General features: G+C 39.8%; 7 protein-coding genes across 13 annotated transcripts; 5 read left to right on the top strand and 2 right to left on the bottom strand.

Moving 5' to 3' along the window:
- The first annotated feature begins 1,002 nt into the window (after positions 1-1,002).
- Positions 1,003-3,467, top strand: cd247l (CD247 antigen like). The gene is made up of 7 exons (XM_033986379.2): positions 1,003-1,100; positions 2,603-2,697; positions 2,786-2,818; positions 2,938-2,961; positions 3,029-3,082; positions 3,166-3,198; positions 3,273-3,467. Exons 1-7 carry the CDS (start codon positions 1,034-1,036, stop codon positions 3,276-3,278), a joined length of 312 nt encoding a protein of 103 aa, XP_033842270.2. The 5' UTR covers positions 1,003-1,033; the 3' UTR covers positions 3,279-3,467.
- Positions 3,468-3,502: 35 nt separating this feature from the next.
- pou2f1b (POU class 2 homeobox 1b) lies at positions 3,503-18,112 on the bottom strand. Of its 5 annotated transcripts, XM_055230427.1 has the most exons (14): positions 18,008-18,112; positions 13,557-13,619; positions 13,217-13,308; positions 11,907-12,095; positions 11,726-11,831; positions 11,559-11,650; positions 11,298-11,465; positions 10,392-10,533; positions 10,141-10,286; positions 9,862-10,047; positions 9,673-9,787; positions 9,266-9,593; positions 9,119-9,195; positions 3,503-9,036 (listed from the first exon to the last, which is right to left on the bottom strand). In XM_055230427.1, exons 1-14 carry the CDS (start codon positions 18,051-18,053, stop codon positions 8,783-8,785), a joined length of 2,004 nt encoding a protein of 667 aa, XP_055086402.1. In that variant the 5' UTR covers positions 18,054-18,112; the 3' UTR covers positions 3,503-8,782. The 5 variants fall into 5 exon arrangements, with proteins under 5 accessions (XP_055086402.1, XP_055086401.1, XP_055086400.1 ...); XM_055230426.1 differs by having other exon boundaries at positions 3,503-9,033; positions 9,862-10,044; positions 11,726-12,095; XM_055230425.1 differs by having other exon boundaries at positions 9,862-10,044; positions 11,726-12,095.
- A 710-nt stretch (positions 18,113-18,822) lies between these two features.
- Positions 18,823-21,013, top strand: gpa33b (glycoprotein A33 (transmembrane), paralog b). The gene is made up of 7 exons (XM_033987034.2): positions 18,823-18,962; positions 19,115-19,272; positions 19,362-19,578; positions 19,653-19,817; positions 19,884-20,000; positions 20,109-20,232; positions 20,328-21,013. The coding sequence occupies exons 1-7, from the start codon at positions 18,914-18,916 to the stop codon at positions 20,950-20,952; spliced, it is 1,455 nt and encodes a 484-aa protein (XP_033842925.1). The 5' UTR covers positions 18,823-18,913; the 3' UTR covers positions 20,953-21,013.
- Positions 21,014-21,447: 434 nt separating this feature from the next.
- Positions 21,448-33,046, top strand: ildr2 (immunoglobulin-like domain containing receptor 2). Of its 2 annotated transcripts, XM_033987465.2 has the most exons (9): positions 21,448-21,568; positions 24,287-24,616; positions 25,137-25,256; positions 28,112-28,168; positions 30,376-30,522; positions 30,828-31,001; positions 31,421-31,622; positions 31,701-32,355; positions 32,713-33,046. In XM_033987465.2, the coding sequence occupies exons 1-9, from the start codon at positions 21,529-21,531 to the stop codon at positions 32,746-32,748; spliced, it is 1,761 nt and encodes a 586-aa protein (XP_033843356.1). In that variant the 5' UTR covers positions 21,448-21,528; the 3' UTR covers positions 32,749-33,046. The 2 variants fall into 2 exon arrangements, with proteins under 2 accessions (XP_033843356.1, XP_055086405.1); XM_055230430.1 differs by lacking the exon at positions 28,112-28,168.
- Positions 33,047-33,719: 673 nt separating this feature from the next.
- On the top strand, positions 33,720-37,438 carry ildr1b (immunoglobulin-like domain containing receptor 1b). 2 transcript variants are annotated; one of them, XM_033987037.2, is made up of 8 exons: positions 33,720-34,012; positions 34,712-34,882; positions 35,009-35,158; positions 35,271-35,390; positions 35,475-35,621; positions 35,692-35,817; positions 35,932-36,764; positions 37,005-37,438. In XM_033987037.2, exons 1-8 carry the CDS (start codon positions 33,964-33,966, stop codon positions 37,044-37,046), a joined length of 1,638 nt encoding a protein of 545 aa, XP_033842928.1. In that variant the 5' UTR covers positions 33,720-33,963; the 3' UTR covers positions 37,047-37,438. The 2 variants fall into 2 exon arrangements, with proteins under 2 accessions (XP_033842928.1, XP_055086406.1); XM_055230431.1 differs by having other exon boundaries at positions 33,780-34,012; positions 37,010-37,157.
- Positions 37,439-38,163: 725 nt separating this feature from the next.
- Positions 38,164-44,540, top strand: me3 (malic enzyme 3, NADP(+)-dependent, mitochondrial). The gene is made up of 15 exons (XM_033986917.2): positions 38,164-38,275; positions 38,708-38,931; positions 40,676-40,809; positions 40,886-41,035; positions 41,190-41,265; positions 41,350-41,511; positions 41,671-41,774; positions 41,909-42,018; positions 42,098-42,195; positions 42,282-42,395; positions 42,468-42,573; positions 43,028-43,170; positions 43,245-43,418; positions 43,502-43,600; positions 43,764-44,540. The coding sequence occupies exons 2-15, from the start codon at positions 38,713-38,715 to the stop codon at positions 43,923-43,925; spliced, it is 1,851 nt and encodes a 616-aa protein (XP_033842808.1). The 5' UTR covers positions 38,164-38,275; positions 38,708-38,712; the 3' UTR covers positions 43,926-44,540.
- A 3,248-nt stretch (positions 44,541-47,788) lies between these two features.
- On the bottom strand, positions 47,789-52,668 carry nxpe3 (neurexophilin and PC-esterase domain family, member 3). Its single transcript, XM_033987214.2, has 6 exons — positions 52,629-52,668; positions 51,778-51,946; positions 50,158-50,939; positions 48,734-48,804; positions 48,429-48,650; positions 47,789-48,351 (listed from the first exon to the last, which is right to left on the bottom strand). The coding sequence occupies exons 2-6, from the start codon at positions 51,925-51,927 to the stop codon at positions 47,789-47,791; spliced, it is 1,788 nt and encodes a 595-aa protein (XP_033843105.1). The 5' UTR covers positions 51,928-51,946; positions 52,629-52,668.
- Positions 52,669-53,261: the final 593 nt, after the last annotated feature.

A 53,261-nucleotide genomic window follows, 5' to 3' on the forward strand; every position in this document is an offset into this window, starting at 1 on the left:
ATCACTGAATTTCTATGAAACAAATTCCTAAAAAGGGGGGGGGGGGGAGTGAGTGGGGCATGGTCAGTGGAAGCTCCCGCTGTTTTTGCAGAGCCAAATATCCAACACCCAACATGAAACAACTTTACTGTGGCATGTCAGTGTAACAACCACACACTACAGATAAGTGTGATTCTGGGAGCAAAAGACCAGTACCTCCCTTAAGAACACAAACCAAAGGATTAAACAGTGAAATCATGAAAAGTATGAGAAAAGTAAAAGTATCACATGAAAAACTGATTTAAGTAAAAGTATTAAAGTATCGGTTAAAATGTACTTAAAGAGTAAAAGTATTTCACGTAAGATCTAATAAAGCTTCAAATGTAGTGATTTTGATACAGATTTGTGCTGAATTTTGTTCAGGTGGGCCAACTGAATCAATACCTTTTTTTTTTCCTCGCCATTTTTATTGGTTTATTTTTGTTTGCTCAAACTACTAATGTGTTCAAAAAGAAACCCCTCAGACTTTTCAGCAAATCTCAAATATTGATGAAAAATACTACTACTTTTCAGTCCATTAAAAAAAAAAATTGTCGTGGAGTAGAAAGTACAGATATCTACTCTCAGATGTAGTGAAGTAAAAGCAAAAAGTATCCAGTTTAAAATCTACTTAAGTAACGTAGAGATACCTAAAATGTGTACTTAAGTATAATACTTTTACTTTCCTTGCATTCCACCTCTGAAAAGGACCAAAAAAGAGTAATAGGAGATGCAATTTATGCAATCATTTGGATTCATAATTATTATTTTTATGACTATTTTGTGACCTGAATTAACAATTAACCTGTTGATCTTGACATACCATCTTAAACTGTTATAAAAGATGGAGAAAATTGTTCGTACAACATCTTGTATTGCATAGCCTACTAACCTGATGCTTTGATGAAGTACTTGCATGTCGATGGGCAGGTAGTCATTTAAGCCACTTCCTGTGCTCTCTGCTGAGATAAATTTAGTCTCTAAAAGTGAACACAGAGCAGAGCAAACCTGTACAATGGAATGTATTCATATTCAGATGTCTGTGCTACTCGTCCTCCTCTTCAACCCAACATCATGCTACGGTAAGGGAAAGTTCTGTGACTATTTATTTTATTTATTAACAAAACATATGATAACACTCACTCAATAGTAATGAACATTAAAGGGAATGTAGCATCTTATTTTTAGCCCTAAACAGGCATACAAAATGGCATTCTTCGTACGCAAGATAAATAAAAAAGATTAATAAAAGCCTAATAATAGTAGGTTTGTTATAGTTTAATAGTGATACTTGGTTTATGGATCATAAAAAGACTACTATTTGTGCTGAGGGCTTATAAGGTGTTAGAAATAAATAGAAAACTCGTGGTTGTGATAAGTTAATAATTATAATCATTAAAAGAACACTTAATTTACTATATTATAAAATGCTATATTTAAAAAAATGTGAGAGCGTGAAAATGATAAAAAGGGAGTTATAGTTTTAGCTAACGGTTTCAATGTAGTGTATGCGTTAAATCTGTAACAGACAAGAGTTCGCCAACGGTCCCTGAACCTTCATCATGTAAAAATAGCATCATGCCTAAAGAAAATCGTTAAAATATGCTTGTTTTTTCATAACACCAGAGTTAAACTTGGCTACTGTTCCAACCACAGAGAGATAAAGGACATTTACCAAGTTCAGAAGCGACGCAGTTTCCAATGACAGGAAGAGTGAGCGCGCGAGCCCACTCACTCAAACACACTGGAGCGCGCGCTGGTAGCAAACGTTAGCAAACTTCTTTTCCGCTGTTGAGTAATCGCAAAATATGACATCAACCTAACAACGATCGTGTTTTTGATGCGGCAATGTGCGTCTTAATTTGTATTTTTACAATTTAAGAATCTGCCAACTCTCAGAATATGCTAATCAAGTCCCAATTAAATTAATGAGTTTCAGCACGTGACTCAACGAGGAAAAAAAGAAACAAAACATAAACAAAAAAATAAATAAAGAAAAATAAAAAATAAGACTAGTGTATATATATATATATATATATATATATATATATATATATATATATATATATATATATATATATATATATATATATATATTAGTCTTATTTTTTATTTTTCTTTATTTATTTTTTGTTTATGTTTTGTTTCTTTTTTTCCTCGTTGAGTCACGTGCTGAAATATATATATATATATATATATATATATATATATATATATATATATATATATATATATACACACACACACACACACACACACACACACATATATATTAATGAGTTGCAGCACATGACTCAACGAGGAAAAAACAAAACAAAAAAAAAACATAATCAAAAATATATAAATAAATAAAATAAGACATTTTAAAAGCCAAAAAAAATAAAAACACAAATTAATGAGTTTCAGCACATGACTCAAGGAGAAAAAAAATAATAATTTAAAAAACATAAACAATATATATTATATTTTTTTAAATGTAATTTGGCATGTTTATATAGGCCTCGTTTTAATGATAGTCTGTATATACATATGTACTTTATACAGCCTATGGTTTTAATACAGCTTTCACTCTGATGTCCTACAGCTTTTTCTCCCAGTGACCCAATGATTTGCTACATCCTGGATGGGGTCCTCATCATTTACTGCATTGTAGCAACAGCCTTGTTCTTCAGAGAAAAGGTTAGCCTGTTTATGGCAAACATTAGGGCAATTGTTTATTAGTCTATGGGTTAACGATTGTTAATGATCTCTGAATATTTCCATCAAGCTTTGCCGTGAAGTTCCAAATGTCGTGGTGTCTGTGAGTATCAGTTTTTGTTTGTTTGTTTGTTTACCTATTTGTTTATGCTGTCCACAAAATGAACACTTGAATGACTAGACTACATGAATAAATATTTTTCCCCTTACCCTAATAATCAGGACCCCAGTGGTGGAATTTACCAGGTAAGAAACTATTCAGTAAATATCACAAACATAACCCAAGCATTTACAATTCATAACCCCTTTGTAGGAGCTTGGGGAGTCAAAAAATACAGATCCTTATGAAATGCTTCAACCATCCAAAGTAAGTGTAAAAATGTTACACTTTAAAATATTTGCCCACTTCAATGCAACTAATTGGGCTCATTTGATGCCTTTTTTTTTCAGAAGAGAAGGCAAAAGAAGAGAAAAATAACTGAGGTACAATGACACATAATGACACATAACCCACCTCTTAAAATTAAGTTACCAGAATAATACTTTTTATAACACAGCCCTGACAGACTGACAGAGGGGCGGCGGCCAAGTCTGTTCCGGGGACCTCCACATCAGCTCTTCGTCCTTGACACAAAAATTACTCACCAAAATCAAAAAACATCACAGTATTTGTAATGTCGTCTGAAATGCATATGTCCTTACATCTAGAGTTTAGGTTGCTCTATGTGCTGTCCTTCAAAACTCTATGACATTTACACCATCTTAAATAAAAAGAATCCATGTCAAAAACACTTGGAAAATGGTTTAATGATGTTTACAACAAAAGATAACTGTACAGTTACAGTAAAAGATTATGTGTATAAAAACAAAAATACAGCAGACAAATGCATCAAAACCTACTATATATCCTGATTCACATACTTAAAACTACACAATCTTTCAGTTTTATGCCACCACAGTTGGAGGCAGGCTTTTTTATAAGTTTGCCTGTTTTTTGTTTTTTTTGTTTTTTGGTCTTTTTTATGTTCATGTAGGATCAGTGTCCCTCGGTGAATGATGAAAACCAGAACTCTTTACAATTAAGTCCTGGTAAGTCACTCATTATTAACTGCAGAGTTCAAAAGTGGGGGCAGGAAATATGAACACATTCGTTACAAAAAGCCCGAACTTTGAGAAGTTAACGAGTTACAGAAAGCATTCATGGAGATACACAGTCAGTATGTACATAGTTGGCATTTAATTTTGTTAAAAGCAATGGTCACTTGGATTGAACTGATATTACACACGACACCCCAAACATACAAAAATACAAATATCTTCAAACCTACCAAGAGTAAGACAGTTCTGATATTAGTTCCATGCTGCGACAGAAAAAGGATAACGATAAAGTTCAACAGACAGTCTCACACAAGTTATTTTCTCAGAAATATACCAAAATATACATCTAAGCTTTGGAATTACTGAGGCTAGGACTAAAGCCAGTGCTGGGTTTGTCTCTTAATACACATGCTCCAGGGCAGAAAGGAAGAGAGACAGACAGACAGGAAAGAGATTTCTTTGGTATCTGCATTTGTCAAAAGTTAAATATTTGGATTTTTGCTTTGGGATAGCGCTCATGAGATCATACAACCTCACTTGAAATAAAGCATTAAACAAAGTGTCACTGAAGCCCATGGGCCGTAGCCGTAGGGACACGGTCCAAACGGAGTGAAGGACCGTGATGCATAGTGTCACAGCTGATCCGTCTGTCGTGAGATGTCAAAACAAAGAGAGGAGACAGCAATGGGACAATCATGTACCTGGAGACAACAACACGGACATGTCCGGGAACTACAGTGTACAGGTGTGAAAGAATAAAGTAACCACACAACATAAAAGGTCCAGAATTATGGGCAAAAAGTGGATCCTACAGCGTTAAAGACAAAGACAAAGACATCGAGTCCTGAGCATTACAATGTGCACAGGAAAAAACCCTCAGTGTGTATTAGCAAACATCACCCAGCTACTATCAGACTGGTTCAAATACATGTGTGTCTCACGAGCCCTCTCTGCGCTGTCTTACTTCCCCCCCAACCCCACCACAGGCACTGAAACCACTGCACTAGCACCACCACAGAGCATTTGGCCAGGTGTTTATGTCGTTTTTATTTCTTATTTTTTTGGACATTCACATGCACAAGGAGCAGACATTAATGAAAACCTGTGGTGAGTGAAGGCAGCTGGTATTTGATGCAGAGCAGTGTGTGGGGATGGATGAGACAGTGTCACTCTTATACAATCAAGTTAGAAGTCTTTGGTTAAAATGTTGTTACCGCAATGGAACAAGAGCAGGCTGAGACACTCATGTGAAGTCACAAACCTACCTGTACTTTGTCAGAACTAAAACAATAATAAAAAAGATTGTCAAACTCAAATATATCTCTAAACATATAATAGAGCACATCATCTGTAAAAAGAAATTAAAAAGAGAAAATAAATAATGATGTAGTACAGTAATAAGGCAAAAGGAACAAAAGGCAGGATTTCATCAATATCCAGTCTGTGTATCCTGTCTCCCTCTTGTGGCCTTTTGAAAACAAGACAAAGTACAGGTGGGAATGGGCTATTATACTTGTATTATTTGTGTATATTTGTTGTGTATTTAGAGTTTTTAAAACGTTTTTTTTGTTGTATTTTATACATATTAAAGCAGGTTTCACTCAATCTTGAGCTAAAAAATGAGGTATACAACAGATCCTTTGCCTTACCGGCGCTCTACACTACAAACCGCAAACCAGTGTGGTGGATTACCAAACTGGTACTTACATGTCTCTGTATTTTACCCAAAACTAGCAACAAACTAAAGTAGAAAAGGCATTAAAGCTAGTTCAGGGCCAATCAGCTTCAGGACTCATCAACTCACTGTTTTAGGGTATCAATGAAACAGCCTCTCTATACAAATCTTGTCCTGCCACTTTCTACTGAAACCTGCTGGAAGATGCAGATTTATAGCTTGCACTTCCTATACACAGAAAGACACGGACGCACACACACACGCACGCACGCACACTTGCTGGAATTTTTAGTAAAGCTTTTCTCACAGAATTTCTTTCTGTTACATCAAAAAACATAGTTAGCCACATCATCACAAAATCAGAAATGCCCAGTACACTGTAGTGTTTCAGTGATAACAACGCACCAGCAGAGTTCATAGAGATCTCCTGTGCGCTCATTCACACATACACACACACACTCATACAACAATGCTACAATGCTCATGTCTCTGTAACAATAAGGCAAAAATGATAAGGTTTAATCTTTGAACTAAGAAAGCCAGTGATCTTGTCTTCTCACAAAACAAAAAAGGCATATTCAAAATTATTGGTAAAGAAAGAATAGCAAACTAAATCAACATCAACTGAAATATTTACTTAATCTGTTGCTGAAACTGAGCCTACTTCTCAGACTAAACTCAAGATCTGTGCCAAGTGATGGGCAGAGAGGTTTTCTCCGTACAACACAAGGAAGTCAAAAGCTAAAAGCACTTAAAGTCTGACGTTTCGTAACATTTTTGGTCTCAAGAAATTTCATGAAAAAACAAATGCCATTTAGCAAAAAAAAGAGGGCGATTTTAGGGATCTTTGTAAATATGTTAACACTACATTCAGTCTTGATAACACACTGGTTAGAGTATAAAATATGAATATCTTACAAGCGCTTATATAGAATTATATGTATAGAATTAAGAAAAGGTTATCAATTCTAATTCCACAGATAAATATTTCAGTAACATCCTATGATGGTAATGGCAACTCAACTTGTGAAGATACGTCACACAAATAAGAACAGAAGCCTAAAAAGAAAAATCAGCAACAAGAACAACTAGACACCTGCCTAACTGCAAAGAGAAAGGCTATAACTTTGGCAAGAAGGATAAAAAACAACAATTAGTCCTGCAAATATCTCATAAATAGTAGTATTAGAAATAGCAGTAGTCGATAATCATACAGTTCCTATGGTTCATGTGTGGTTAATCAGTATAGGCCTTTAACGGCAAGTCTGCACTGATACATTCTACATGATTCGATACACAGAAATTCTGAAGGTGATCCTTATATTTAAGTGCTGCTGAGGTATATTCAGTCAAAAAGTAGTACATAAAAAAATTAAGATTTTTTTCTTACAGGCATAAGGTTAGACCCACTACGGTTTACCTTTGGAACAGAGTAATGCTACTTTAGAGTGGGCTTCCGCTCAGAGATCATTTGGCAGGTGTTACAGATTAGGTAAATAAAACATGTTTGGGTTACATGCTGGTTTTCAATGGCGGTGTGGCAGTAGATGAGTGGTAAATATGGATTTACAAATTTGAGTCTCCCAAAGAGGAGGGTCTGAACCACCAAACCTGATGTACAGGATGTAGTCATAAAGCTATCAGAAAGCATGCAGGCCTCTAAACTGTTTGAGGAGCTTCAGCAGCATGTTGGTAAAGCTAAGTTTCTGTGACCTTTATCCAGCAGCACCTACTGAGGAAAATGGAAAAGAACAGCTCCTGTGTGCTTGGACAGGCACAACTACTACTGAGGAAAACCACTTTGGTTTAAGCTATTGTTTATGGCTGAACAGTAGAAAACTAAAGCAGAACCACCTTTTTCAGTCAAAACGGCAAAAGTCAATTAAAAGAACAAGCAGTCAACAATAGGCTGTCGGGAAAAGAAACAAAAATTCAGGTTTTTGAGTTCAGGATCCAAGTAAAAAAAAACAAAAAAGGTCAGTTCAACACCCCAGTTTTTGGTCATTGGGCTGCCAATTCGGTCATGCTCAGACACTCAATAAAAAAAATCTTTGGAAAATTGTCATAAAAATATTGCATTTCTATTTTCAATTGACAAGGAAAGATTTTGTACTCATAAATAGACAAGACTAAGCTACCCCAACAACAAACAGCAAATATTTGAACAAATATTTTTGGTATATCTTAAAAGCACATAAGCTAGTCATATGACTGTAGACAAGAGTTTCTTTCCACGCAACAGACTGCAGCTCATCAATCCAGTTTTTTGGTACAGATACTGTGCACAAGTAGATAGAACAGTACTACTATCACAAAGTAAAATACAATACATTACCTCTATCAAGCCAATGCACCCCCTTGTGGTATGACAAAATCATACGCAAGCCCTACATCAGTTATTGGACTTTCAGTGCTGGTCCAAGTTGAAGACAGCACTACAGACGTTCAGGTTGAATCCTAAAATAAACTACATCTTGGCAAATGGCCACCATTCACCACAAATCACCCAGTATAAAACAGACTGCTTGTTGCAGTTTTTCCTAAAGCTCTTAAGCATTTTATCAGAGTCCAATGCCTGCACCTACATCTGGATTTTACAAAGCTTAATGGCAACTCAACCACCAAGGCAAAGTAAAACTCAGTGTTTCCAGACAACCAAATCTGGTCCCTTTGACCATTAAAGCAATGATAACCTTTATAATCGGCCACTTATTACTCGTTTTTAAAGCCTTATAACCACATTTGAACTCAATAGATTATAGTTATAACTTAAATTGTGAGTTACAATGTTATGAAGTACTAAAATAGACATGGTAGTAGAACAACTATGATAAGGTTTAGAACAATGCCTGTCCAAAAATAGTGATGCGAGAAAGTCAGATGAAGGGTAAATATATAGAAAATGATTTGCTTTTGGGTTAGACTGTCAGGAGAGATCAGAGGTTACTCTGCACGTAGTCAACAGCCTGATTCCAATGAATTATTTCTACCTGAACATTTGTCATGGTTCATATAAAACAAGACAGCAACTACATGGTTACTGTTGGGGAATAATGAATAATAAAAATAGAAAATATATTAAAAAAAGATTTACAAACAAAAAATTCCAACCTTAATATCAATTGAGGTTGTTTTTGGTGGCAGCAAAAAAGTTAAATAGAAAGAATAAAAGAATGTATGGTGGTTAGTGAAGCACTTTTCATATTAATGACCTCCCTATTGCCTACAAAGTGAGATAGAAGTAGTGCACGATATATGTAATAGGGTGTTGTTTGTGACGCAGCTTGGCCGGCTTCACTGAGCTTTGGAGGCAGTAGTAATAGTCGAGGCTTGCACGGGCATAGCTCCGGTTGTGTCAGTGGTGACCTGCAGCCCCCCTGCCCCAGCCGACACTAAACTCACCGGATTAGCCTGAGTGAGAAGTGACAGGTTTTGGGGCAGGAACAGGTTTGTCACCAGGTTGGGCGTGTTACCAGCACTGGTGTTGGCAAACAGCAAATTGCTACCATCCAGAGAAGTGATGGGGATTGTGCTGGAGGCCAAAGCTGCTGAATAAAAATAATGAACTTTCAAATAGCTGCAAATAAATGTCAAAATGCAATTTCATAATTTATTTAAGTTTAGGGTTACCTTGTATTGTTGCTAGTGTACTGTTGTTCATGAGTGCACCACCAAGGCCACCAGGAGCCAGACTGAGGAGAGCCCCCCTATGAAAACACATGTCAGATAAAATCTTACACCATTTTAAGTATTTTGCTTGAATAGGACAAAACTGACCCTGGTGCAAACTGTGAAGATGCCATCAGACCAGGACTGAATCCAGCGGCTGCAGCCATGGCAGCAAAACTAGCACTGGTGGGCAACTGAGCGGCCCCCTGGAGTGCAGACAGCCCTGGGGCGGATACCATCACCTGGCCCGTCTCTAGAGAAGTGGCAATAGAAGACGCAGTGTGGGAAGCCGCGGTGTGTGCCTGAGAGCCCGTTTTGCTCTCTGTGGTGGCTTGTATGGTAGGGGAAGGACTGAGGGATGGAGAGCTGGTTGCCGTGGTTACAACAGGTGCAGTGGAGATGACAGATGCAGTGTTTGTGACTCCAACTGTAGTGGCTTAAAATGATTAAAGCATTAGACATTAGTTACAGCAAAGGGCACTTTGAGTTTGTTTGATGCAGCCTAAAATACAGACCTGTGAAAGGCAAAGAGGAGACACTGGTGCTGGTGAGTGGGATCACAGGGTTTACTGTCAGACTGGTGGGTGTGCTAATAGTTGGGCTGCTGACAAGACTCGCTGTACTGGCCACCTTAAAAAACAAACGGATTCAATAAACAGCAGCAATTTAAGGTGAATAAGTCAAGTATCTGTGTTGATTCTTACCAGGGGGCTGTTAGGTGTGAAAATGGTTTTGATGGGGGTGCTGCCTCCACTATTTCCACTGCTTGGGGGGTTAATCCTCTTCTCTTTTTGTCTACGATTGCAGAACCAAACTCTGACAACCTCCTTCTCCATGTTTAGCTGGTCAGCAATCATGGTGATCTCCTCAGAGGTAGGTTTTTGGTTCTGCTTGAATAGGCCAAGAAGCCAGAGATTTCCAGTCAGTACAAAGTCAAAGATTATGTTGTACAGAAGAATGCTGTGTAAAATTATGTAACTCACCTCTAGAAAGCTCTTTTCTAAGGCCACTCGGATGTGGTTCTCAATACTGGTCCTCTTCTTGCGCCTGCGGTTGATTCCCTCTAGGCCCATGCCTGGGGAGCCCAGCGCACTCGGGCTGGACAGTGCCTGGTCGGACGTCAGATTATCTGCACAAACAGCACCGACACAAAGCAAAGGGAGCCAGGTAAAGAAAAGAGATGCAACTCAACAGTTATCCACTTGTACAAAAACAAGGAGGTTTAGAGGCAAACCTGCATCATTCAACCACTTTTCCAACAGTGGCTTAAGTTTGCACATGTTCTTAAAGCTTAGATTCAAGGCCTCAAAACGTGAGATGGTAGTTTGGCTGAAGTCATTTCCATACAGCTTCCCCATTGCCAGGCCCACGTCACCCTGAGAAAAATAAAAATGAAAATAAAATTGCACAAATGCACAGACAAAGGGTATGTGCAAGACATAACAGTAAACATAGTGTACTACATTCTGCAGTTACCAGAGTACAATCCACATTTCTCTGGATCGCAGACCACTATAGGGGTGATTAACACCAAGGTCAAAACGCCAAGCAACTCCTAAAGCGGAGCTTTGCATTCACAGATGTTTTTGCTAATTTTGCATATATAGCAAACATTGTTGCAATAAATGCTAATAAACTTGATTGCATCTCTGTCTTGATATTTTTTTATTAAATGAAAATGTGTAACCCTTTAAACATTTTAATAATTGGGTTACTCATTAGGTTACTCACTCATGAATTGAGGACATGCAACCTTCACTCCTTGACAAACAATCACATTTTTTCAAATATAGATGAGGAAAAATAAATTTGCTTTCAGCAATTAATATTAGACAAATTAGGAAATGTGGAGCTGACAAGTTATTTGCCTCTCCGGCAACACTATTAAACATATCAGAGCTCCACTACATTTTAACATAGCGGATCAAAACAATAAAATAAAACTACATTAAATCAAATTGCAAGCTGGCTATAGTGTTACATTGTACAAAATACTAAAGGTTAAGTCCAATCCAATAACAAAGACACTGAACTAAAAGCAGACAATATATTAAAGAGGAAAAGCAAACTGAGGTTGAAAGAAACAACTGAGACATATGATAATGTTAAGAACTTGGGTATTTGAGAGATGTACACACACCTGTGTGAAACCAAGTTTGATACGTCGTTGTTTGAAGGTCTTGGCAAACAGCTCCAGCTCCTCCAGATCACTGGGCTCCTCGAGGGTGGGGGTATCCAAGCGCTTTGGTGGGGTCTGGCTGTGGACAATATTGGGAGTAGCTGTGGTTGTGCGGGTCGGGGTAGCAGGCTGAAGAATAAAATATATAAAACAATAACCAATTACTAAAGAGGAGATAAAGATATGTGATATAATGCAATGAAACAAGTTTTTTTTCCAAACCTGAGTTGCGAGAGAGATGTTTGCTTGAGTAGACAGGAGGTTAGCTTGGCTATGAGGTAGTTGAGTTAAAAGACTTTGGGCTTGCAATATGCCTATAAGATAACAATACAAAAAAGTAAAAAATAAACTTGAGCATTCATTACGAGCCACACACTCATTATACAGACCCTGCTGACCCGGCTGTGTTGGAGAGATGATGAGCTGGGTGGACAGAGGCGTAGTGATGTGGTGGCCAGGCTGGACCAAAACAAATTGGGGCAGAGTTTGTAGCTGCTGTAAGAACAAATTATTACACATTAAAAAACAGAGCAAAGAAAGAATGTGGGTAATGCCAAGTTTAAGGCTTACAGGGGTGATCTGGATGGGCTGAGATAAGGGCAGTTGTGTGATGGGAGTGGCAGCAGAGGCAGAGATGCTAGCTCCTGTGGTGCTATTCTGCTGGCTGGCTGAGTGCTGTCCTGCCAGGCCTGCCAGGAGTTGGGCCTGCACCTGGGCCTGCTGGATCAACAGCTGCTGCTGAGCTGGAGTCAGGGTCAACTGTACAGTACACAGGAAAACCACACAATCACACCATAGATCTCTCACAGGCTATTCATGTCCACATTTAATAATTACATGACCTCATGTTGCCACAATACACAACATGTGAAGGCATTTTTTCAAGATATAAATCTTTAGGTATTCATATCCTTGGTTTATTGGATCCTCGGACACTGTAACAAGCTTTTAGACTTGAGTTGTTTTGTGGCAACACTATGACTGAAGATGGCTCCTGACAGGTAAATAGACAAAGGACTCATGCAGCTGAGATGAGGGGAATATGCTGTTGTATGAATGCCGTGTACAAACACAGTACCACATGCAGAGCACACACACTGACTTGGTAGAGTCAGAGTAGTTTCACCAACACTTACATAGTTCTGATTCTGAACATGGGGCCTGAACCATGATAGTACCACATAAAATACTCATGTAAGGATGAACAGGCATGGATATGTGATATTTTGTTTCTCTTTTGGTTTGGCTGTGTTGACTCAAAGCCACTTACTCCAGCTATCTGTCCTCCGGCCAACATTAGCTGAGTTTGAGGCAAGACACTCTGCTGGACGGAGGTCGGAAGAGCACTCGAGTCTTCCGACTTAGACTAACAGAGATAAAAGATGGAAGCGTACATAGAAATATTTAACCAGAGAATATTTGATGTATGGGAAAACTCAACTACAAAGAAAAGTTACCTGCTGAGCGTTTCTCAGAAAATTAATATGTAGAATATTTTAATTAAAAGGCAAAGGAATATAAATGATCTGTATTTTGAATACCCTGCAGTCTTCAGAGAGAAGGGAAGTGCAGGCCAAGTTGAGAGTAGCTAATTAAAATAACTGTTATGCAGTGCATGTAAATTCTGCATAGATTTGCATATTCTCTGCCATCTGTTTCCGAGCAACCGCAGAGCGCTAATTAGCATACAGGGTTGATTAATCTGCCTTGTTGCCAGGCGACACTGAAAGAGCCTGGCTAATTTAAATGAACTTGTTCTGCTTGCACGCGTGTGTATGTGAAGTGGGGCATATGTCACTTAAACTTCACTGAATTCTTTTATTTAATACTTTGACTGTGATCTTTTAGACAATTGCAGTTTCAGAAAAAAGGGCGCTAACCTGTTGCAGGAGGGCTTGTGCGTGTGCATTTGTGAGTGCACTGGTATTTGGCATAGTCTGCCTTTGAAAGTCCAATCCATTGCTGTGGATTCCTACAGACAAAAGTCAAATATCAACAAATATAAGAGATCTGATGTTAAAATTACAGTCCGTTTAACATGTAGCTATATTAAAACATTTAGGGGTTGAAAAGTACAAGAACATATTTACTTGATTAGTAAATTAGCTTTAATTAACTGCAATACTGCCATCTCAAAATATGTTACATGAAAAAGAAAGACATAAACATAAAAACATAAGAAAAAAAAAACATTTTAAAAGAAAGCTTAAATTCTCTTACCGATGTTGTCACTGCTGTCCATTGCACATTTAGTAGTTCCTGACTGATTATTCACTTTAACATCTATGAAGAGCACAGAGGAGACATGCAAGAAGTAATTTACAGCATCATGCCAGGCCACATTAAAGACACATAATAAAGGATACATTATAGAGCAAATGTTTAAAATACAAATAAAGACATTAAATTCAACACAATTAACTTACACCCAACACCCTGCTTGAACACTAATAAAAACAACTCACCCATTCTAGTTCCACCTGTGTTTTCCAGCATGACTGAGGAACCCTGAAAGTTAGCCGGGCGAGCCTGCCAACAGGCTGTCCAAGCACAGTTCCTCCTCCCACTGCTCCTGCCTTCACTCTCCACTGGTCAGCGAGCAGACCAACACAAGCAGGGCTATACACAGACACAGTGGCACTATGCAGCTCACGCTTCACTGAGCAGGACTGGGAAACGCACACTGAGAAAGCCAACCAAGGTTTAGGCAAACAGCGCGCCTTCCCTCTCCATTTCCTTTTCTTATAGCTCGCCCTCCTCTACACCGCCGCTTTCTCTCTCTCTCTGGCATGCCAAGATTGTCAGTACTTCTGAAAAAGTTCACCCTCTCTCCCTCTCTTGCTGGAATGAAACAAACGACAAGAGCAGCTGGCGGCCTCCACCATCTCCACCTCCCCTCCCCAAACTCCATAATGAAGCATAATCAGTATTCAACTGATTAAAGTCCTATGCAAATCTGCCTCTGCCTCGTTAGCAATGCAAGGCTTTGAAGTCCTGCGAGCAACGCATTTCACACCGAGCTCTGAAAGCTTTCTGCATAATTTAAACCCCTATAAATATTTATCAGCTCATTAGCATATTAATTGGATGGCTTTTGGAGGACGATAAAAAACAGGGGAATAAGAACGACACAGAAGGAAAGAAGTGCTCAAACTCAGCAAAGGCATAGGGAGGGGAGGCAGCAGCACAGGGCCAATTATTCGAAAAGTGCACAGCTAAAAAGTAATTAACTAAGAGCAAGGAGAGGGACGCCGATAGCCCAGAATGTTGTGTGGGGACTGTCGCTACTGACTTCATTAATAAAATGTCCGAGGCTGCTCATTGCAAGTATCTCAGGGAGTTAGACGACGCCCAAGTTGTGTACCGAGTGTGGGTCCGGAGTTGGGGTGGGGAGTGGGGGGGTGTCGCTCAATCGCAAATAAATAAACAACATTAATCCCACACAAGGCCGTCATTACTGGACCCCCTGTGGTCACAACATTCCTCTGTGAGCAGCTAAAGAGTGGGTGGTGGCTGTTGCTGTCAATGTTTATGAAGTGTTGAGGGATTTGCATATTTAGATTAGCTTTACATTCCATTAGTATTTCATTTCAGAGAGCTTTTAAATTAATTTCTCCCCTTGCTCAGAAGGTTAATATAACAGAGCAAATCAGTCCTGCTGGTGCGGCACAGGTGTCCAGAGAATTTAAATGTCTGGTAGAGCTACAGAGGACAGAAACATTTTGGCCATGTCCTAGTCTAAGCTAAGGGTTTTGGGAGTTGAAGACTTGCAGCGTACATCAACCATTTCATGTCAGACTTGGGCTCCTCATTTTAGATCTAAAACCTCATCTGCCAATATATTACACAGGGAGTAAGGATGGCCCAGTCAGCTTATGGACATCCCTAACAGAGAAGTTAAATATGAAATAAGTGGTCTGTGTTAACTCTGAAACATTCAAATGCAACTGCACCCTACATATTCAACCGTGTTAAGTTAACATGGTTGACTGGTTTGCAAATATCGTGCTATGGAACAATGCTTCATCTTGTGCAGTGAATTTTAAATATGTATCTCATTAACAGCATAATACAGGCAGTCTGACTGAATTCAGCAGAGTTAATGTGAGCTGGGACATCCGACAAACTTAATTAGCACATCTACATTCTGCACCAGCAATGCTAAAGACTCATCAGTCTTATCGAATTGTAAGTGGTGCGTGTTCCTTTGTGTGGACTCAACAGGAAATTATGTTTTAGCTTTTTTTTTCATAACACAGGAAATCTGTATTTGCTGTTTCTTTTAAAAAATTCAAAAGAATATATGCATAATCTTACCATTCTAATGCTTTACAGGTAAAACGCAAAAACATTTGGGAGCCATATTATTTTTTATACCATGTAGGGCAGGGGACCTTTTACATTTTTCCACTACTATTACTTTAACAATAATAAGTTCACAATACTGGAATGGTACTTTTTTTGGTACATATTCCTGTATTAATCGCTATTGGTTAAGGAAAAGGATTATTGCAATTAGCTTACGGTGACAGTAACTTGGACCTCCAAAGTCAGACACATCAAAGCCTGCAGAGGTTCTGGAAGTTGATTTCCCATTAATTTTTTTTCAGATACTTTTTATTTCAAGAAACATTCAGCTCATTTAAAATTTCTGAAATATATAGTAAATTAAAATATTCGTCTTATGCTCATTGGTTACTTACAACATAGCTGATTATTATTTTTCCCCAAAACCCTATTGAGAAAATTAAAGGGAAATTTCCTTCTGGAACGAGAGCAGGCTTGTGGGCGGTCACTGTTGAGCTGCATAGAGTTATTCCAACACCCATCAGGCATTAAAATTTGCTATCAAAAAGGAAAGTAACAATTTTTTCATTATCTTAGCTTGTTTCAGTACCTTCAGAGGTGCCTTTAATGGTACTCTGCCCTACCGATATAAACTTGAGTAACCTGGGAATTAGGTCTTACTAATCAAACTAAAATGGATATTTCTGTGTTAAAAATGTTTAGCAAAGTAAGAAATAATAATAAAACTCTGGTCTGACTGGAGCCTTCAAGCAGGAAGCCTTCTCAGTAGCAGAGACGGCATGTCTTGAATTTATTACTGCAATGATGCATTATTCATAGCAACTGTGTTTACATTAATGAATATTCATGATGGAAGTACAAGGCTGGAAAGAGGGAGGAACTGTAAAACTGATTAAATGAGAAGCAATAAAGTGCAGAAGACTAAAAGATTAAGCCATAACATGGCTTTTTGTTCTTAAATAAATTGTAAAATGTGTAGGACTTGCTTCATATACAGAAAGTAATAACTTGTTACAGGCATGTGTGAATATAGAGTTGTTGTTTTACTAGCACTTTGAAGTATTATTCAAAATTATAGTGTCTTTGCCTTATCTTACTTTGTTCAAAAAACATCGTGGAATTCGCTGCTTCCTTCACACTTTTAACTGAAAAAAGCGCATTCAAGTTGAGTCTTGCCCGGCCTTGGATCCAGCACAGAATATGCCCTGCCTGTTATTGTGGCTCTCCGGAAGTGGGCCTCTACACCCCTCCCTGCGCCTGGGGGAATCACAGGTACAATCAGTGCAAAAACTTCGGTGGTTGATGGTCTCGTGGGTAGCCAACATTAAAGATGTAAGCTATTAGACGATTATAGTGTGTTTGTTAAACAATATCACACAACTTTTGGTTTGCTCATTTCATTGTATTTATTGACTTATGTTTATATCATATTTGAATCTAAACCAGTCATTTTTTTAAAATGAATCCAAGTTAACCTCACTTTTAAAAACGCCTTGGTTTTCTCTATGGGCTAGACAAAAAAAATCCGAGACCACCGTTTAGTTATCCCATCATCAAGTGAGAGTTGGCTTGGCGTTAAAACCCCGCCACACATTTCTCGTGTCGTCGGTAAAAGGCTTTATTCTGTGCACGGTACAAATGCGCTGTTGTCCTACACCGATAAGCTTCAGCGGACACAGGGAATATGCTGAACTCCGCACTCTGCTTCAGCGGGGCCCGCATGAATAACACAACAGGCTGCTCTAGCACAAAAGACAGGGGGAAAATGCTATGCCATAAAATCACCGACAACAAATCAGGGCGCATCGAAATGACATTAAACATTACGTCTTCTTCACGTATATAGAGTTTCAAATCTCGTTTTAACAAACAAGGTCCTCCACTGCGCCCTCACAAAATGAATATGCAAAGCCCTTTCAAAAGCTTCATGCCTGTGAGTGCATCAACACAAAGCCCAGTGTTAGCAGCCGAGCTAATGCTAGCCTGCTAGCATCTTCATATCAGTCAAATTGCGTTACCGAAACATCTAAATATGACATGTATGGATCCCAGTCACGTCGACGATTACTAATAAAATATGCTAAACTGTATTTGTCGACAGAGGTATGAATATGCAGCGACGTACAGCCATCTAATCACACAAAGGGGGAGGCATGTTTCCATGTAATTTGCCATCGTACTGCAATAGCTCGTTTCCTCCTCTGTCAATTTACAACTGGCTAGCTCCGTCTACTCTAGAAACGCACCGTTTACCATTAAGTCCACCAATGCAATCTTCGTTTCATCTGCATCCCGCTAATGCTAAATTGTGAGCAACACAGTTTGAATATGAGTATGAATATGTAAAATGCTGTAATCATTACCTGGTCCTGAACTCTCATCTTGACTCGCTGCTCCTCCGTCCGCCATTTTGAATATTTAACCCGAAATCCCAGCCCTGAGCCTACCACCTCCACACACTCACAAACAGCACCGAGGAGGGCTCGCTTATTTACATACCCTCTCGCTGTTTTTGTCCAGCACACAAGCTGGAGGATAGACTCAAAATAAGGCACCATTATCATTAGTTCATGTTTGCTTGCATGGTTTGACTTTTATAATGAAGCTTAATTAAGACTCAATGGTACTATGTTTAGGCATAATAACCTTAATTGGGAAGATGTTGACCGTGTGGAGGGTCTTCCCTTGTTAAAAGCTGATGGGGACCTAATGATGAGGGTAAAGGACTCAGTCTCAAAATCAGATTTAAATATATGAAAAACACTAGGCTGCATAGGCCTACCATGCACATTTTTGTACTCATATTGGGCATTTTGGCTGGTCCCCAATGATTTATAAGACTATATATGCATAGATCTGTTTATTTAGACAACTGCAATTTACAGAAGCTTGGAAGGCCAATACTGCTCTCTGCAGGTCATTGTCTGCACAACATCAAATTCGAGAAATGGGTTTAATCGAAGCCTAATGATAAAACCAAATTATGTCTTACTACCTTTTAGTTATAATTAGACTAAACATTAAATTGTATTCTTATTTATTTATTTATTTTTTATTTTTTTATTGATTATCATGATGGAGATTTGAAAGAACAATCATTGGTCTAATAGTAACATGTGACCGGTAACTATTGACTTTTATTACCTGGCCACCTCACCCCTTTCCTTATCAGTGAGTTCACTGTGAAGGTTAGAAGCCGCTTCTGTTTTAGGTGTTTCAATATCTTTCAAAACTCTATTTAACTTTTTTTTCCTTTTTTTTTTTTAAACATGACTTTTGAGATTCTTGGATATGTGAAGCTGTTCTTGTTCCTGTCAGGTAAGCTCACACTTCTAGACTGCTTCTTTTCTATGAGGACTGCCACACCTTAAAGTGTAACATGGTGGTGTTAATCATTAAACAAGTACTCTCCAAGAAAAATCTTGAAGGACAGATTTTGCCTCTTGAATTAATGTATTTTCTTATTACAGCATGTTTCCAGTGCAGTTGTATACAAGTTTCTATTCCAGAGCCACAGTATGAAGTTGCAAAAGGAAGCGATATAACTTTGCCCTGTTCCTTTTCTCCGGCCAGACCAGATTATGAACTGTTCATTCTGAAATGGGAAGTAGTTCAAGATAACAAAGGGGTAAGAGAGAAAACCTAAAATTGTTCATAACTGAATGAAGCGTTGACAAATTAATGATAACAATTATTTTTCAATTTTATCTCCCGTAGACTATCGTGGCAACTTTTTATTCTAATTTAAATCGAGTCGACATATCACCTGATTATGAGGGCAGGGCATCTCTGGATATTGATTCTTCTAAATTAACGAGTGCGCTGCACTTAACGAAGGTGACAATGGGGGACAATGGAAACTTCCAGTGCTCTGTCCTGATTCCTGGAGATGACGAGGGAACATCAGCTGCCACAACTTTTGTTTTGGTCCTAGGTACATTTGGTCTTCACCATCACACTTTTTCCCTTTAAAATGTCTTTCAAATTCAACATAATTTTTGTTTCCAGTTCCCCCCTCATCACCAGTCTGCAGAATTCAGGGAAAAGCTGAATATTGGCAAAATATTACCCTGACCTGTGTGTCTGAGGAGGGATCTCCTGTGCCACAGTATAAGTGGAAGACCTACAGTGTTGAAAACATCCCAAGAGCATTTCCACCAAAGACCACTGAAAGTAAGAGCCTGATCTATTTGCATGTTCATGGACCTGGTAAATGCAGTGTGTTTTGTTGTGTTGCAGAGGATGGTGCGTTATCACTCCGCAACATTTCTAGAGAAATGTCTGGTTTCTATGTTTGCACATCAGCCAATCGCATTGGTTCCGTTAGCTGTAACCTCACTTTAGCTGTGATGCCTGGTAAGTTATATATTAATGTGGCTGTTTACTTTGATACAATTAAGAATCACTTAATTAGAATGTGTTGCTAAGTAAGAATTGGAACCATTATTTATTTGTTTTTCATAGGGGGATCAATGAGTGGTGCTACTGTAGGTATAATTGGTGGTGTTGTTGGAGCTGTTTTGCTCCTTGCAATAGTTATCTTCTGTTGCTACAGACAAAAGAAGAAGAAGGCCAAGTACACAGAAGCGTATGTAGTACATGTCCAGTATTTAACAACTGTATTTTTGTCAGTGGATACTATTTATAGCTACATTTATCTTTTTTATATTTTTTTTGCGGCAGGGCTCCTGGAGAAATTGAGTTTCATGACAGGGATGACATAGAGGGATCAGATGGATACCAAGAAAACAAGATTCCAAAGAATCATGACATAGACATTACTGAACAAACCCAACACAGTGAAAAGACTGGACTCGAGAAGTTAAATGTAGACATGGAAAGTACGGCTGGCAGTCACAGAAGTCATAGCAACCAGGATCGCCTTGATAACAATCGTGATCACTACCGTGATGATCATCGTGGCAGTCGAGATCGCCTTGACGATCATCGTGGCAGTCGAGATCGCCTTGACGACTATCGTGGCAGTCGAGATCGCCTTGACGACTATCGTGGCAGTCGAGATCGCCTTGACGATCATCGTGGCAGTCGAGATCGCCTTGACGATCATCGTGGCAGTCGAGATCGTCTTGACGACTATCGTGGCAGTCGAGATCGTCTTGACGACTATCGTGGCAGTCGAGATCGCCTTGACGATCATCGTGGTAGTCGAGATCGCCTTGACGACTACCGTGGCAATAGAGAGCACCATGATGACTATCGAAGCAGTCGAGATCGCCTTGATGAGGGTAGTCATCTTTATGGCAGCCGTGACCATCTTGACTACTCAGAAAGACGCCGGTATGAATAGTTGTGTTACTGAACAGCTTACAGAGTCACAGTATTTGAAAATGCAATGAATATTTGGCAAAGCCGTCCAATTTTATCTCATAATTTGATTACTATTATGTGATACTTTATATGTGTACTCTTTTATTTTGTACCTGTTCTTTTTATGCGGACAATAAAGACATTTTTACAGATAATTCAATTGTCTCCTTTGTGATACTTCACTCATTGCATTGGCCTCACGTGAATATATGTTCTGGTAATTACATTTCCACAAGTGCCCGTTTTTTATGTTGACAATATGAAATGAGTTTATCATTTTACAAAATAAAAATTTTCCTTGACGTTTCCTCCGCTGGGAGCACATGGCTGGGACAGTGAGGTGGAGTGGCCCATGCCTCTGTCATGTGCTCAGTGCTGCCGCTGTGTGGTGTCCCGGGTCAGTGCAGGTCCATGCTGTTGCTGTGTTGTTCTCCGGCCTCACCTCACAGTGGTACAGTCCCGTTACTCTCAGGCTTCAGTCCTGTTCGCAGCGCAGCCTGGAAGCGACAACGAGATGATCGTCCACCGGATAAAGTGCAACTTACACTGAAAGAGAATGAACATTTTCCAGCTGACTGTTTTATTGGGAGTATCAGGTGAGTTTTATTTTACAGTTTTGTAACAGTTTTTTTTGTCGAAACATGGATCGACTTAATCCCCGCAGGTTCCATCGAAGTCGGCCGTCGGTCTATATGTTTGTTAATGACTAAATAAAATATCTTTTGTACTCTTTTATCCTATATTATTGGTAACTTTAACTTAAATAGGCATACTTTACTCATGATATAGCTTAGTTATTAAAGCTTTTTATTAAAGTTTGAGAAAACAGTCTATTATGAGACTTTTGGTTAACAGAGGAGCGTCATTTTGAAGGCTGCTCTTATCTTCTTTTTGGTTGAGTCAATGTGAAGGAATGCATGACAAAGTAAAGGCAGGAAAATGAAGAGGAAAACTCTGCTTGTTTCAGGAAATATGCTGCGTCCAGGAGCTGACCTGAATATATTTGAGTGTTGGCTGCTTTAGCACAGTGTGTGGTTAGATAAGGCGTTGGATGTGGAACCAACCTGCTCATTACTCTACTGTGATGTGGGGATAATGGCCACTGTGGCACTTGTTGTCGGTGCATACAGTGCTCTCATCATCATTAAACAAACCAAGTAACGGTCTGAAATCTCTGTCTGGTAATTGGTCTATTTACACCCAGCTGGACTAATACTAAAGTTCCCATTGGCCAAGAGTTGTGACCCCCCTTACTCCCTCCATCCTCATTCCTCAAGTGGGACAGAGGGAGGAGGCTCTCAGCACAGCCTAAACAATGGACCAGCCCCCAAAAAATGCAACCCAGCGAAGGTCAGAGTGGGAGGAATGTAGGAGTTTGGGTGTCTCATTTTTATTGGTTAGGAAATTCTACACTTTAATGAAACAGGACATATTTATCTAACACCCAAGCATGCACATAGATGAAGGAAATGCTGTTCTTGGGAGACTGGAGCTTTTATTTAGACTTCCTGACCAAGGGGGAATGCTTGTTCCTGCCCCACCTAGATTGGGTAAACTATCAGTACATCATCAGAAAGCACCCACTGTAGCCGCTACTCTGCAGAATTCCATCTTTCTATATGATAACCCCCTTCCTTTGCACAATCTTTCAGCATCCCCCCCAAGATACAGAACATGGACAGGAATTTGACCTTTCTGACCCAGTAGAGAGCCAAAGAGGAGCCCCCTAGCTCACCTAAATCTCCTCCTGTTTTAATAATCAGCCAGCTTACATCCGTAGAAGTTACTGTTTTATCTGTGTCACAACTGATGGCAATTCCCTTAATTACACAAAGGGAAATTAACAGATTATAGCAACTGATTAAAACGAGCAGCCATAGCCACTATCCCTACTGAGCTCTGCACATGAGTCAGACAAACCAACAAAATTTGTCATAACAGTAGGAAGGAACCAGGATCTGTGTCTCATCCTGTAAACAACATCAGGTGGAATATGGTCCCTTAAGAAACGAAAGGATATTACAGTACGCTATCGTTTTCTGTACTAGTGAGTCAGAATTTAAACATATTGAAGTGGATCTACAGCTGCAACTAATAATGATTTTAGTAGCCAACTAGTCAAACTATTATTTCTGTTGGACCTTTGTGATATTTTTATTGGATTTAAATGATTTAATTTTAAATTGTGCTAAGTGAAGGGTTGTTGAATAGAGATTAAAGGTCCTATATGACACAGCTTTAAGCCATATCTGACTGTTGTTACCTCCCCAAAATATTCCTGGAGTTGTGTTTTGTTTCATTCACACTTGTCTGAGTAACACTTAATTATTAGTTTCTCTACATATCTAAAGCTCAAAATGCTCTGTTTCGCCTTATGATGTCATTAAGTGGTAGTTTTTAAGTTCATGGCTATTTTTTACCTTTTGTGCAATATTTTGCAATTCCATGGCTGAAATTATCCAAATGATTCTAGTGAAGGTGTATGGAGTTTAAAAACAGGGAAAGGGAAGGGAGCACTTCCTGTATTACCACATGACATTATAAGGTGTCATGTGGTAACACAAGAATACATTATAAGGTTTTCTGTTTGAGAGAAGAACTCAGTCTAAATATGCAGGGTTTGTGTGTTAAATGTATGTGAATGAAACAAAACACAACTCCAAGTATGTTTGTGATGAGGAAACAAAGTTATAAGATAGATCAGAAAATAATGTAATATGGGCCCATCATTTAACAATAGCACTACCTTTGTGATAAAGTCAATTTTTCTAGTAAAAGGTATGTATTATAGTGTGTTTATACTTCAGATATTATTAAAATTAGTCAACAATTGATTCAGTAGTCAATTCCTTAAAATTTTTTCCCCGCAATCAATCAACCAATCTGAAGTCTTTTCCAAATCTCCGCTACTACTTGTCAAACTACAGTCTTATAAGGAAAATGATAATCGTTTCTTGGTTAACAGTAGTTGTGAAACACGTTATAAGAGCAATTAACGTACCAGCCCTTCATTATAATTCAAGTGTTCAATTCAAGTTCTGTGTTGAAATCACTGCAGATTGTCTTTTGCTACAAGAGGGTTTGGTTTTATCTTCATGATCCCTAGAACAATAGGTTGGATCTGCTTAATTACGTTGCCTCATATTTCTCAAGAAATAATTTGATTTGGCATCAGTTTATCTCTAAGTGACTCATTTTCTATAATATTATGATGAGCATTTCTTTTTATTTATTATGGTATGTACAATATATGTCGAGTGACCTTTTGAAAAGAATTATTTGTAGAAACCCTTTCCCTGTGCTTGTATTGCCAGCCTGCAGGTGTGATGGCGTCCACGTCTCTATGCAGGAGAAGCGACAGTACGCCATGCTCTTCCAGGCTGTGGTCCTCCCCTGTCAGTACCAGACATCCTCCAGGCAGACACCCGTGGTGCAGTGGTGGTACAAGTCCTTCTGCCGCGACCGCACTCAGGACTCCTTCTCTCTGCCCGAGACGCTGGGGAAGACCACCTCTGACCTAGGGACCAAGGCCCACCTGGAGTGCTCGGACAGCAGCCGCACCAGCCGCATAGTGGCCTCTGCACAAGGCGCCTCCATGACACTCGCAGAGCACTACAAAGGAAGGGACATCTCCATAATTAACAGTAAGGCAGGATTTTGGTTTGAATGAGTGATAAATTTAGCTGCAGATGACCTTTGGCCCCATAGATCTGTCCCTCTGTGCTGGCTGTGCTTTGTTTCCTGTCCTCCCTTTTTGTCTTTGTTTTACACACAGTCACAAAAGCCTCTGCCTCCTTCAACAGGGCCTTATCTCGGGAAAACACCTGCCCTATATAACCAACTTATCCCACAAATACATGTGTTACATACTGAGTTGGTAGTACAATACTTTCTGTTATAGTGATTTGTACAGTTTCTAATCTCCAATTGAAGGAGACCAAAAGAAACATGCTTACATTGGAAGCAACAAGTGCTTTTAGTCCATTGTATGTAAGAAGTTGTGATTATCTTATTGAATATTTGAATTAAATGATTATGTCTTATTCAGTGTGTTTATGTTGCACTTTTTCACCGAAGCAAGTTCCTAGTTTGTTAACTGTGTTCACAGACTATGGCAATAAAAGTCTTCTGATTCTGAAAAAGTCTTCTGATGTCTTCTTACAGAGGCAGACCTGCGCATTGGGGAGTTGCAGTGGGGAGACAGTGGAGTATATTTCTGTAAAGTAATCATCGCTGATGATGTGGAAGGGAAAAACGAGGCCCAAATGGAGCTACTTGTGCTGGGTACGTTTGTAAATGTGTATGGTTTATGTGCATTATGGTACTGGTACTTTAATGGGAGACCTTTAGGGGTGTACAGTGGTAACCGTGGCACCTGCCTTGTCCTGTTTGCCTCTTTACATGCTCTTAACTTGAGCCATGACTATTGTTTGGTCAGCTCTACACTTCAAGAGGGCAGACGCTGACTCATTTGAACTGTATTAGAGTATGGCTTATAGTATGACTCTTTTGGCTGCTAATTACATGGCAGCCTAAGTATTGTGTAAAGTTACTAAACCCACTGTCCTACTTTTAATTGTTTCCTGTTGGGGCTGTATTTATGGTGCACTCACATTTGGAGCCCCTTGTTGTCACGTGGCGCATAAGCCAAACTTTAAGCCGTTGCCATAGTACCACATTGACTTGTTTGAAAGACTTGTTCAGAAAAAGAAAAAAAATTAGGAAGAACCACGCTGAACTTTGACCTCCGAGATTAGCTTTAGTAGTGTTCTTCATTGAACTGACTTATTACAGTTTCCCCCTGCTGGCAGCTATCCTCAACAGTGCATTAATCTGATTATGAATGGCTCGCTGGAGAGAAGAGGAAGAGGGGGTTACACGCTTCAAAGTGTAAAAAAAAAAAAACGCCTGTTACTATTAAATAAGCCTGGTACTATATTAAAGATTACAAACATAACTGTCCCAAATTACATTAAAAAAAGCTGAAACCTGTTAGCGACACCTCTACTTGCTTAATTTTCTTTCATTTGCTTTCCAAACTTTTTTTGAGTTTTGCTTTCTGTGATAATACGTTTCCTGCTTACTTTTGTGCTCCCTCTCGTTCTCATAGCCTCTCTGTTTTACACTGCATACTTGTGTGGTTCTCTCCGGTTACTTACTGTTACTAAGCCTATGGCATGTGCTGTAGAGGTGCCAGGTCCAAAAAATATTACTTTTTATCAGAGGCCTAGGCAGTGAACATTTACTGAGCCATCACTTTTTGTAATCCACTCTGCAAACGTTGGCAATGTTCTCTAGGCTTTCACCCCTATAGTTAGAGGCATCAGGGAGTGGTTATTACAATAATCATAGTCTTAGTCTTAGTAAGAAAATATGTCCCAAAGTCAGCCTGGTTTCTCTTCAATGAACACATTTCACTTGTTCTATTGAGTATACATTTTATGAGATAAACGGACAAATTTCATTCAGTTAGTTCTGTATAAGAGAGCCATTGTTTTATGACTTCTATGGCATAATAGATGAGGCCTTTTTGTTGCCAACCGTCCCAGATCAGTTGTCCTAGTTTCTGAAGTTCCCTCTTTGTTTTCACATGCATGCCCCTTCATGCACATTTTGTTTTGTGTGCTTTGCTATGTACCTAACTGTATGGAGTTTTGCGTAGGAGTAAAAACATACACCATAGGTCAAATCCTTCAGCTAAGGTAGTGCTGACCAAGCCTAGCAACAAGATCATGGAGATGGGCCCCCGAGCACTGGAGGAAATGACCAAACAGCACTGAAGGATGGGTCAAATGCAGAGGACAAATTTCCCTACAGGGACAGTAAAGTGTACCTTAGCATTTTCTGGTCTATGTTATAATGTTGTTTCCTCATCAAAAATATACCTGGAGTTATGTTTTATTTCATTCAGACATTTAACTCACAATCCCTGCATATTTGGGCTTATTCTCTCAAACAAAAAACACTGTTCCACCTTGTGATGTCATACACCTTCACTAGAGACATTTGGATAATTTCAATCCTGGAATTACTAGTCTCTAGTGAAGAAAAGGTAGCTGTTAACTTTAAAACTGTTGCTTCACGACATCACAAGGTGGAATAAAGCATTTTGAGCTTTGGAGATGTAGACAGACTAATAATAAAATGTTGTAACGGCTAGTGCGGGTGCGGACCAAGGAGTGCAGACTCAGGGCAAGTTGACAGTGTTTATTTACAATTTGTGCAAAAGACAGTTTAGATCATTTATCATACACGGGACGTTGGTAGCGAGAGGCAGACCAGACGGGCGTAGGGCAGGGCAGGAGCAGGAAAACCAGGGCCGGAGCGGGAACAGAGACTGCAAGGATCGACGAGACCAGGGACAGGACCAGGGCAGACTGAGCAGGGGTAATCCAGAGAGCGGGAGCCAGAGCAGGAGACGGGAAGCAAGCCGGAGGCCAAGACAGGGCAGGAGGCAAAGCAGAGGGTCGACTGTACTGGAGCTGGGGCGCAGAGGCAGAAGCGGGAATGAGCAAGAGCAGGAATCTGGAAAGTGGCAAAAACTCCGATGAGCAAACAGGCGGACAGGTAACAAAATACAAAAACTAGGCTGGAGCATTCACATTGACACGCGGACGGTCTGGCCCCGAGTGTCTTCTGCCGAGCCCTCAAATACTCGGCAGCAGGTGCAGGTATTTGCGCTGATGTGCTCCAGGTGCGTGCAGGAGGAGTCAGGAACTCTGCCCAGCTCCGGGCAGACAGGTAAGGGAGGGGGAGAGAGCACAGGAGGACAGGAATTGCAGGCATCATGACATAAAAGGTTACTCCAACATATGTGAATGAAACAAAACACAACTCTAGGTATGTTTTTGATGAGGTAACAACATTCTAACATGGCTAAAAGCTCAAAAAAGTCTATTTTTCATAATATAGGACCTTTAAAATAAAATATAATATCAACCACTGATATGATTAGTGTCACATACCTGCTTTTGATATCATAAGTAGGTGATAGTTAAACCATTATTACAGCGCTTACTATTTTGCTTTCAACACATAACTCACCTAATTGCATGAACTCTAACCTCTCAAATAGCTTTTTTGTTTCCTACTTCCTCTGCCCACCTTCACCTGTGCTCTCTCTCTCTCTCTCTCTCCAGGCAGGACAGGTGAGCAGAACGATCTCCTACCTGACTTTGATCTGGAGATTATGCCAGGTACGCCACCTCACCTGCACTGTTGTCTTGCATTTGCTTTATTAATCTTGCTAATATATTAAAGAAAATGACCAAATAGTACTAACACAAACGGGCTCTGATTGAGTTATCAAACAAATAATAAATACATTACATACCAAAGTAGAGATTGATATGTTTTTTTTATTTATTTTTTTTTATGGCTAATGCCTGTCTTTTTTTAATCGCGTGCAGTTGATGGTAATAAACTCTGCCAATATTTTGAGGCAGATATAGAGCAGATTTTGATCATTACCTCAAATGATATGATATATAATAACTATAAACTCAGGTGTGTTACTACAGGGCACTGCTCTACAAAGAAAAGTGTAATAATAATTAGGGATGGCCGATATTGTGATAAAAATCTAATCTTGTTCTCATTCCTGTGAAATAGTCATATTGTGATTCAGTGCTTCTCTGTTTAATTCTGCTCAAATACAAAAGACTCAAAAGACTCAACTCAAAAGAACTTTGAGGGGCTAAGTCTTTGCTGCTGCTGCCCTTGCCCTCTCGAACTCACTCCCACAATCCATCAGGAACTCTGATTCATCTGACTTCAAATCACTATTAAAGACTCACTTGTTCAATCTGGCATTCCCCCTTCTTCTGTTTTCTTATTTTTTATAAGTGTCTTTGAGTGTCCAAAAAAGTAAGTCCAATATTATTATTGTTATTATGATTGTTATTGGTATTGTTATTATTATTCGGTCTTAAAGGCAATGTTAAGATACATGAATCATGATAATGATTTCGATGATGACTCATTGAAATTTTGATCTGGCTCCAAGAAAATTTTGATATAAGTTTTTTTGCATATCATGCACCCTTCATAATGACATAGAAAACATTTCATAAAGGGATGATATTTCTTTTTACACTTTCAGCCGTACCTCATTGCAAACCTATAACAGAGCAGTAGGCAAGGCAAGGCAAGTTTATTTGTATAGCACAATTCGTACACAAGGTAATTCAAAGTGCTTTACAGAATAAGAAAGATATTAAAATCACACAAATCAAACATAAATAATCACAAATAATCATCATAAAATCAACATTAAAAGAGAAGAGTGCAGAATAAAAACCTGTCAGTCATATGCACAGCTAAACAGAACTGTTTTGAGTCTGGATTTAAACATTGTCAAAGTAGAGGCCTGTCTCACATCTTCAGGAAGACTGTTCCAAGTTTTAGCTGCATAAAATTTAAATGCTGATTCCCCATGTTTAGTCCTGACTCTGGGCACCAGCAGGAGGCCGATCCCTGAAGTCCTCAAATTGCGAGATGGTTCATATGGCACTAACATGTCGGAGATATACTTTGGACTTAGGCCATGGAGAGACTTATACACAAGCAGAGCTGCTTTAAAGTCTATTCTTTGAGCTACAGGAAGCCAGTGCAGAGACCTGAGCACAGGACTTATGTGCTCATACTTCCTGGTTCTAGTCAGGACCCGAGCAGCAGCGTTCTGGATGTACTGCAGCTGTGTTAAGGCTCGTTTGGAGAGGCCAGTGAGCAGGCCGTTACAGTAGTCTAACCTACTGGAGACAAATGCATGGATAAGTCTCTCTAAGTCTGGCTTTGACAGTATACCTTTGATTTTTGCAATGTTTTTAAGGTGGTAAAAAGCTGCAGATGTTATTGATTTGATGTGGCTGTTAAAGTTCAAGTCTGAGTCCATTATTACCCCTAGATTTCTAGCCTGATTTGAAGGTTTTAGAGAGAGAGACTGGAGGTGACTGCTGACACTTTCTCTATGTTTCTGTGGGCCAAAGATGATAACTTCAGTCTTGTCTGAGTTTAGCTGGAGAAAGTTGTTTTGCATCCACACACTGATCTGTTGGATGCAGTGGCAGAGTGAATCCACTGGTCCATATTCACCTGCTGCTAGTAAGTAGTAGTCACATTTAGTGCAGTGCCATCTTATGGGCCTAAGTTAATGCTGCACTCAAGTATTCTAAAAAGCACCATGTATCTCCTTTAGTCAGGTTTTTGGCTCAAACTAAATGTCAGCCTCTGCTGGAACTTTAAGGCCGAAATGCCAAAACATTTCAGTCCGTGGAAATTTTATAGTTTTACAGTGGATGTTGTTGGTATTTTTCCTAAATGTAAAGATTAACATTCAAAGCTCTAGAAAGGCGGTGTCACCCTCACAGTTACAGTTTGAACATTTTTGGTTTTTGTCTTGCAGAATGGGCATTTGTGGGCTCTGTGGTCCTGGGAAGTGTCTTGTTCTTGTTGCTCTTGGGGATCTGCTGGTGCCAGTGCTGCCCTCACTCCTGCTGCTGCTACCTGAGCTGCTGCTGCTGCCCCGACACATGCTGTTGTCCACGTCACTGTGAGTACTTAAAGACTTCTAACTACACATGCTTGTAACTTCAATCTATCAAGCATTATTTAGAGAGCCCTTTACAACAGTGCTTTCCAGTGCAATCAAAACCACATAAAACCATAAAACCATAGCCCAATAAATTCAACAGTGCAAACAACAAACTGTACAAAATCAAGTGCATCACTGAATGTTAAAAGCCAGTCTGAATAATTTTCATTTTGTGTTTAGATAAATTGTAATATAATTTGCAATCTTCAAATGTGTATTTTCTTCTATTTTCTTAATATTTAGTGATGTATTTTTTTTTTTAGTATATGAAGCTGGAAAGATGGCAAAGTCTGCAAAGTCTGCTCAAATACCTGTGTATCCCTATTACGTCCCTGGAGTTCCTTCTGTGACCCCGTCCGTGGTGCCACTTGCCCCATCTTCTCACCTGGAGCCCAAAGTGGTTTCTCTTCCTTCAGTGGAGAATAATTTGGCTGGAGGTTGGTGTAAAGACTTGTCTTTGAGACTTCCATCTAACTTCCATCTAACTTTCATGTACTCATCCGTTTTCATCTCTAACTTTATCAGCCATTGTCTGTCTTGTCATTCATGTTGTTTGTCCATGCTTGGTTATGTGCTTGTGTGTATTTGTTTGGCCACATCCACAGTGCGAAGTGGTTACCGACTGAAAGCCACTCCTCACCAGGACTCAATGAAAGTCTTGTACTACATAGAAAAGGATTTGGCTGAGTTTCCCTCTGACAGGATGGCTACACTGCAACGTAAGCCAGTAGAGTAGGTGGCTTCATGTCATTTGTGTCTGTGCCCCTGTTTTGTGCTTGTTTTATGTGTCCTTTTCATAACTGTTCATAAGTATTGCTAGAACGTGCTAACTATGTGATACTTCTGTTTTTATCAGCCAGAAGCCTCTCTGAGCTGAGCTCTCTTCATGAAGGTGGAAACCATGACTTCAGAAATACTTACCAGAAGGTCCAGATGAAGGCGCTCCCTCCCATCGCAGACCTGGATGACCAGTCGGTGTCCAGAATGGCTCCAGCTGCGCAGAGTTACAGGCACAAGTGGGACAAAGCCAGCCGCTCAGATGATGAACTAGATAAGAGGTATGTTTTACACACACCATAATCTGAGCCTTCTTCTGTTATTACTCAGAGCTCCAACTGTATTTGTTATTACTGTAGGTGGAATCCTCGCTCTGAGCACATGGAGAGAAAAACTTTAGGCAGAAGGGGGCGCACGGGCTCCCTGGATGAGTTGGAAGAGTTTGCTCACTCGTATAGTACCCGCTGTCATCGAGATCGAACTTACGAGCGTGACTATAGCCCACCTCGACGTACCTACAGAGACGAAGAGGAGGACTGGAGACGGCACAGCCCCCCGCCTGTACCACGGAAACGTTCAGACACATGGGACAGTGATCGTCCAAGTCGCCCATATCAAAACAGAGGCTATGATGATACCTACCTCACCAGCGTGCTGGAGAGCAAGGCGAGGGGTCGAGGAGGGGAAAGAGGAGCAGCGAGGGCGGAGGACGACAGTGACACTCCCTCCAAAGGCAGCTCGAGAGGGAAAGGTAGTGACAGCTACTACAGTAGGTCTCCAAGCAACCGTCCAGAGGAGGACGACCCTTTACCTCCGTACTCAGAATGGGAGGCGGAGCGTTACCGCAGGACTGGTCCCACCACAGACCGCTATCGGACTATACAGCCTCCAGGGACAGAGAGCTATAGAACCTCTGAGACATCCTCAAGGCCTTTCAGTTACACCCGGCCACCTCCTGCGATGTCCCATACGCTACAGGGCAGCCGGGAGGACAGGGACAGAAACCGAAACCTGGTGAGTTACCTATAGCAAGAACATGCTTAAACATCAAAACTACTTGGACACAAGCCTTTTATCTTAAGCCAAATGCAATATCTTATTTAATATACGTCTAATGTTAAAGAGGCAATGAGGCGTTAGTTTTGCTTAGTCTTCACAAAGTCAAATGTTTGTGAGAAATTTATACACGAGTAGAGCATATGCACTGTCAATAGCCTTAACAATGAGTTTATTATGTGCCTGTACAAAACTGTAAATTGAAACTCAAAAAAATTGCACTTGATTCACATGATTTTTCTGTAGTTTAGTGCCACTCACCTGCAGATGAAAAATGCACATGACTCTAATGTGGTGTCACTGTGTCCTTAACAGAGCGCTGCACTCAGCAGGGACTCTCTCTTAGTGTGACCAGCCTCCGCCTCCAGACAGCACCGCAGTCCATCCACTTAAACCGTCCTGTTACTGCTCTACCAATGAGCCACTTGAATTGACTGAAAACATTTAGCATAAAAACACTTACACTGGACAAACCTTGAGTTGCATGTGCTTTGTGTATCATATTTGTGGTGAGGTGGTTCTGAAGGCCACTACTGTTTGAGTGCCAATTCCAACAAAGCCTTTTTTATTGTCTTTGTACTTTTTTGGAGTATCTCAGGATTTACACATATAATTTTTTATGTTGGTAAAAAATAAAAAAAGTATTTTCATTATCTGTTGTTTATATTTGCACTCTTTTTTTTAAATAAAGAACCACTGTTAAAGGTTGAATGTAGTTGTTTTTATTATTGTTTTAAATTACAAATCTCTATATATCAGTTTAATCATATTGTTATCCTGTATAAACATCTCACTTGTGTGTACATTGGTTTAATCTGTTTTGTAATTATATTAACATACAAAATAAATAAACATTATGAATTTACTCTGTGAACCCTGCACTCTATCAGCACAAAGTCACTATTTGCACAGGGAGAGTGTAGATATGGCTTTGTATTATTCAGTTCTAATCTGCAGGAATGACAGACGTGGTGATTGTGAAGAGCTCTTAAAGTTTTTAGAAAACCCTTTCAGTTCAGCTCTTGTTTCGAGCCAGAAGCCTCTCAGAGCAGAGGGGAGATGCAAACATTGCCACAAAGAGTCCAGCAAAAGTCAACAAAAGGGCTCACCCCCCTATATGAAGCGACCTTTACTCACAGAGACTACAGGGATTACAGGGAAAAAGTGTTGAAATTTGCAAAAAAGGGTAAATATCTAGGCCTATACGAGTATTTGACCAAGGATAACAATGATAAAAAACCATAACTTTTCATAGAACAAACAGCCCAGCAGCACGCGCCCTTCTCCTCTTGCTGCACCTGTCTCTGGGCGGGGTCAGTGATGTCACCTGAAGCTGGAGGGGGAAGGGTACGGCACGAGCAACTCTCCCTTCCAGATAGTTTTTTTCTGCGTCTTTGAATTACAACAGTTCAGTGAAAGGGAAAGTATTAACGGAGTGGACAAAGGTTTTGGATGATGCAGTGATGAGTGGAGGTGTACGACGATTGTGTAAAAGTTTCTTGGACTTTGTTGCTCCCACGGGAAAACAGGAGTCGACAGGGAGAGAAGAGAGGCCTGTTTAACGCGATGGGAAATTTGATGCTTTTGGCGCTGCTGCTGCTTCATCTTCCAACAGGTGAGGATTTAACTTATGTAACGTGTGCAGTTGTGTTTTATCTGCAGTTTACTTTTGTCTTTTAGGTGTAGACGTTGCTTGTTTTGAATCCTGATCGAAACCATCTTTAGTTAATTATCAACAAGCGTAAATAGCACAAGGCCGCGTGTATCACGTGACAGCCTCAAGAACAGTTTAGCTGTTGTCATGACTTTATTATACCTTTATTACACTAGGCGTTGTTTTGGGCCCTTATGAAAAACACATAGACTGTATAAAGAATATATACAGTCTATGGTAATACTGACTGTATAAAGAATATATACAGTCTATGGTAATACAGCATATTGAATTTTAGCCTAAATATTTCAGCCAAGTAAAGATAAATAGTCCTTTGCCATCTGTTCTCTTTGTAAATAGTCTATTCTTTCAACATGCATTATGTCTAACTTTCTCCCAACAAGTTCAATGTAGCTATATTTAAATATTACTTTCCATGTTATCTAGGATCTGTTTTATGATCTTATAACAACATACTTTCCCTGTTGTGTGGTTGTGTTGGCAGCTGCTTACTATTATGTTAAAGACTTTAAAACTGTTAACCAGTCAAGTCACATTCTTGTCCCATCCTTAGAAAGCTATTATAGACACACAAGACAGATGATTTCTTTTTGAAGTAGACTCTATTGTATGTGTTTGACGTGTATTTTCTTGTGTTAGATGTCTTGTCCATTCAGGTGAGTGTTCCTCACACAGAGAGGAGCACGACTCTGTTTGCCTCTGTGATTCTCCGCTGTGACTACAGCACCTCTGCAAACCCTCAGGATGTACTGGTGTCCTGGAAGTTCAAGTCCTTCTGCAAAGACCCAGTGCTTGAGTACTACTCCACAGGTTTGTTTGCACAGACCATTACATATTATGCAATACATAACGTACTATGTTTATTTATTATAATATATGTTTGTGATTTAGTAACTAGTCACACAAGATTAACATTGGAACATTTTTTTCTCATAGCGTATCAGGCAGCACTACAGCTTGGTCAGGACCCTTCCAATGACTGCCCAGACCGCCAGCGCACTGTCCGCACTGTGATCCAAAAGAGAGGTTTAAATGAGCCCATTTTAGGGGCAGACTACAGAGAACGAAAAATAACTATACAAAACAGTGAGTGGTGGTATCATTTTATTATCATTCAATTATCATAGCATTATTGTTTGGTTAATCTTTTTTATTAATATAACTGAATATAAAGTCTTAAAACATCTTTGTGTTGCAGAGGCTGACCTAGTAATAACAGAGGTAATGTGGTGGGACAATGGAGTGTACTACTGCACTATTGATGCCGCTGGGGACACAACAGGGGACTCGGATCGTGAAGTCAAACTCATTGTGTATCGTAAGTTGTTTTAAGATTCTGAGCTTCTTTGAAACTTTGAAAAGAAGAAATACTGTAAAATATCAACATATCTGACTTTTTCAGACTGGCTAACAGTGCTGTTCATCATCATTGGGGCGCTCCTGCTGATGATGCTTTTCTGCATCTGCTGCTGCCAGTGTTGCCCTCAGAAGTGCTGCTGTTATGTCCGCTGCCCGTGCTGTCCACAGACCTGCTGCTGTCCTGAAAAAGGTACAAAAGGAGCAGTAATAATTGAAAAATATATACAAATGTATTTGAACAGTTTTAAATCACATTTCAGCGGTAATGCAGCACAGAATGATACGAGATGCACAAAAGGCCATGGTTCCCTGGATGCAAGGCCATCCCATTTATGCTCCTATCAGCTCCAATGCATCCACACAGGGGGTCCCAATATTATACTCAGGTCAGTCACATTGTAGGTTAACTTCATCACACACAATGTGATATTAATGAGCATTAAAATACCTGAGTCAGGTAGACTCACCTTTAAATTTGGATTATTTTCTTTTTATTTTAGGGTCCTACTCAGATTACCCCAAAAAACAGAACCTGGCTATGGCTCCCATGCCGCTTTCACCAATGGCCCTGCAAAACCATGCTCCTCCTCCGCCTCTGGTCAATGGCAGCCTGCAGGGCAGTGTGCAGGGGCCCAGTCAGATGCTGGACTTCCTGGAGAACCAGGTTCGAGGACTGGATGTTTCTTCACTCCCTCAGCATATGGCACCTTTACAGTCCCACCCTCCACCTGGCCCACCGCCTGTCCCCTACACACCAGGACCTCCCAGCATGCTGTCTGCACTGGACGACATGGGTGTGAGAGGAGTGGAGAGGCGGGTAATCACTCTGCCTCCTATTATCCAGCGCAACCCTAGCTTTAACTCTCACAGGGGAGCAGGTGGAGCCGAGCGAGGGCAGCCTGGGCCTAGACTTTCCAGTAAGTCTAGTGGGAGTACTAATCGCTCAAGTGCCCATGGATACAGAGACACCTCTCCACTGCGCCGTGGGATCTTAAGAGACTATAATGAAGACTCAGACTGGGACAACAGGCGCAGCCGAGCTCCACACAGGAGGGACGAGAGAGGGGGGTCCTCTGGGCGGAGGAGTGGTGGATCCAGACCTCGCGCTCGGAGTCGTGATGACCTGATGGAGGCGCTACAGAGCAGAGAGCGGCGGCGAGAGCGAAGTTACTCTCCTCCTCAAAGACACAAAGGGTCCTGGAGCTCAGATGAAGACAACAGCAGCAGGAGGAGGAAGGCCAGCAAAGAGAAGAACTGGCCTGAAAAACCTCCCAGCTACTTCTCCATTGAGATGCAGCCAGGACACAGCAGAAGAAACTATGACCGTCTCTCTGTAAGCACACTAACTTAACATCACTACTGTCTTTTGGTTTGCCTGCTTTCATTATTCTTACTGTGTGTGTCGCATGTCTGTGGTACAAACACTCAGGTTAAGTAGCTTGGCTCTATCATCATTACTGATATTCAATCTTTATTTCTTCTTTCTTTGTTTTCTTCTTTCTCTTTTGCCTGGTTTGGCTGTGGTGAGTTGGTACATCATTGATACTGTCTTTAACTCCTCTTTCTCTTGTAGGATAGAAGCTCCCGTAGCGGCATCAACAGTGTAGTCATCTGAAACATTTCTCTCTTGTTTGTTATTGCATAGATTTCATTTTGTAATAGTTGTTGTTGTTGTTGTTGTTGTTGTATGAGTATTAATGATTAATAATGAAGTTGACTGTATTTTTTGGCATCTAAATGCTATTTTTGTGTTGTTGTTTTTTAATTTCTTTTTGACTATGTAGACTGTATTTTTGTTTTGTTTAGATAAAGTTGAAAATGAAATATAAAAATGTAATCTAAATATCTTTCATTTTGCAACAATTCTGGCTTGTTATTTCTAGTATTTATTTTGTTTTTGTGAAACACAGTCTGTTAGCCTGTGTATCTCTTAATTGACATTTTTTATATTATTCAAAATTGTTTAACTGAAATATTGTGAATGTTTCAATAAACATTTTTTACACCATTTCATTACTTATCTATGACATAATAACTAGCGTACAGATTAAAAAAAAAAAAAAACCTTCACAAAGCCTATCGAACTATCGATTTCTTTCCGCGTTCAATGAAATTCCAGTCTCATTCATTCTCATAATGGATTTTTGGCAGTTTTAACTTTCCCCAGGGCTTTGTATTATGTTGTTTTAAAATTTAAAACAGCACAATAACAGTGGTTTTCCTCCAGAGATGAAGATAAATAAATCTTGCTGGAAAATGGGCATTTTTTTTAGCGTGAAAAAGATTCTGTCACATGTAGTTGTGTCTTTATTTCATCTGGAGATTCAGACAAACTCCATATTTCTGCTGTTTGTAGGAAAAGGAAATCAGAAAAGTATTATATCACAAAGTCGAAAAATGTGTTGGTGCCTAATATGTTGATGGGTAACCTGCTTTGACGCCTTACTTCCAGCAGATGGCGCCACCTCATAAACTACTGATGGCGCATGACCAGCGTATAAATCATTACTGCCAATCAGTGTCAAAACATCAACAATATGGCAACAATCTTAGACTAGCCTACACGTTTACGAAGTCAGAAAGTGTAAAACTCCTTAGATAAAGCGGTCAAAGTCATGGGTCCCAGTGCTGTCGCGGCTGAGGACTGGAGGGATGATGGATGTGCGGGATGGGGGTTGGCTCTCCTCCGGCCCGCCCTGTTTTTGTGTGATTGGCCTGTCTGAAGGAGTAACTGGGAAGTGAAACTGCCAATGTCAAATAACGCCTGGATCAGCTGTCGAACCACCATCCTCTGTAAACATTTTTTCTGAGTGCCTCTAGTGCACTTTTACCCGTTATTTCCAGGTAAGGATAGAATCAAAAAGAGGACGGAGCTTTAGCCGCGGCGCAGTTAGCATTGTGCAGAATATGATGTTCAGTTAGCAGAGCTTGGAGCTGCTAACTGCCTGCTAGCTCTTGTACCATTGTTTGAACACAGCATATCTCAATCATAATATTTGCATTCAAATATTGACATTCTCTTTAGTAGTGTATTGGCTTGCTATTTCGTTATTTTCAGACTATTATTATTACTACTAACACAGTGAGGAGAAAGAGAAAGAGAGAGATGAAAGTGTGCAGCTTTCCTCCTGCTTGTTTACTCGAGATGTCTGCTGTGGAGATGAGTGGCGCGTCTGAAGTTTCCAGTGTGGATCTTTTTTTGAACTGTGTTGACCTGGGCATGGCTCAGATCAGCTGTTTTACTCTGTGTGTGTATGTGTGTGTGTGTGTTTGCAGGCACCATGAACTCCTTCACGTGTCCAGCCAGAGCTGCCCTGTCGCTGTGTCGTCGTCCTGCGGGGGGCTTGAAGGTGTTTGGGGGGTCTTCATGTTCCTCTATTGGACTTGACAAAGCCTGTGTTCAGGCTGTGAGGGTGTGTCACTCTGGGACCAACCGAAATGGCATTGTATTCACTAAGAAGAGGGGCTATGACATCACAAGAAATCCTCACCTGAACAAGGTGGGTCTAGTTTACCATTCTTCCCACAGTGTGCAGAGAATGCATATTTTTATTCTCCTGCTGTTCTTAAACTGTGCATTACAACACTGGAATTTCCTTATTGTGGGACAAATAGAGGTTCTCTTATCTTATCTTGGTCTAAAGCAGTAGACTACCATCATCATTTCACACATATGAAACATGCTTTCATTCGAGACCAAAGGTATCTCCATTTCATCACTCATATGGAATACAGAAGTCCCAGAATGAACTTCAATATGTGTTTACTGTCATTAGTCAAAACAATGGCCCACATTCCCACTACACCACTCTACGCACAAGGCTGAGATGAAGCATAGTGTATCTGTTTACATATGTATCACTCTACATATGAGTATCACTCCGAACTCCTGAACAGAAGACAACAGTCTCCATTGTGTCTTTGCATTTTAGATGTGAAGTCAGTTAAAATATCTGCTTCATTTTCAGACAATGACCCATACATAGGTGATTGGCTTGTGAATTTGTTTGAGTGTCTTGGAATTTGAGCTTCTTTTTATCACAAACCTCATGACGTATATGGAAGTCAAAATTATGAAATACAGTTTATGTAGTCATTATAGGGCCTGACTGGTCAGTCCTACAGTCACTAAATAAAAATCATACCAATACCAGTACATACTGACTTAGGGTAAAGTGATGAGATTTAATATTGTCCAGTCTGGGTTGTCCGTCAAGAGATTAAACATATGATTTATGTTTATCCTAAATCTGCTAATAGTTTTAGATATAATAGCTATCTTGACCGACTTTCTAACATTGCCATTATTTCACATTTAATGCTGAATATGGATTTTGTGTTGAGAGTTTGAAAGAATGCACATGACAGCTCTTCTAATAAAGTTGCCCTGTCATCAATCTCTGGCTCAGGAAATCTTTTCAGGAAAACTTCAGATAAAACTGACTGAGAGCACACAGAAAGTGCATTTGCTCTTTACTATGTGCAATTGCACTTGAAGAAATTATGTTTTATCAATGTATCTTTATATATTTGCTGGGTTATTATTGTTTAATTTTAATGTCATTATGCCAATATTAATCATAAGTATAGTCTATAATTAAAAACTGCTATCCTAGGCTGTACTGTCAAAATATTTGTAATTGTCTATCTATCCTATCAGGATATTTCTAGGCCTACTGTCAGAAAATCTGTAAAAAGCTTCATTCCAACACTTAAGTGTGAAGAGGATACTGCGTGTGACTGCACATTTCTCTTATCAAATTTGTAGTAAAACATAAGTTATATCAGTATTTTAAAAAAAACAAGTCCATCTCTAGTGACAATATACTATAGTGTATTTTCCATTGTTCATTTTGTCAGTTTTACTTTGGAACAAAGGGAGTGGTGTAGTATTTATGAAGAGGCCTGAGGAGGGGAGTGAGTTGACGCTGCCTCACCATTGGATAGAATAAATAGATGAAACAACTCGATCTTTGGGATGGCAGCCAGCAGCCACAGATGTTGCTCACAAGAACCAGAGGAAGCTAATCGACACAAGGGACTACATAGCATAGGGAAAATAAGACTTACTTAATTCAAATGTAGAATTATGTTGAGAAAAATACCCTGTTAAGTTTTTCCACTGAAAACAAGTCACATGACCTACCAATGAGTCATATAATCAGTGTGGTTTCTTATTTAGGCCACACATGGTAAACTGTAGTTACTGCCCTTATGCTATAATTGTCTGTCCTTACTTCACAGGGTATGGCTTTCACACTGGAAGAGCGTATGCAGTTGGGCATCCATGGCTTGCTGCCTCCCTGCTTTCTGTCTCAGGATGTTCAGGTCCTACGTGTCATGAAGAGCTATGAACTGCGCTCAAATCCACTCGACAAGTAATAAAACACTCTTAATAGTTTATAACCTTCAATTATGCAAATAAACATTATATATTGATTATATTTTTCCCAGGTACATTTTGCTCATGACATTACAGGACAGAAATGAGAAGCTGTTCTATCGCTTGTTGACTTCTGACATAGAGGAATTCATGCCCATTGTTTACACTCCTACAGTTGGCCTGGCCTGCCAGCAATATGGACTTGCCTTTAGGAGGCCGCGGTAAGGCCTGAGGTCTACGCATTTGTAACCAAATGTTTGCAAAAAATCATCAATTATTAATTATAATTTTACAAAATACTTTCAGCTTTTCCTTAACTAGTTTTGATATTGAATTTTCCAAATATTGATGACTTGGCTTTATCTTCATTTATAGAGGGCTCTTCATCACTATCCATGATAAAGGGCACATTGCTACTATGCTCAATTCCTGGCCTGAAGAAAACATAAAGGTAGTTCTTCTACTTATTGTGATATGAATATTAAATAGAACTATAGTGCCCCTGATGATATGTATTATGATTATATCTTTCTAGGCCATTGTAGTGACAGACGGCGAGCGTATCCTGGGTCTGGGGGACTTGGGCAGTTATGGTATGGGCATCCCTGTGGGTAAACTGGCTCTGTACACTGCCTGTGGAGGGGTAGCACCTCAGCAGTGCCTCCCTGTACTCCTGGACGTTGGCACCGACAACCAGGTTAATATCATTTCAGAGCTGCCAACTACACAATATAATTTTATGACTTGTTACAGTAGAGCCATTATCTTCTGCTACGTGAGAGGAGCAGATCGCTGCATGGAGGCGCAGTACAGTACATTGCTGATACAGTTTCTTTCTGTTTTCTTTGGCACTTAGACACTTCTCAATGACCCTTTGTACATTGGACTAAAACACAAGAGAATCAGAGGCAAAGAGTATGATGAGTTGATTGAAGAGTTCATGCAGGCTGTGACAGATAAGTACGTGCATCCTATAACATACTATCAAACACCAATGCTATTCAACCAATGTATACATTTACTGACCATAAATATATGTATAATCAAAATTCACTCTGTCAACAAAAATGTTCTGCCTTTGGTCATTTGGTCAGATATGGAATGAACTGTCTAATTCAGTTTGAAGATTTTGCCAATAGCAATGCCTTTCGCATCCTCAACAAATACAGGAATCGATACTGTACCTTCAATGATGATATTCAAGGTGCTTAATAAGATTTAATCCTTACATCAGAACCTTAATCACCTCCATATGGACCGATTTACAGTTTAATTTCGTTTAGGCACTGCCTCAGTGGCTGTGGCCGGAGTTCTGGCTGCACTAAGGATTACAAAAAACAAACTTTTAGACCACACGTTTGTGTTCCAAGGAGCAGGGGAGGTGAGGAGACATAATCTTTCTTAAAGATTTTGCTGTTGCATCTTGTCCCTCAACAATAAGCTTGTACTGCTCTAAATATTACACAGGCTGCTATGGGCATTGCCCACCTGCTCATCATGGCCATGTCTAAAGAGGGAGTGAGCAGAAAAGAGGCTGCCAAGAGAATATGGATGGTGGACTCCAAAGGTCTTATTGTTAAGGTATGCAGTGATTTATATTATCATTCTCCAATGAAATAGAGACCAATCTGGTATTGTTTCATACAAAAACAGGGTAGAGGTAACCTTAACCATGAAAAGGAGGAGTTTGCCCATGACCATCCACACCTGAAGACTCTAGAGGAGGTGGTAGAGACCATCAAACCCACCGCCATCATAGGTTTGTGACTGCATGTGATATAGTTAAGCAGGTGTTGCATTGGAGAGCGTAAAAAGTACATTTGTTAAAAGTATATATATGTTCTTGTTCAGTGGCGGAAAAAACAACGAAACCTTTAAAGGTGATATCTTTACTGTTATCCTTTTGGAGGGAAATAACCTTTTATAATTTAATTATTTTTTCAATTGAACTAATTCCTCTCATACATTAGTCAACAAAACTGTCAGTAATTACATTTGTACGATTGAGCATAAATTCTAGTTTTGTGTTTTAACATAAACTATTTGAATCAAATATTTTCTAATGACGTCTTGGTTAGATTAGACATTTTCACACATTAAACACAATAATATCAAATCCAGATCATTTTAATATAACCGATCATTGATATATTATGGCATGTGACTTCAAGCAATAATTGTTTTTATTTTTTCATTATTTTTTGTTATTGCAGGTGTTGCAGCAATTGCAGGAGCATTCACTGAGAAGATTATCAAAGACATGGGATCTTTCAATGAAAGGCCAATCATCTTTGCTCTGAGTAATCCCACCAGCAAAGCAGAGTGCACAGCTGAACAGTGCTACACACTCACAGAGGTACACGTGCACAGAAGAGTGCATTGTAGAGGTAAAATTTTAACTTGACCTAACCTCCTCTTCTCTGTGTTTAGGGTCGGGGCATTTTTGCCAGTGGAAGTCCTTTTAATAAGGTGACTCTAGCAGATGGACGCACCTTCTACCCTGGTCAGGGCAACAATGCATATGTCTTTCCGGGAGTTGCTCTGGGTGTTATCGCCTGCGGGGTGCGCCACATAAGTGAGGACATCTTCCTCACAACAGCAGAGGTTCATAAATGCTTTGTTTAAATGGTCAGTGGTCAAGGTAGTGTCATGTAGCCCATCATTTGTATCTTTTCTTCTACATGCAGGCCATCGCTGACATGGTGACAGAGGAGAATCTAGCTGAAGGCCGATTGTATCCACCTTTGAAGACCATCAGAGAGGTTTCTTTTAAGATTGCAGTTCAGGTAAATAATCAAGAACCTCCAGTTCCACGGCAAATACAACAGTGATAGAACAATTTACTACCAGGATCCTTTTCCTTCTAGCCATAGATTTAAATGTTTTCCCTGTTCCTATTTTTTCTGTTTGATTTTTGTAGTTTGTTAATGCTTTTGTCTTCGCCCACAGCTCGTAAACTATGCATACCAACACAACATGGCGTCCATGTACCCTGAGCCTAAGGACAAGGAGGCGTTTGTGTTGTCCCACATCTACAGTCCTGATTATGACTCCTTCACCCTGGACACATACTCCTGGCCTGAGGAGGCCATGAAGGTCCAGGATGTCTGATTCTTGCACCTTATTGTTTATTATGTTTTTTATTATTGTCATTGTGTTTCTCCTACAGAAAGGATACATAAGAATTTGTTGAAGGTTTAGGTCTGGAATCCTTTTGTTTTACTTCTTTGTATGATTTTTAAGTAACTGCATATCAAATTATTGTATGAATCTCATTCTTCTAGACCAATAATTATGAGATGGGAGAGTCAAAGTATGGTTCTCTGTAGTCTATTTTCCAAAGAGATTTACAGCTATTACAGTGCCTCTTTAACAGTAACCAAGACATCACTGCCCCCAGTCATTTTTAAGTAAAAATTGCACTTCCTTTATTATTAATTTAATATGGCAACTGGACTGAAACACTCCAGGAAATATCTGACTTGACCCTGTATGCTGTTTACTCCAATGCTTAATGCTACTGTATTGTGCGCCTTTATTTGGTGTGGCCATGAAGAGGGTTTGTGCACTGTTCGCTGGACCCAATGCTGTTTGTCATGTTTAGCCATGTTATGGATGCATAAAATGAACTATGTAAAAAACTACAGTATAGTTATATTGACGTTTTTCATATAAAATTTACTTTCGAAGGGAACACACGGCTTTTGAATAAAGATCTTAAAATACAACTGTTGAACTTTAATTATAGGAAAGAAAATAGTATAGTAAAATAGAAAATAGTAAAATGGTAATAGTAAATGTTGAATGAGTCATACTGCCCTCGTTTGGCTTTCCTGTGAAGTGCATCTTCTGGTGTACAGTAATTGCTCGTCTATCCATCTCTCTCTCTCTCTCTCTCTCTCTCTCTCTCTCTCTCTCTATATATATATATATATATATATATATATATATATATATATATATGCGCTTGGCTCTTGACATGTTTACTCACATGAGCTTTCACCTGCTGAAAGTGTAAAATGTATATTTATTTTTTTTACACAAATCTAACAGCTTCTTTCAAAGCGATAGTTTGATACATAGAAATAAATAGCTTTTGATAAAAAGTACATAACGTTTATCTTTTACGAGTGAGTCTAGGGCGGGAGCAAGTTACTAAAAGATATAAAACCCGGGCGTAGGACAAACACAGGTAAATCCACTCACCAGCTGCTGAGAAGACATTTTCTTCCTTGAATCTTACCAAACCAGTTTGATGATGTAACGCGCTAGGGGGCGGCAGGGAGCCAAAGTGTGTGAATAAACAGTTCAAAATGATTTGAGCTTAAGTATTATTATTTGTATATTAGAGAAATATAGAATAATAATTAATAGGCTATGTTATAAAGGTATAATCTTTACACATTTATAATTTATATGCATATGCTTAATAAATAAACTATTTTTGTTCAAAGAGTTCAGTTCATGATTAAGTTTAAGTAATTGTGTGTTTGTATTTTATTTTATTAATAGTCTCTCATACAGGCATGTAAATATACACATACATTTTCATTTCAAGCTGAGCAGGTTTCTATAAACAAAAATATAAAAATACAAAATAACAGAAAACCAAAGAACACTTAAGGTAGGAGTGGGGTTAAAGAGAGAGCTTAAATACAGCCATAGAGTCTTCTTTGTCTTAGAAAGATATCAAAGAACCCTCAGGGAGACCATTCATTCAAGTAAACATTAAAGAAGGGTTGTGTGTTTGTAATCCAACAGTTCCAAAGTTCTGAGTTAATGAATGAAAAGGGTGTGACAGTTCTACCCACAGAAGTATAATAAAATCATATTCATATTATCCCAGGCTCGCCTCACTCGGCACCTGGTTCAGCTGCAACTCCTGTGTCGGACCAATTCAGCTGCGGTGTTCTTGTATTTTTTACTATACAAACCGGCCACCACTGCACCGCATGCAGTCTGAACAGAATTACCTTTAAGCCCAATAATAAATAATTGCTGCTATTAAATAAACATCAATAAATAAATGCCATATTTCAAAACTATATACACAATAAGCAATAAGCATTTGGTCATCAGTAATAAACTCTAAATTGACAGTATAAATAAATATTCAAGTAGTTTTGTTGCACAACAGATAGGGATGAGTCAATTGGGCTTTGAGAGTAAAAAGTTACAAAAAGTGCAATTAACGTCCAAAGTGGCATAAATCAAATTATTATTTCAATAAGCGGAAAACCTCGGAAACCTTAGGACAGGCCATTTCCTGTGGTCCAGAATGCGACTGGTGCATTCACACTGGCCCACGTGCACCGCTCTTTTTGTTTTTGTATGCCATGTTAACATTAGCTTGGCAACATTTTGCATGAGTGTTTCCACAGATTCATAGATCACTAATAACTTTAATTCAATCTCAATTTTCGATGTATTTCTGTAAAGCCCAAAATCACAACAGCAGTTGCCTCTTAGGGCTGAACATGATAATTGATTTAACCCACAGAAAGTTAAAATATCTAACATGAAACAGACCTGTGAATCACAGTAAATTAATCAACAGAAAACAAACACATGGATAACTGTCCCAGAGCATCCCGTCCTTATGGGCTCGACACACGGGGAGCGACTAACGACAGCGACTAACGACAGCGTGCAGCGACAGCGACTAACGACAGCGTGCAGCGACAGCGACTAACGACAGCGTGCAGCGACAGCGACTAACGACAGCGTGCAGCGACAGCGTGCAGCGACACTCATCGCAGAGGCTTTAAAATCGAGCACACGGGAAGCGACAAACTGCAGTGACGAGCGGCAGCTTGTGACGTCACGCCCTGTTCCAGAGCAGATCGCGAGCCTCCTACTCGTCTGATTGGCTGTTTATTTGGAGGGAATTTTGAGGTTAATAGCGGTAGATGGGGAAAAAGAGGCTAAAATGAAATCTCGTAAAGTTTTGCTTCATTTGACTAAAATATTACAATTGGTTGCAATCTACAAAACTAAAAAAAAGCGATCCTGGGTCCACCCTATTCTGCAGCTAATTCTGTTTGTTCTATTTAATCCTTAAATAAATATATATATTTTTTAATGTTGAATCAGTCTTTAATACATTTGGTTATTAGCCTCCATAAATTTATCTGAATTAACAAATTTGCGTATGTTATCTTACCACTCATATTCACCCTGGCACCAACGAGTTCTCAGGCAGATGCTTTTTTTGATATATCTCAGTAGTCTCTTTGAGATATGTCAAAAAGAATTGGGAAATCCGACACCGTGAGTATAATTTTCTCCCCCATGATGTTTCTGAAGTGGACAGTGCATTGGCTCGTCAATCAAACTCTCGCTGATTGGCTGTTGTGCAGCGACAGCGATAAAAGTAGAACATTTTTCAACTTTCATTAGTCGCGTCGCAGGCCCGCATGTGCACGTCGACATGCACGAGCGCGAGGTTTTCACGTGCACGACTTTCGCTTGTCGCGGAGGTGAGAGGCACGAGCGATTTACGCAGTGACGCACAGAGACCATGGAAAATAAATGGAGAGCGAGCGACGTCGCTCCCCGTGTGTCGAGCCCATTAGACTTAGCCCTTCTCGGCAAAGAAAAAATAAAAATAAAACAATTAAAGTAGCATCCTGACTCGCCGCTGAACAGATAGTGATAGGGATTGAGGGTGAATACAGCCACTGTTCTGATCAAGTTTACCTGACAGATTCTATTAAGTTTCCATGACAAACACGCCAGCCAGAGTGAGAGCAGCACCGGAGGAGAGGAGTCCGAGGAAGTTTGACAAGTGACAAGCTATCCCGGCACCATAAAGCTGTAAACGGCAGTGGGACCACTTGACGTGGGTTACAATCAATACCAATATCAATAAAACTCTTTCAGAACATTTTAGAATTTTCAGCATAAATAGTTGTACGTTTTATGTGAAAACAGTACTTAAAAAGGTTTTACAGGAAAATAGCACTGCATGACATCTACTTCGTATGGCTTTTCTTTTCAGGGCAGATGTAGGACAAAAGCATGTCGATCATGTTTTTCACAATAGCTGGAGGCGGGTGGAGTGCGTGAGGGAGTTGGTGGGCCTGTGTCATCTGCCAGGCATCAATCATGTGCACATTCAGTCCCTTAAACATGGCTCTCAGCACTTGGTCCAGTTGCAGAGAGTACCAGTCACTGTTGTACAGACTCACTTCCTGATCCAGTGCTTGAAGGTTAGCAGTTCGGACCACCACCATCGTTCCAGGGGCCCGGTCCATAAGTCTCAGCACAGCCCTGCGAATGTGACGCAGCCGTCTGATGTAGACCTCCACAGGGAAGGTGCTAAAGTGAGCCCAGATACTCAGGGCTACCACTGTGTTGGGGCCCCCCGAGAGCCCGTCCAGCTCATTGGAAATGTAACGTAACTCACTGGACAACACCGTGGAGAAGCGGATTGGGGGGCCGTGGGACCGGTACTTCAGCAGAATGTTATGGCCACTGTCCACTGCCATGAAAGGTCCTACATTCTTAGGACTGTGTAGGTTGAACTCCTTTAAATCTAAACAACATCAAATGGATCAAAATCTAAATAATAAGTTTTACATTATCAAAACTTAAAATTAGTAATGATGTTACCTGGTAATAAAGCAATTAGGTATTCAAACCACTGCCGAACTGTAGAGTCCCCGTACATGTAGATCATTTTGTTTGTCAGACATTGAGTGGTGATATCAGAATTACTGAACTGTCGCATTTTAAACCCGTTTAGTGGCTTCCAGGAGTTGTCATAGTAATAACCAGAAGGGGCGATTTTTGTTGGCTCTGGATTTAGAGTGGCACTTTTGACCGCAATTTTGTCTGTGAAAAAAAAATAAAAATAGTTAAAAAAAAGGATGTGAAAGTACACAGACGTAAATTTGGACATGAAACTGCTGCTTTACCTTTGAGTGGAGGCAGGACATTGATTCTGTCTGGGCCAGAGGCATGAATGTGTACTTTAAGATTAACACCACTAAAACAGAAGTATTAAACATTAATTAATCTCTAAGAATCTGTAAAATGTAGATAAATGTCATATCCGTTTTTTGGGAGGTTGTTTGACTTCAATGACCATAGCAACAAATTGCCTACTTCCTCTCTCCCAAACTACTAATATATCCTCACTATTCAGATTCAGACTGAGCAATTTTCACAATTTAAAAGATATAGTATTATGTATGTATAAATTGTTAATTGCTACCACTCAAATGTATCTGAAAACATTAACATCAGTTATATCTCTCTACATTTTCATCACCTAATTTTTCTCCAGACAATTTATGGCTTTATAATCCTTAAAACACCTTTGTTTCCTACACTCACCTGGACCTATCTATTCCACTGTTTACATGGTGCTGTATACTAAACTATAAACTTTAAACGGTCCTATATTACACAAAATTGACTCTTGTAAGTTTTAAGCCGTGTTACAATGTTGTTACCTCCATAGATACATATCTGGTGTTGTGTTTTTTTCAATCACACATGTTTGAGTAACCCTTTATTGTTAGTCTGGCTACATCTCCAAAGCTCAAAATGCTGTGTTACACTTTGTGATGTCATGAAGCTGTACCTTTCAAGTTAACAGCTACCTTTGACCTTTAGTTAAGTAGAAATAATCAATTCCAGAGCTGAAATCATGCAAATGATTCTAGTAAAGGTGTATGGAGTCTAAAAAGTGGACCACTTCCTGTGTTACCGCACATCATAAAATGGAACAGTGAAAGTGTGTTGTGTGTGAGAGAAGACCTCAGCCTAAATATGCAGGGATTGTGTGTTAAACATGAGTGAATTTTACAAAACAGTCCTCATATTATTGGTTGTCTATGCCACAATGCAAATTTTTAGAGGAAGAATAACAGCATACAAGAACAGCAGCAATGCAAATATATTATATATATTCATTTTTTTAAGTTTAGAATGTTTAGAATATTTGATTTTAATTTTCTTCCTGCTCCTGTCAGCAGCTCTTCACATGAGACACATTTTTCCAAGAGGCACAATTGTTGTTTCTCATTTTGTTTTTACATTCAGGACAAATGTTGCTGTGTTCAGGGTCTTAATAAATAGTTTTTGTAAATCATTATTCAAATGTTTTATCAAAATGATTAAAATGTCCACATATGAGGACATTTGATTTACATATTTTTTCTCAGAAACTACATAATGTAAAATGATAATTCTTTGTATTTAGACTCATCAGGTCCCAGTCAGCCCAAATAACAAAGAGAAATGAATAAAGCATCTCATGCAAGAGCTCGGGTCTCAGGAGGTTAAACCAAAGAAGAAAGAAAACAGTGTAAGATGGGCTATAAAGTTTACAAACCTCTGGAAGAGCAGTGCCTCATTATTGGTGACGAGATGTTTTAGGTAGCCTCCCTTGGCGTGGTTGACCCGGGTGTCACAGTTGAGCATCTTGGGCTTGTAGCAGAACCAGGGCTCTCCGGTGTGCAGGTCGGTGAAGTTACATAGGGGCTGCTGATCAGGGGGCAGGCACAAGTTGCACACAGTCGTCTCAGACAGAAACCCCAGGCGAAATAAGCTTTTAAAAAACACTCTATCCGAACGTTCTTCTCTTAGGCGCTGCAGCACAGCAACGGCCTCACTCGGGTGTACTAACGTTACCTCAACCTGAGCAGAGCCAGTCCAGAGGAGCGGGAACAGGGCTGAATAGAAACCGTTCTTGTGGTCCATCACTGTCCCTGTTACCCCTGCTCCAAGCTCCGAAGAGTGAAGCCTAGCCAAAATAAAATCTCCCCCATAGTGTTTGGGTCGCCCCTGGAAGTCATGTACTTGAACCAGGGCCTCCAGTTGGTCCCCCAAATGCCATTCCCGTCCCACTTTAGGAGGCAGTATGGCAAAGAAGCTGTGCACCGGGTCAGTAGTGAGCCGCAGAGAAAAGGGCGCAGGCTGGTGGGAGTGCTCGGGCCAGGAGATAGAGTTCAGAAGGTAGTGCTCCTCCAGCTCATCCTCAGGGGACGGTCTCTGCCCCAGGTGGGAGCAGAAGGTGCGGTTGTGGTAGAACTTGGGCAGCGATGCCGGGTTGAAAGCCGTTTGAATTCGGCTCTGCAGCTGATAGAGAGCCGAGATAGTGTGGCAGTTCCAATTCTAAAACAAGAAAGGTTTCATCTGTCAGTGTACCTAATTAGATAAATAAAATATAAATATATTTTCAGATGATTGGGACACACAGCAAGAATTATGACTATGTTGAAGGCATCGGCTAGTTTCATAACATACATTATATTATTTCAATATACTTATCCAGCCTACTTATCCAAATCTGCATATTAACAATAAATTTACCTGCCCTTCATTTAATAAAAACACCACAGACCTGTTTGCATGCAACATAATTTAAAACACAGCCGTTCCTATGCAGGGTATATGTGATGGAAATGTCTGTCTATCATGTTATAAGAGAATATATTCTTATCATACATCTGTGTAAATGCGTTTGATCTGTGTCAGTCTGTCAGAGACCCAGACCAGACATTAACATGTGTAAAGGCTCTTTCACATCCTCCTTGAAAAAATGGCTTGGCTGAGCAGTGGAACGTCTTTACTCCTACAACTTTTTGTCCAGTTGACAGATTTTATATTTTCTTTTATTATCCTCCAGGAAACCCTTTGTTGTTTTATCTCTCATATGACTGAACAGATGTGACCTTGCTTTTATAATATACAATGTTTGTCATTCTGGTATAAATACTCAAGAGCTCAGATGCTCTGGGGGTAAGAGACTAGGGGGAGATTCATCAAAGATAGCAATATATTTATGGAAATATGAATAGATTGTTCCCATGGATAACACTACAAACTGAGCACACACAGCAACTGCCAATAGTGCAATCATTTTTTAACTTCAAACTGTTACGCAATAAAACAATAAAGAACTTGTTTTTACTAATCTAATATCTTATACATAAACTCTGTTACAACTCACCTCGACAGTATGAATGTTACCGAGTAGAAAGATTAAACCAGACAGAGCTAGGAACAGGAAAATTAGTGCGTATTTGGACAGATTTCGACACATGGTGACTTCCCTTTGGTCATGATTGTGCCCCATTGGAGCCAATGTCTCCGTGTCCATTAGTAACCAGGGCAGAACACTGAAATCACACATACACACATATATTTACATTATACTACCAATATACTACCAATACCATGACATGTAAGCAAGCCTAAAGCAATTAATGAACAGAAAATAAATCTTAATTGTATACTTATTCAATATTCCAAAAAAAAGAGCTCCATTGGGTTTCTAGCATTGTTACTTTAAGTTTAAAAGAAATTAATGAAATGAAATGTAAGGTAAGGAGGAAAGAGGTGTGCCATTATTTCCTTTTCTTTTGCTCTTTTGCTGTGTCAAACCGTTCAATAGCTCATGAATCATTTCCTACAACTAAATTATGAGCTCTAGTCTAAGAAAAAGGAAAACTAGTCCATATAAATACTAATCTTTCAGTTTGTGGTAGACTATAGCCAGTTAGCTTAGCCTACTAACTGTTCTTGAGCCCCCCAGTGTTGAGAGACCAGGGAATTTGATTTATCCACCTTCAGCTGTGATGTGCCAGTGCTTGTATTATAATATCAATAGAAATTCAACAAATTTACACTGAAAAGAGCTCATTGAGATCTGAAAATATCCCACATCCTGCCATTATCTGCATGACTCGGAAGGATGATGCTTTGCTGTTATAAGCGTCGTGGGAACTGAAGTGTGGGGGCGGTCGCTCACATCATATATATGGAAAAAAGCCTTACACTAGATAAATAATGTCTACTTACCCCTGTTACATTGAGACAGAAGTGTAACACAAGCTCCTAGTAATAGTGGTAAACGCTAATGTAGCAGCATCTTCAGTGAGTGCGGAGGGATAACAACACGCACAGACACGCACAGACACGCACAGCCGCCCTGCAATCACATCAGCCCCCTAGTGGACAGAGCGGGTAATGCATGGAGATTTCATTCCAGTCTATTTCAAACCTACAAACACTTTAAAACAGAAACTGGTTCTCAAAGGACAAAACCCAGAGCCATAAATAAAATAATGTGTATGTAGTCTACTCCATTCCGTGTAGTGAAGAGTGCAGTGAGCGTTACATTGGAGAAACTAAACAGCCACTCCATAAGAGAATGTACCAACACCAGCGCGAGAGTTCCTCTGGACCCCAGTCCGCCGTGCATCCCCATCTCAAAGCCTTTAACCACTCCTTTGAATATAGCAAAAGACGAAGTTAAAATCTGTCAACTGGACATGGACTACCCTATTCAGTCCTTAAGAGGGTAGTTCCTGCTGAAACTGGAGACAATAGATGTTTACAGTTTCAGTGTAGTTAGCCCCTCCGTTTAGATAGATTTAAAGCAGTGGCCACCAGCAATTTGACCAGAACTGAAAAAGCGGCTTGGATGAGCAG

Source organism: Periophthalmus magnuspinnatus, chromosome 21, assembly GCF_009829125.3.
Source record: "Periophthalmus magnuspinnatus isolate fPerMag1 chromosome 21, fPerMag1.2.pri, whole genome shotgun sequence".
Classification (NCBI taxonomy): domain Eukaryota; kingdom Metazoa; phylum Chordata; class Actinopteri; order Gobiiformes; family Gobiidae; genus Periophthalmus; species Periophthalmus magnuspinnatus.

What these genes read in the sequence shown, in the direction of transcription:
- nxpe3 (XM_033987214.2), bottom strand. Translation starts at nt 51,927, where the DNA reads ATGGACACGGAGACATTGGCTCCAATGGGGCACAATCATGACCAAAGG. An exon ending in GAGGCACTGCTCTTCCAGAG is followed by an intron (nt 48,805 to 50,157) that starts GTTTGTAAACTT and finishes CTTCTGTTTTAG; the next exon opens with TGGTGTTAATCTTAAAGTAC. An exon ending in TGTCCTGCCTCCACTCAAAG is followed by an intron (nt 48,651 to 48,733) that starts GTAAAGCAGCAG and finishes TTTTTTTCACAG; the next exon opens with ACAAAATTGCGGTCAAAAGT.
- cd247l (XM_033986379.2), top strand. Translation starts at nt 1,034, where the DNA reads ATGGAATGTATTCATATTCAGATGTCTGTGCTACTCGTCCTCCTCTTC. An exon ending in CAACCCAACATCATGCTACG is followed by an intron (nt 1,101 to 2,602) that starts GTAAGGGAAAGT and finishes GATGTCCTACAG; the next exon opens with CTTTTTCTCCCAGTGACCCA. An exon ending in CCTTGTTCTTCAGAGAAAAG is followed by an intron (nt 2,698 to 2,785) that starts GTTAGCCTGTTT and finishes ATTTCCATCAAG; the next exon opens with CTTTGCCGTGAAGTTCCAAA.
- ildr2 (XM_033987465.2), top strand. Translation starts at nt 21,529, where the DNA reads ATGAACATTTTCCAGCTGACTGTTTTATTGGGAGTATCAG. An exon ending in TGATCTGGAGATTATGCCAG is followed by an intron (nt 28,169 to 30,375) that starts GTACGCCACCTC and finishes TTTGTCTTGCAG; the next exon opens with AATGGGCATTTGTGGGCTCT. An exon ending in GATGATGAACTAGATAAGAG is followed by an intron (nt 31,623 to 31,700) that starts GTATGTTTTACA and finishes TTATTACTGTAG; the next exon opens with GTGGAATCCTCGCTCTGAGC.
- me3 (XM_033986917.2), top strand. Translation starts at nt 38,713, where the DNA reads ATGAACTCCTTCACGTGTCCAGCCAGAGCTGCCCTGTCGCTGTGTCGT. An exon ending in TGTTCCAAGGAGCAGGGGAG is followed by an intron (nt 42,196 to 42,281) that starts GTGAGGAGACAT and finishes AATATTACACAG; the next exon opens with GCTGCTATGGGCATTGCCCA. An exon ending in TCTTCCTCACAACAGCAGAG is followed by an intron (nt 43,419 to 43,501) that starts GTTCATAAATGC and finishes TTCTACATGCAG; the next exon opens with GCCATCGCTGACATGGTGAC.
- gpa33b (XM_033987034.2), top strand. Translation starts at nt 18,914, where the DNA reads ATGACTTTTGAGATTCTTGGATATGTGAAGCTGTTCTTGTTCCTGTCA. An exon ending in TAGTTCAAGATAACAAAGGG is followed by an intron (nt 19,273 to 19,361) that starts GTAAGAGAGAAA and finishes TATCTCCCGTAG; the next exon opens with ACTATCGTGGCAACTTTTTA. An exon ending in CACTTTAGCTGTGATGCCTG is followed by an intron (nt 20,001 to 20,108) that starts GTAAGTTATATA and finishes TGTTTTTCATAG; the next exon opens with GGGGATCAATGAGTGGTGCT.
- ildr1b (XM_033987037.2), top strand. Translation starts at nt 33,964, where the DNA reads ATGGGAAATTTGATGCTTTTGGCGCTGCTGCTGCTTCATCTTCCAACA. An exon ending in GGTCCCAATATTATACTCAG is followed by an intron (nt 35,818 to 35,931) that starts GTCAGTCACATT and finishes TTTTTATTTTAG; the next exon opens with GGTCCTACTCAGATTACCCC. An exon ending in GAAACTATGACCGTCTCTCT is followed by an intron (nt 36,765 to 37,004) that starts GTAAGCACACTA and finishes TTTCTCTTGTAG; the next exon opens with GATAGAAGCTCCCGTAGCGG.
- pou2f1b (XM_055230424.1), bottom strand. Translation starts at nt 18,053, where the DNA reads ATGGCGGACGGAGGAGCAGCGAGTCAAGATGAGAGTTCAGGACCAG. An exon ending in TCAAACTTGGTTTCACACAG is followed by an intron (nt 10,534 to 11,297) that starts GTGTGTGTACAT and finishes TATTTTTCTCAG; the next exon opens with GGTGACGTGGGCCTGGCAAT. An exon ending in AAAGTGGTTGAATGATGCAG is followed by an intron (nt 10,287 to 10,391) that starts GTTTGCCTCTAA and finishes CTGTTTGTGCAG; the next exon opens with ATAATCTGACGTCCGACCAG.